We start from the raw sequence: 71233 nt of genomic DNA on the forward strand, positions 1-71233 counted from the left end.
CATCGACAGGAAGATTTCACAATGAGAGCCAGGACTTCCATTTTAACTGGAAAAATCAAAGCTAACAACCCTACATAACACTACAACAATGAAATTTCAAAACGAATCTAGATTGTACTGCTTTCACTATGGATAGCAAAGTTCTACCTCTCACAAATTCCTCTAGCAAACACCAATATAACACCCACCATTTGTAATTACAAGCATAAAACACATAAGGCAGTACCTTATCATCCTCATAAACCACAGTAGAAGGAATCTCCTTATTGATGATCTTGTCAAATCTGTGCATCACAGAATACAACATTAAGAATAGTAATAATATGTACTCATAAAAATCTCACAAAACTGAGATATCTTCTCATGTCCCGCTCCCACATCCAGCGCGAAGCTGCTGAACCTCTGGTTGTTCAAATAATGTGGGTATGTGCATAAAATCCACAATAACCATATCAAAAACACTGATCAAATTCCACCAAATGCAAAAACTAGTAAAATTAAGCAAACAACCAACTTCAATTGGAAATGGATCCCATGAAGCATACACTTTTATAACATAAGCAGCAAAATGGTACCAATAAGCACACACCTTAAACACTTTTTTTTTTTTTTTTTTTTTTTGGTAACAACACACCTTAAACACTTTTTCCAACAAGATAGAATATATTTGTAAAAAAAGCATGAAAATTTCAATACCCACTAAGCCCGACCACCTAAAAATGCAATAATTATAGGGTGTTTGCAATTTAACCGAGACAATCAGAACATGAAATAGGTGAATGACAAATCAAAACGGGTAAAATTAAGCAAAAACCAACTTCAATTGGAAAAGGGTCCCATAAAGCATACATCTTTGTAACAAGCAGCAAAATGATACCAATAAGCACACACCTTAAACACTCTTTACAATAAGATCCTATGCAAAAAAGCATGAAAATTTTTACACCCATTGAGCCTGACCACACAAAAATGCTATCTTTATAGGGTGATTGCAAACTAACAGAGATAATCAGAACATGTAACAGACGAATGAAACAATTTTGTCAGAAAAGGAGATACCCATAAAAAAATAAACATGAAATAGTGGCTAGGATTAAAAAGCAAGTGAAGAAAGAATGATTTAGAATAATGGGATAGTAAAGGATGAAGCTTTAAACATACATGGTGGGAGCATCAGAGGGAGTGGCATCAAGAGCAGCTTGCTTCTCAGAAGCCATAGAACTGGAACAACTGAAGTGTGACGCCAATACAACAATTCTTCCACTTATATTGTTGTTGTTGTTGCTGCCATTCATTCCCAAGACACAACCCCAATTGAACCTCTTTTCTTTCCCTACTCTTCTCTGCAATATTATGCCTTCTTTTCTTTTTTTTGCTACACTTGTTTCAATCACAGGTCACCACGTCATTAATTGAATGAATTATTTAATGTTATCGCCCAACCATAGGCTATTTGACCATTGTATCTTTTTTCATTTTAAAAGTACCATTTTGTATCCGTTCTAAAACTATATATATATTTTTTTTTTGGGTGAATTTCTAAAACTATATATTAATATGGTTCTGTTTAATCATTAACGGACTAATATATTCGAGTATATGACTATATATTCGAGTATATCAAGTGAACATATATCCGAGTATACGACCAAGATAGTGAGTATTTGATGTTCCTGGACATGTACTCGAGTATATATTCAAAAAAAATTCTACACAATTTTTTCAACTCGTAGCTCTCGAAAAGTTATGTGGAATAAAAAAACACCTGATTCAAACACCCGAGTCAAAAGTTATGACTTTCCAAAATTTTATCAAAAAATTTCCAAAATTGTGTAATGTCAATAGATTATGTCATACCAACAAAGCTCCTCCTCAGATTACTTAATCTGAGGAGGATCTTTGTGGGTATCATAAAACCTATTGGCATTATAAAATTTTGGAATTTTTTTTATAAAACTTCGAAAGGTCATATGTTTTGACTCGAGTATCCGAATCAGGTGTTTTTTTTTTCATTTCACATAAATTTTCAAGAGCTGGGCGTTGAAAAAGTTCTGTAATTTTTTTTTTTGAACATATACTCAAGTACATGCCTAGAAACAGCAAATACTCGAGTATATTGGTCAAACAAGAACATATTGATGTATATTTTTAGAACGAAAGCAAAGTGGTACTTTTTAAATGAAAAAAAGGGCACAATGGTCAAATAGCCCCCAACCATAGATATGTATATACGGATTAGGTTATTTTATCCTTTTTATGCTTAATTTGTCTATTACTCTCCAACATTGTTAGATCAGAATCTCAATTAATCTTTATTATTTCTCTCTCCTCTTGAGATTTTGATCTAATAATATTAGAGATTGATGGGAAAGGTAGATATAAAAAAAGATAGATAGAATATTCTATCCCTAAATACTATAAAGTCCACTTGTTTTTTATTGGGACATAAATTCAGACCTTATGTATGGAACTATTTTTCAAAAAAAGAAGAATTGAAATTGTTGAATAACAAAATTGAATATTAAGAAAATAAGATTTAATAAAATTATAAATAAAAATTGGTAAACTTATTTTACCATAAGAGTAAATAAGTTTTATTGTAGATATTTGTTTGTATACAATAATCCCAATGAGTATGAATATGTAATCTCATACAAATTATTTATGGGAAATATTACTCTCCTTTCACATGAGGTAACTTATCTCATTTTCTCTCACTTCGATTTTCGCACCCTACTTTTTTTTCTTTTTCTTTTTTCTTACAATAATGGGACCCACTCATTTTCTCTCTACCACATAAGATAACTATCTTATGTGAAAGGAGATTAATAAAACCCTTTATTTATATCTTTTACTATTAGATCACTTATAGTGGTTAATTATAGATATTTTAATATGAAAGTTCTTGTGGCCCTAGATTCTCCCCTCAGACTGAATTAATCAAGTAATCAATAATTATGTGGAAAAATTAAAAAATAATTATGTAACAACTTATAATTGGACCCACTTTGCTCTTCAAAAGGTTGAACTATATTCCTAAAGTAGAGGCTCACATAAGAATACAGGGCATTGAAAATTGTTGTATGTTATTCCATTGACTGGCTTACTAGGATTCTCATATAGTAAAGTTTCATAGATAATATAGTTTAATCAGTGGTGTCGAGTTGAGTCATGGATATACAGTTGTGTTTAAATCCTAATAAATAAAGTTTTATCACTTCTATAATCATGTCTGGTATGAATCCGAATTAGTCATCATCTATTGACAATCGGATATCGGATGATTTATAATAAAATAAAATAAAAATCTCTAGATCCAAGAGAGAAACATAATGAATCCGACCAATAGGACATCCTTTCTTCCTTATTCGCATCTTTACTTGTGCTTGTTCTAGATGTGTTTGCTTGGAAACTCTGCATAAGTCAAGTTTCTAGCTTCAGGTAAATTTCTTATTTGCCTCCATCCAAGGTATAAGCATTGTGCCTTTGTCTTATTCCTTTTAACTATTTCATTAATCCCTTCGTCATCATTAAGTAGAATTGTTGCTAATTTAGAAGATGAAATGTTAACCTTTTGTGCATGTGTCAATGTTATTAAACTCAAACCGGTCATTGATTCGGTCGTACTATTACCTCAATGGGTTACTATTTAAACCAATTAAATTAAATTTAAGGAATTATGAATATAATGTTACGGATAAAAAAAAGTGTCCAATAGACACAATAAAGAGGACAAAGAAAGTGGTGGGAGAAAAGAGAAAACAAATTTGATGGACCCTACCAATTTATTGTTTCTATTTGACACTTTTTTTGTCCTATAACATTATATTCGTAATTCCATTAAATTTATATGATAATTTATAATAAATATTAAATTATGAACATTATAACCAATAAATGAAATTGGACTAGAGATAAAAAAAAAATTGGTCAAGGTATCCAAAGTTTTTACATATAGCCAAACAATTGTTAAACATATACATCATTCCTCGAGTGAAGGAAGCTAGTAAAATAAAACACATCTTTCCAAAAGAACGATCATTTTCATCTCTATCTATAGCTACTTCTAATCCATAAGAACATCTCATCTAATTAAGTTTTGATTTTATCTTCATTAGATGGTTTAAAACCATATTTAAGATTATGAACAACACAGCCACAATGAAGTTTCCTTCCACTACATGATACCCAATTTACCCATTTACATCTTCTACAAACACACGTGATACAAATCACACCTCTTTGTACTAATACAATCACCATTCTATCATGTCTCATTTTAACCTAACCACTTAATGTCATTCATTAATAAATCAATCATCATAATTTTAATGACAAAGCTCCTAAACAAAACCTCAAAGCATGTTAATCAATTGGCAATGAGTTGTTCCAGCTTAACCAGTGGTCTCGAGTTCGAGTCTTGGGTATGCAGATGTGTTAAAATTTGGTAGGGAGAGAAACTTTCATCCTAATAGCCTCATAGGAGAAGTGAGATTTGGTCATGTCTATAATGGGTGGATTGATGAGCATTCTGCTAGGGCTACAAGGCCTGGATTTGGAATTATTGTAGTCGTGAAGAAGCTTAAACCTGGAGGTTTTCAAGGCCAAAAGGAGTGGCTGGTAGGTTGGATTCAAATTCTGATTTTTTTTTAATTTAAAATAATCAAATCCTATTATAGGTTTCTGTATTTTCAATCTGAAGTCAATTATCTTGGCCAACTTCATCATCCAAATCTTGTCAAGCTTTTTGGATACTGCTCGGATGGGGATAACCAGCTCGGATGGGGATAACCAACTTCTAGTCTGCGAGTACATGCCTTTAGTAGCATAAATTTCAAGAGATTAATACACTCTAAGTGACTATACCTCAATGTATTATGATTTAACAGTTTTTAATTCAAGTTTTCATATATATTTGGATATAACCTATATTTGTTTCAAACCATACTATCAAATTGCGCGTTAATAAACACTGAAACTTTTGCAAGGGGCACACGACCACTTCCTTGGGCAACAAGGATCAAAGTTGTCATTGATGCTGTTCAATGTCACACCTTTTTGCATGACTCTGAGCAACCAATCATCTACCATGATTTTAAGGCTTCTAATATATTATTAGACTCGGTATATTGGCTAACCATTAACATTCCTATGATATTGTGGCTATTTCATGAAAATTGAAAATTGCTTATAAGGTGTAAGTCTTCTTTTAGCAATGATGAAACATTGATAATACTTTTTATTTTCGCTCTCTCTCGTAAAAAATTTTGGGTCCTTCACTGTTCATTTTATAAATACAAAAAGATGAAATATATATTTTTATTTTTTATTTTTAATGTTTTCAGTGGGACTCATATTTTTTTGTGTCTATGAAATGATATAATTTGTATCATTTAAAATGACACACACTTTTCTTATTTTATATTGAAATTAAGCACCTTCATCGTGATTTAAACTATTGGTTGGCAAACAAAATATGGGATTGGTATTGAAAATGAATTCCAACTTTTTTCAAGTCCTCCACGTTAGATAACTCCTCTTCTACGACCTGATATGCATGATGCTGATTTAGTTAGAGCCACGATAGCACTGCAATTTCTGTTTTTGAGCTTATGCCCTCCTTATTTACTACAAAAAATAAAATACAAAATACCATAAGTTAAGGCCAAGTGACAAATTCAAAGAATTTCAAGTTAGTTCCTCTAGCCAAATTTCCAAATATAGTTTCTTGCCAGTGTCTTGGTCATTATATTTTATTTTCTTATATTAATTTAGAATTACAAGATAGTCTAGGTTCAATGAACCCAATCTTACCTTGCAAAGTAAAGACAACTGTTTGTTTACATTTCACATGGGCCGTGGCCTGCAAAATATCTATTCATTCATCATCCAATATAAATAGAGTTAGATATTTTTACTACCCATTTTTTTTACTATCACTTCACTTTTACTCTAATTACTATTGGATTAGAGAAAAAGTTGAATGAAGAGAGAAAAAAAAATAACTTTTGAATCCAATAGTGACTAAAGTGATAGTGGAGTAGTAGTAAAAAAAGTTGATAATAAGAATATCCTCCCTCATATAAATAAACTAAAAATAATTTGTTGTAACAAATAACAATATCTTATACAATAATTGCTTTTAAAAATTAAAAATTAAATTAACATTATATAAATTACTAACGAATAGTCAAATCCGAAACCCTAACCTTGACCTGAGTTGAGAGAGCCTCTGAGAAAATCAACTGTTCAGAACCAAAAAAAAAACATGGGGAGAAAGCGAAAATTGCCAGCTAAATCCGCTCAATCGGCGCAAGTGGAAGAACCCCCACTCAAACAACAACATCAATTCGATTTGGAAGCAGTGTACGAGGAAGTCGAAGAAGAAGTAGAAGAAGAAATCGAAGAGGAGCCACAAGAAGAGGTAGAACAAGAAGAAGAACAAGAGAATGAAGAAGAAGAAGAAGAAGAAGACGAAGAGGAAGAGGAAGAGGACAATCATGCACAAAACGCTAATGATCAGACGGTTAAGGCGCCATCCACGTCAGCACCCACGGTGAACGACGTGGAAGACGACGAGGACGAGCCGATCCAGAAGCTTCTAGAACCTTTCGGAAAGGACGAGATCGCGAGGCTTCTGTGCGATGCCGCGAGCAAGCACCGCGATGTGGCGGAACGGATCCGGAAGGTGGCGGACTCCGATCCCTCACACCGGAAAATCTTCGTTCACGGCCTCGGTTGGGACACCACCGCCGAAACCCTAACCGCCGCTTTCGGACAATACGGCGAGATCGAAGACTGCAAGGCCGTCTGCGACAAGATCTCCGGGAAATCCAAGGGCTACGGCTTCATCCTCTTCAAGTCCCGCCGCGGTGCTCGCCTTGCGCTCAGGGAGCCGCAGAAGAAGATCGGTAACCGAATGACAGCCTGCCAGCTGGCATCAATCGGTCCGGTCCAGCAGCCAAATAACCTCGCCGGTGTCGGAGTTCCGATGGCACAACCGAATTTTGTTACCACCGCGCCCCCTGGGGCAGTGGAATTCACGCAGAGGAAGATCTACGTGAGCAATGTGGGTTCCGAATTGGACCCGCAGAGGCTGCTGGCGTTCTTCTCGCGGTTCGGGGAGATTGAGGATGGGCCGTTAGGGCTTGACAAGTTGACGGGAAAACCCAAGGGGTTCTGCTTGTTCGTTTATAAGAGCGCGGAGAGTGCGAAGAGGGCTTTAGAGGAGCCGCACAAGGAGTTCGAAGGCCACATTTTGCATTGCCAAAAAGCTATTGATGGTCCCAAGCGATTTGGAATGCAGCAGCAATACCCACCACTGCAACAACATCATCAGAATAATGCTCAGAGGGCGACGGTGGCTGCAGCCACAACGACAGCAACTCAGTTTCAGAGAAATGGGAATCCTGGCTTTGTTGGTGGCGTTGCAGCTGCCACGCCAGGGCACTTGATGGCACCGGCGGGGCCGGCAATCGGGTATAACCAGGGGGGAGCTGCGGCGGCTGCTGCACAGGCGCTGAATCCTGCTCTTGGGCAGGCATTGACAGCCTTGCTGGCTTCTCAGGGTGCCGGCTTGGGGCTGACTGGTTTGTTGGGGACACTAGGATCGCAGGCGGCTGTGAACCCGGCTGGACATGGAATGCAGGGTGGTTATGGTAGCCAGGCAAATGTGAATTCCGGGGCTATTGGGGGATATGGGAATCAAGTAGGATTGCAGAGTGCATATCCCAACCAGCAGGTGGGGCAAGGTGGTTCTGGAAGAGGGCAGCAGCAGCAGCAGCAGCATGGTGTTGGGCAATATGGTGGTGTTGCCCCTTACATGGGCCATTAGGCGTGCTCAGGTATGGTGTATTCATATTCTTTAATTTATCATCATCATTATTATTGTTATTATTGATTTTGCTTGGGGTACTGTTTTACTGACTTACAAAAAGAAATAAATAGGGAAGTTTGTGGAGTCAGTGTAAGTAAGCTAATATATTGACTGACATGGGGCACTAGGTGTGTGCTTCAGGTATGGTGTATTTATATTCTTTCATTGACAATTTCTTTTTGGCATTTTAGCTTGTTTTTCTGTCCTTGGGTACTGTTTAGTTGACTTACTAAAAGAAATAGAGAAGGTATGGGAGTCGGTCTAAGGAAGCTAATTTTTTGATCTCATCTTGGTGATTTTAATGCCACACTTTCAGGGGTTTTAAATAGGACATTTGATTGCATAACATTATGTTCATATTATTTAATCTTTGTTTTCTTCTTGTTCAAATCTTTCTTTCTATTGTATTTTGATTGTATGTGGTTTAAGTGTTGGATGAGGTGATGAGAATGGTAATGTGTATATGGTGATAATATGGTAAGGGGCCCTTAGTTGCAAAGGATGCTGGATTCAAATTGGTGATTGGGTTGAAATTAGATTTGTCAATGTTTGCTGAGTACTATTGTATTTACCAGGAGTTGATGCTGATCATAAAACTTGTTAGTATGTTTGGAGTTAAAGATGGAAGAACGACCTAGTTTTCTTTTAATAGGTTTCTCTATTCTATGCAGTGGAAGAGAGTACAAAATCATATTTTTATATAATCCAATCTGCTAACTAATACTGTTTATGCATGTTCATTTTGTGCTTGTTGAGATATATAGTCCCACATTGGTTGTATGAGCAATTAATGTGGAGTTTATAAGGCCTTAGACACTCCCACCCTTTGAGCTAGCTTTTGGGGTGGTGAATTCCAAGGTTCTTTACATGGTATCAGAGCTTGAGTGACTACAAAGTCACAAGTTCGATCCTCACCGCCTCCCACTTTAAAAGTGGAATTAAAAATAAAAAAGCACAAAAGGTAAACCAAAAATTGGGCCTGTGCAATTTCAAGCCCAAAGGGCTCTTGCGTGAGAGGGCGTGTTGAGATATATAGTCCCACATTAGTTGTATGATCAACTAATGTGGAGTTTATAAGGCCTTGGACACTCCCACCCTTTGAGCTAGCTTTTGGGGTGGTGTATCCCAAGGTTCTTTACATTTAGAAATTAGAATACATATTTTTGTATGTCAAGAATGTTTGGTGTCTGTTCATATTTGTTGATGGAAGCATAATTATTTCTATCTATTTCACTGGAGATAGAGAGGATGAATAATAATGTTAGACAAAGAACATGGAAAGTCTTATGAGTTTGGATCATTGGGTGGGTGTGCCGGCTGGGTCAAAAACATCATTAATGGTGTGTAGATAGTTATCAAATGCGAATTGCGGCCTGATGCGGCCAACCCTCAAAATCGCTATAACGCTATTGTGGGTTGCGGTTTGCAGAAATAACGGAAAAAATATATTTATTAAAAAACCAAATTATATGTATATATATATATATGTGTGTGTGTGTAACATAATAAATTATTAAAAAATAATAACACCTAAAAGAAATACGCATAAAAAAAAATATAAAGATAAATAATAATTTAAAAAATAAAATAAAGGTAGAGTTGACATGTTACCTCTTAGTAATAAGTGTCCAGACTTTAGCTATAGTTGTACTATCTATAGTTGTAACTGTACTTTACTGATCTACCAGATTTATCTTAGTTACTTTAGTGTTTTACCTTAGTTACCTTTTAATGATGCATTCTTTTTTTTTTGGGATATAGAAATAGTTTTACCACTGTTACTATAACCAGGTTACTTGGTTATCGTGACTTGTGAATCACTTTTCTGACAAATATACTTTTCTTTTCTTTGAATAAAGATAGATCAGAATCTCTTTCTCTCTCACCTTTTCTCTTTTTCTCTTTCATCCGTTCTCTCTGTCAAAGTTTCTCTTTTTCTCCTTCATCTATTTTCTATCTCTCTCTTACTATTTCTCTTTTTCTCCGTCATCTGCTCTCTCTCTCTCTCACACTCTTTCTCTCACTCAAAGCTTTGCTTCTTCGTTCATGGCTTCCACATTGAACTTCAATACTATAAGAGAGAAGTAGAGAAGGGAAGAAACGAGCGCGATAAAGAAAGCAAGAGAGGCAGAAGAGAGACACACAACAGCGAGGCAGAAAGGCAGAAAGAGAGAGTGGGTTAGGGTTAAAACCATAAAAAGACACTGTTGCGGCGAGATTTGGCCGCAAATGCGTCCGCAACGTCCGCTATTGCGATCTAGTGCAGCGTGGCGCAGATGGTTGCGGCGAAGCTTCACAAAGCGCAACCGGCGTGGCTATTGACTACTATGGGTGTGTAATTATGCAATAATAATAGAAAGATGGAGAAATGATGTATGGAAGGAATGGGAAATGACTGAAAATAAAGGAAGATTGGTAGGCTGGGAAGAAGCCATAGCATTAGAGTTAAAAAGAGAGATGTATACATGCTCTCACACATTAGCAGTTCATGTCTGTTCCTTGCATTTGTTTAGTTTCTTGGTGATATAAGTAATTCCTTGCTTATCTTTTTCATGTCCATAGTTTCTTCTTTGTTAGTTTTTTCTCGCCTCCCTTGTCTAGTTGTTATTGGGTCATTAATATATTTTTGTGCAATTTAATTCCTATTTTTTGTTTGCCTCATATATGATACTTTTCATCCCAGACCTGTTATCTAACTTTGCCTAGGAGTAATTGTTTAGGGTTTTTTTAGTGTCCTGTATTTTTAGTAGACTTCTTGATTGGTATGGAAGACATTAAGTACTCTACAATACTAATTGTATAATATTGTATATCCACTATGTTTTTGCAAGTTCTTTTGTTTTGTTTTTTTTCATTTTTTCTGGGAAAGTTTCAAATTTTGAGAGTTAAATAATATTTTTTATTAACTTTTCCTGTACAGTTTTTAGCTTTTGTTATTACTTAGTTTAGATCAAATATCAAGGCAGCATATGTGAATACATAGTAGAAATGTAATTAAGTCATAATTTCAATTATTTGTATTAGTATAGCATAAAAGTGCATCCAACGTTTTAGGTGCACTAAACATGCTTAGGATTTAGTTGCAATAAGTACAAGCGACCAATGTGTGAAAATTCTCCAATCCACTCCACCTTGTGGTCCGGAACCTTGGCCAATGGGGCAGCTGTTGTATATGGGTCACACCTGTACACTTTTTTGCTTTCTTACACGTTTAAGTGGATATACTTCGTCCACTGTATTGTATGCAAAACAAATAGACAGGAAATGTCAAATTTGACATCTTTTTATTCACTTGTCTTGTATCTAATCTAGGGTGTGTTTGGGTAAGCTTTGAAACAAAATGTGGTAGATCGGTCAAGCCAGAGGTAAAATTTAGAGCTATGGCTCAAGAGGTTTGTGAATTACTATAAATTATACCTACCTTAAAGCGAAATATGAAGGACCTATGGCGTTGTTTTGTGATAATAAATCTGTTATTGTATAGCTTATCATCCAATTCATCATGACTAAACAAAACACTTGAGATCAACCACCAATTTATCAAGGAGAAGTTGGATAGCAGGTTTATTTCTACTATACATATCCGTTTGAGACTTCAATTAACTGATGTATTGACTATGAGACTTCCCACGAGAGATTTCAAGATTTAACTAGCAAGCTGAGAATGCTAGATATCCATTCACCATCTTCAGGAAAGCTGTTGTAAACATAAGATGAATAATTGTGAAAACATTATAGATTCGTTTTTTGACTTTTATTAGTCCAGGAGACTGTTTTTAACGGTTTTATTTCTGCCTATTCCCGCCTGGTTTGCAATAGCATTAATGATCTCATATATGCTCTAATTGAGGTACTCAGTACTGTTTTACTCATTTATTAAATTCAAACTCAAGTTAATGATATGTTTTGTTGTGTTTCTATGGTTTTAAGTCCTTTTGTTTTGAACTAAGGCTTCATGGTGAATGATCCTTTTTGCTTTCTTCTCTGTGAAGCATACTGTATTTATGGCCTTATATTTTACTATTTAGTTGGTTAATCATCTTCTAATGTTGTTGGGCTGATGGCGCTTTTCACTTTTCAATGCATATTTGTATATAAAAAAAAACCTGCAAACTCCCATTTTGGTCCTTGAAAGTTTTTTCAAACATCAATTTGGTCCTCAATTGATGAGTTTAAGACATCAAAGTAGTTCAAAATTTACTGTTTAATTGTACCAAATTGATTTCGTTCAATGACGTAATTATTATTTGATGTATCAATTTTTCTAGGTCCAATTTTATGTTGTGAAAATCTTGAGGACCAAATTGGGGTGCTTACTAAAACAAATCCTTTATGACATAAGTGCATGCTGTTCCAGCATGTTGAAATGTCAAATCATTTTGAGCTTGATATATAACTTTTAATAGCTCTTGATCAATTTGGTCGAAAATTGGTCCTTTTCAATTTTTTTCCCACTTTGAAATTGTTTTTCATGCTTTTTTATTCATTTTGCAGATTCTTCATAAGTACATCAGTCTTTTATTACTGGCCTGGTGATTCTTCTGAAGTTTAAGGAGCTGTGCAATTGGCGTCTTTATAATGAAACGTTACTTCAAAGATCAGATTATTTAAATTACCAAATGAAGTTCTGTTTTGGCCACCTACTCTTTTTCATCTTTATTTTCATTTCAAAATACTGTAGTATTTTACTTTACTTTATCTTCAAAAAATCCTTTGGAACTGGTTTATATCTGTATTATGAGGAGTTTGAGGTGCAGAACAAAATATGTTTTGAGATTTATGCTTGGGTGAACCATTGTGCTTCAACTTGGTATTCCAAGAGTTGCTTTTATATTGTTTTATACGGTTTATTCGATACTGTTTTCCCTTTTCTTTAATATTTTTTTTTTGAATTTCTCAAGTACTTGGCGTTTTGGTTATTTTTGAACGCATGATTATTGAAATGAAATTTGCATAACGTGTTAAGTGCTTTTGGTCATTATTCCTTGAAAAAATTGCTTAGAAACTAACAGATCAAGCGGCTTTTTGACTTCTGCTCAAGAGTATGCTTACCTAATTTGTTTAGTTGTCTTGCAGGTTTGACAGCCACTGTTATTTAAACAGGCACCAATAATGAAATCAATCTAACTTAAATAGGAAAAAATTCATGTTTTTGATGTAAGTTTGATTTTGACCTGCTTGTGAAGTTCTCACATTTAGAGAAACTTTTTAGGTGATGGTAGAATTCCCCAATTATGACCTATTGGAAAAGTAGAAAAAGGTTCCCTTTTGTTGCTCTCCACTTTTTCCTTTTTAACATGTATTTTCCCATTTTCTTTTCCCTTGGTCATGCTTATTTAAAATCACTTTGAGATTGTCAAAGTTAGAAGGTTCTTTCATATATTTGCTTAAAAAACCAGTTTTGTTTACAGTGCTGGTGGATTTTGTTGGTCTTTTTCTTTTTTTGGCTCTTGTCCTCTCCTTTTGTTCCTCAGAGGTCCATTTAGTCACCCTGGTTAGAAACAAATTCTCTATCCAGTATGAGGCCTTTGTTTGTCACTTTCAAATTGGGTCATATGTTTTTCATTGCTGAAGCAGTTTAATGTAAAGTATTTCTGAAGGCAGGTTAAAACCAGATTTTTGTGCGGTGATTTCATTATGTTGATTAAGTTGGGCTTTTTTTCTATGTTCCCTACCCTACTTTCTTTTTTTATCCTCAAAGGACCCTTTAGTTACCTGATTTGAAACAAAAACTATATCTGTAAATGGATGTATATCGCCTTTGGCTGTCACTTCCATATTTGCAGTAGCAGTTTACTGTCAAATAGTTCCAGATGCAATATGGGTTACTTGACTTTCTTTTGGATGAGTTGCATTCTTCTTGTGCTTGCACGTTGTTGCATGTTGTTTGTCATGAAAGTTAAGATGTATTTTATGGTTTTCATATGAATCCTGCTTCTGAGTTACATGATGAAGTTACTCGGTTTCTGGTTGTCCTCGAAATATATAGGTGGCTGACATGAACTGGAAGGTAGATTGCCATTTATAATGTCTAGTTTTTCATTTGTTTCTATTAGTTTGAAAAGTCCGCATGTTTGCATTTTTGTGTTAGGTTTTTCAATTGAGAAATTTGTAGTTTAAATACGGTCGGTCTGCCTGTGAAATTTAGTATTTTGGAATTTGTGGACTCAAAAGAGGCCTATTGTCTGAGAGTGAGGCGTAGAAAATGTACCGTTGTAAGTAGAGATCTCTTACTTTTGATTTGCTTCGTGTCCAGAAATTTAGGGATACAGATAGGTGGAAGTAAAAACCTCTTAGCTGGATTCACGATTGTCGTGTCTTTGTTTATTTTCTTTTGATTCGACAATTTAGTTAGGCTTGTTTCTGATGTCTTAGATTTTGTAATACGGCCTTGTTTTGTCAATGAGGTCCATTCTTGTGCCGCTTTCCATTTGTTGAATTGAACTAATGTTTGAGATTAAACTTAGCTGTCATGGCCTTTACACTTTTTTAATTCGATGTTTATTTTATGTTGTAACGTGCATCTACTTCTACTTAGGTGTTTTCTCATTTAACCTTGTACTCCAATCTTTTCTTCAAAATTCCTTTTGACGTTATAAAAATGCTTATCTTTTTGAAGACCCACGTAAGAATTATAGTTATATGACATGGCTTGAATAAACAATTCAATCTATGATCATCCTATGAGACTGTACCATGTGCTATCGATTTCGTTATCAATTCATGTGATGTTTTTCTACCTATGCTGCACTAGTGCAGTGATATGTGGAGGCTAAGTAGTGTTTGGGGTTAGAACTGGGAAGGAAATTGTTGAAATATCGTGTGTTGAAATGGAACTTTATTTTTAATTTTTTTGTTCCAAACTTGGTCTGTCGGTAGTTTTCTTGCGTTGTAGACATGACGCGATGGGTGTCAAGAGAACAATTAAGTATTTGTTTGTTTGTCCCTTCCATTCCGTGCTTCACAAGATGCACTGATCACTTCCATTATCAAATTGAGTAATACACACTATATCAGAGTTAAATTTAATTAGGGGAAGATTTATTATTTTTGCCGTTAAATATAAATAAAATTAACGGTTAAAATTAAAAATATAACTTATACTTTTGTTGTATTTAATTTTATTAATTCACTTTGTATTTCTTTTGTCACTAGTGTGATCGTGGAGGGAAAACATTATTTTGGAAAAGAAAAAGTTAGAGTATTACTAATTTATTTAACTTAAGTTACAAATATTGAAACTGGTAAAAAAATTAAAAATACAAATGAGTTTGGAAATCGATTACCCACAAGCAATCGAGGGAATTTTTTTTCTTTCTAAATTCAACCTTGATGAGCAGGTCAGTTATGAAAGTATGCCAAAAGCCACAAATGACAACCCTACTTTAAATCACTTTTATTTGATTTTATTTCTATTTCTCCAAATGAAAATTTGACACTTTAAAATAATAAAAATTAGAAGAAAAAATAATGCCATTTAAAAGAGAGAGGTTTTTTTTTTTTTCTAATGTGTTATTTTATAATTATAATTAAAGAAATTAGAAAGTGACCATTAAATATGTGGATCAATTGAGGTGAAGTTATTTCAATTTAATTAAGAATCTTGAATTCAAATCCTAAGTATACAACGTTTGGACCGTGAAAATGATAAGTGAATTGAATTCCATTCACACAACAATCTTTTTTATGACATTTGCTTGATTTTTTTGAAACTACAACAAATCCCCCCCCCCCAAAAAAAAAAAAATTCTTTTTACTAAAATACAAGGAAACCTTCAATTAAAAGAGTTAATTTTGCCAAAAAAAAAGGTTGATTCTTTTTTTTTTTGGTAAGCCAAAAAAAAAAAGGAATTGAAGGTGTCAAATTTGAACCTAAGACATTACATCCAATAGTTTAACTTTTTTTGAGAGAGAGAGGTGGCTATGACATGGTAATAGAGTCTCTGTAATCAAGTGGTTTGGAATTTGATTTTTATTGTCCCCATTCTTCTGATAAAAGAAAAAGTTAAATTTTAGCACAAGATGGGTAGACAAATGCAAGATTCACATAAGCCCAAAGGACTTTTGCGTAAAAGGATAAGTTGGTTGCATGACATGGTATCATAGACTTTATGATCAAATGGGATAAAATTCGATCATTGCCACCCCAATCTCTAATAATATGAAATTTCTTAGCATAGGATATGTAAGAAATGGCGGAGCCACTTGTTGCCCAGGTGGTGTCTTGGCATCAACTAATTTTTAGAAATGGTACAATTTTTTTTAAAAAAAAATTAAGGTACGACTTTAGCACTTAAAAATAATACAATCTTAGCACCGACTGAATTTTACCTTATTGGGTCTTTTGGCACAAGTTGAGTTTTACTTCTGGCTCCGCCATTGTATATAAGCATGTGTATTATCCATCTTTCAAGTCCAAAGAATTCTTGGATAATTATAAGGAAAAATATACTCTTACATTGTAGGAGAGTATTTTTCTTTCCTACACATTCATCAATTTCCGTGTTGCTTTTTTTTCTTTTTCTGTAAGTGGGTGACTCCCACATATGATTATCTCTATAGCATAAGAGAGCTTCTCTCTCCTGTTGCATGAGATTAATAAAGCCTTAATTATAAATATAAAATCATTCATGTTCAATCCTTGTCATACTTATTTTCTAATAAAAAAAGGTTGAATTTCAGCAAAATAAAGTTTGTACAATATTCATGTTTCAAAGCCCAAAGGGTTCTCCTAATAGGAAGTTTAATTTCGTAACATAATATCAAATATAGGAGGTGGGCTAATTATCACACATGGTTGAAGAAAATCCGCTAGCGTGTATGAGCTGGTATATTGGTAGTTGAAAAGGCTCCTTTGAAAGTTTATTGAAGGTGATCTTCCATGATACTCGGTATTGGCACAAGGAGATTCAAGTGTTACACAATGAATTGCGTATCTTTCATGAGAGCATTGATATTTATAGCATGTATTTATGAGTGGATATGAGAACCTTTGCTGCTTTAGACTCTTATTAATTCCTTCAATGATGGTTGGCATGCTAGGATCATAACCAAGATGCGTGTTGTAGGCTACGAGACCTTGCCATTAGCTGGTTATTGAGGTGTTGATCTTATCCTCTGTATAAAGGTTGCACTTCTTAACATTGAAGCAGATATAGTTCCTTCCACTTTACTACTGAAAGTTATTTTCATTCGGGATAGCTCATCTTTCATTTAAATATAGTCTTCTAACAAGTAAAATGAGATCATCAATAAGGGAAATTGTTCGGTCCTGGATTAACCGTATTGCTATACCGTGAGGTATGCGCTCAGAGATAATGTATATCAGGTGTATACTAGGCTTATAGCCGAAGTCCCAATCACTGCGCACAAGCAATAGGCTTATAGCCAAGGGGTGGGTGTGTGCACAGTGTGGGCAATATTAGTAAATAAGTTCAAAATCCGTACATGGGGTCCTCAAGCTCTTATTTATAAGGATTACCTTTCTAGGCTTGGGCCTTTTGAGCTCCCCAGATTGCATTAGGGTTTGTTCCCTTTCTGTTGGGATGTGATCTTTATCTTGTGCATTTTGACTGTTTAGTGTTGTTGAGATATTCATGAATCTACCTCTTAGTAGATTCTTAGGTGAGTAGTTGGGATATGATATTCATATCCATAACAGTTGCCCCCAGCTCGGTATTCCGAGGCTTGGAATGCCGAGGTGTTTGCTATGTCATCTCGGATTTGATTCACCCGAGTTCATTCGTTTTGGTATTGCACCTTCGAAACTTCGAGGTCCACCACATTACTCGGAATCACTTTTGCCGAGGTCGTTCGGTGATGCTTTTTGATCTTCCTTGGTATTGTAGGTTGAGATCGGTTTCTAACATGTCAGAGTTGCCACGAGTCCTTCTTATGCCTTCAGGCATTGTTTGTTCTGAGTTTCGCCTCAGTAATGTCGGGCCGAATTGAAGTTCTTGGTCATGTTATGACTTTCGGCTGCGACCTCGTGGCCAAGCTCATTTTTTTGACCTGCGACATTAAGGCGAGTTTGGAGCTTGGAGCGTGAAGTTTGATCTTATCGTATCAGCTTGATCTTTCGTTTCAGGCCCTGCTAAGACGGTTACCACGATCCACGTGTTCTACATCTGTTGGCAGTTTGTGCATCGTGCAGGGCGCGCCATCCTGACTATGTGTAGGTCATGATTGTGCTTATTAAATGTGTGCAGGGGTGATTTTACCATTTGGCCCCTAACTGCTCAACCGTTTGGGGTCCTTTCATCTTCGCGCCTATGGCTCGTTTCCCTTTAAATACCATTTTTCAAAATGGTATAGGAGTTTTCTCCTGGCCTTGTCTTCATCAAGTGTTTTCCTCTCTTTGCTGTTCTTGGAGGTTCTCATTGAGTTCGTTCGCGTCTTCTCTAGCTATTTCCTTGTTGCTTCATTCACCTTTTATTCAGGTACTCCTTTCTTCCCTCCTTATTTTTGCTCAACTTTGGCTCAGTTATCGCTTGTATTTTATTTTGGTTTGAGCTGGGATTTGGTGGGTGGAGGGAGGAGTCAGTTGTTTCCTTTGAGTCTTCGTTCGAGAGTTCTGAGGAGGTTTGCCTGTAATTTGGGGATTTGACTATGAGTACTCACAGCCCTTCTTCGGGTTCGGCATCTGGCCGAGGTGGTGAGGATGACGAAGAAATGTTGAAACGACTGCCTCGATCTGTGCAGTATTGGTTTTATGGGAGAAAGTACGCCGAGGAGGAGAAGCTTCAACAGCTTCTCCGCGGTCCTCGAGGAGGTCGCCGGAGTTCCCGAGGTGGACGCGGTAGAAGAGGTCGGATAAGAGGGGGTTATCAGCCTCAGCTTGACTTCGGCATTAGTGGTCCTTCTTTAGCCTCGAATCCTTCGACGAGTGGGTTGAATGTTTCTCCTGACCCGATTCCTTTATCCTACATTCTACCGTCATCTCAGGTCGCCCATGGTCCGAGGTCCGTTTTAGGTCGGATTCCTCCCCTTCAGCTGGATGATAGTTCTTCCAGCCTTTCTTCATCTGAGTTGGGTTTTCCAAAGTCGCATTCCCCTTCTGTTTTTGGCTATTTAGCTTTAAGTCGGATGCCATTTGTCGATCTAGTCAGTAGTTCTGATAGCTCCATACCGTTTTCATGGAGTCCGCGCTCGTTGCCATCCGATCTCGAAAATCCGAGATCAGATTTGGCTGATTTTTATACTGATCCTCATCCTTTGTTTTCCAGGACCATAGCTATGGAAGATTCTGACGTCCAAAATTGGGTTCTTCTTGAGATTCTTCACATTCGATCTACGATGTCTCCTGCCGACGTAGCCCAACTTTCAGTTGGGGACCCTAGTGGGGTGGATATGCTCCCAGCAGGTGATCATTCGGTGTGTGCGGGCCCTATCTTGGACGAGCCCCATTTCTTTTACTTTTACCGGGATCTGATTACCAAGTTAGGGATTCGGTTTCCCTTCACCGAGTTCTAGATAACCGTGATTCGTAGACTCCGGATTGCACCTTCGCAACTGCATCCCAACTCCTGGGCTTTCATCCGGGGTTTCGAGCAAGTGTGTGCATACCTCTGTCTTCCTTGCACAGTTTGCCTTTTCTTCTATTTCTTTGATGTATATACAGCTCGGACCAGGGCCGAGGCGAAGGAAAGGAAAGGTTGGGTTACCCTTCGAGGTGCTCCGAACCGGGGTATTTTTATCCCCTATTCCCAATCTTTCAAAGGTTTTAAGGATGCCTACTTCAGGGTAGTGGCTCGGTCTGACTGCCTCCCCTGGTTTGCCTCGTCTTGGTTAGACGGAGGGGATTTGGCAGGTCGATTTGAGATTTATTGGATGCAAAATCATTATCAGTGGCGTCCTAAAGACTATGCTACTCCAGGAGTAGCTCTTTCCGATTCGGAGAGGCTAGCAGCGTCTGTCTTGATTGGTTACGCCCGCGAGTACGTCATTATCGATTTGATTCGGATTGTAAATAAATTTGGAGAGGATCTCCTTTGTGAACTTGGTATGTGATTCTTCTTTATGACCTATTTCTGACATATCTCATGATTTGGATTTTAATCTTAGACTCTTTTTTGCAGTTAGCATGACGAGTGCTGAATACAAAAAGTTTTTGCCCAAGAAGTCAGGAAGGGGGAAGGCCAAAGAAGTCTCCTCTGCTGATACCGAGGTCCAGAAGAAACGACGGGTTGATGCCATTCTTGGCAGTAGCTCGGCGAGCGGTGAGGTGATTATGACCGACAGTTCTTCTCCTTCCTCCTCGCCGCTTCCTCCTCCCTCCACCGCTCCTCAAGGGACCCTGATTACTCTAGAGCCTGGGGAGTTGTGGAGGGTCGGGGTCTCTGACCGGCTTAGGGCCGCCCTGAAGCCTCCTCCGGAGCTCATTGGTGGCTCGAGCTTGACTTCTACTGTGAGGGCCTGCTGGTGCGTTTGAAGGAGGACTCATTGAAGGCCACCTCTTTGCTTCAAACCTTCCAGGATCTTAATCAGAGGCTCGACTTGTCTGTGGCCTCCAACTCGTCCCTCACTATTGAGGTAGGGGAGCTGAGCAAATATAAGTCCGATTTGGAGATCAAGGTTCGCGAGTTGTGCTCTGACCTAGACAAGGCTAAGAAGGATTTGGAGTCGGCTACTGCCAAAGCGAATGGCTTGAGTGCTGAGAAGGAGGTTCTCTCAAAATCCATGGCCGACAAGGATGCCCAGATTCAAAGGCTTGAAGACGACTTTGAGGAGGCTAAAGCCGTGGTCGTAAATGCTACCACCCAAGCCTTTGACAATGCCGTTGCTCAAGCCTGGGTTCTGAACCCTGGCCTTATTACTGATGGCATGGATGTGACATATGATGTAAAGGATGACGCTATTGTTCCTGGGACTCCAGATTCTGAATATGCTGATGAAGAGGAGACCGGAGCCGAGGTTCATGTCGCTAACACTCCTCGTGTTATGGAATGAAGGGGTTGGAATGCCGACTTTTATTTTGTACTTTTGTTATGGGGCCTTTGAGCCCCTTTTTTATTTTATCTGGACATATTTGCTGCTTTAGGTCGGCTTTAACACTTTGTGTATTGGTATTATTTTTCCGAGATCGTTGTTTTGCTTCACCTTTACTTATAAGTTCGAGGTTCGCTTTCGATCGCATCATTCGACTTGCGATTGGCCGAGGTTTCATTTAATCGATCTAGGATTATGTTTTGTTCGTCAACAAAATTTTCATTCCTTTGTTTGATCGTGAAGCTCTTATGGCTTCAATTACTTGAATAGAAATTGATACGCATTGATAACACAATTGAGGTCATTGCTCATTTTATTTGCATTTCAAAAGAAGTCTATTTACAAGGCCGAGCTTAAGAGCTCGTTTTATTTGCTTCGAAATAAATCTACCTACTGACTGAGCTTAAGAGCTCGTCTTATTTTCGTAGAAATAAAGCTATCTATTGACCGAGCTTAAGAGCTCGCCTTCATCTCGAAAGTCGGACTTCAAGTCTAACTATAGTAGACCTTTAGCTTGTCTGCGTTCCAAGTTCTCTTTACTGGCTTCTTGGAGAAAGTTTCCAAGGTATAGGCTCCCTTTCCCAAATTTTCCTTGACTTTGTAAGGACCTTCCCAGTTTGCGGCGAGCTTTCCATCTCTGGCATTCTTGTTGCTGATGTCCGCTCTCCTTAGCACCAAGTCGCCGCTTTGAAATGACTGTGGTCTGACCTTCTTATTGAACCTAGCATTTACTAGGCGTTTCGCCATCATATTCTTGTATCTGGCGTTCTCTCTGCATTCGTCCAGGAGGTCGAGTTCCATAAGAAGTGCCTCCTTGTTTTGACCTTCGGTACCTTGTAATCTTTGTACCCTCCTCCAGGATGGTTCACCGATCTCAACCAGAATCATGGCCTCGCACCCATATATCAGCTTGAAGGGAGTTTCTTCAGTTGCAGAGTGGGTGCTTGTCCTGTAACCCCACAAGACGAGGTGCAGTTGTTGCACCCAATTTCCTTTGGCCTCGAACAGCCTTTTCTTGAGTCCGTTGATAATCACTTTGTTGGCAGACTCGACTTGTCCGTTAGTCTGAGGGTGTTCCACTGATGCAAACCGATGTGTGATCTTGAAGTCGGTCATTAATTTTTGGAACTTTTTATTAGTGAACTGGGTCCCGTTATCTGTGATGATCTCGGTGGGAAGTTCAAATCGGCTAATCAGGTTTCTCTCAAAGAATCTCTGTATCCTTGCCGAGGTAATGGTGGTGAGGGGTTAAGCCTCGATCCACTTGGTGAAGTAGTCAACAGCCACTATCAACCACTTGAGTTGTCCTTCAGCCGCGGTAAAAGGTCCCAACAGGTCCATCCCTCATTTGAAGAATGGCCATGGTGTCGTGATTGTTTGCAGCTCTTCGGGGGGTGCACGAAGGATTAGCGTGTGTTTCTGACACTGTTCGCATCTTTTGACGTGCCCCTTCGCATCTGCTTCCATGGTGGGCCAGTAGTATCCTGCCCTTAGTGCCTTCCTTGCGAGAGCTTTTCCTCCCATGTGGTGTCCGTTTATTCCCTCATGGATCTCGGCCAGCACATATTCGACTTCATTCTTATTTAGGCATTTCAGCATGGGTGTGTAGAAACCCTTTTTGTAGAGTTGCCCTTCTACTATGGTGAAGCAGGCCGAGTTCCTCACGAGTTTTTTGGCCTCTTGTGTTTCATCTGGCAGGAGTCCTTTTTCCAGGTAGGCCACTATTGGCCTTCTCCAATCCTCAGTCTCGGTTACCATCATGACGCAGGTCGGCTCCCGGATGCTCTGTTGTATTACAGTGTGATGGTTTCCTGAGCCTTTCGAGCTGGCGAGTTTAGATAGGATGTCGGCCCTATTATTCTCGTTCCGAGGTATGTACTGGACTACCACCTCGTCAAATTCGGCTAATAGCTCCTTAACCTGTTAGAGGTACTTCATCATGAGGGAACCCTTGGCTTGATATTTTCCCTCAACTTGTGAAGTAACCAGCTGTGAATCACTCATGATTTTTATCCTGCTTGCTCCGTTCTCTTTTGCTTGCACGATCCCGGCAATGAACGCCTCGTATTTAGCTTGGTTGTTTGAGGTCGGGAAGGCTAGGTGAAGTGAGTGTTCAATGGACACTTCTTCAGGGATTCCAACGATCACCCCGACCTCGCTCCCCTTAGAGTTCGAGGATCCGTCGACATATATTGTCCAGAGATCTTCATTCCCTTCTCCCTTTTCATTAGATGGGGTTAGCGAGGATGAAATCGGCCAACGCTTACGACTTAATTGCATGCCGAGGTTCATATGATATATCGAACTCGGAGAGCTCGACGACCCAGTTGATCATCCTTCCTGCTAGGTCCGGCTTGTGGAGTACTTGCCTGATGGGCTGGTTTGTTCGCACAATGACTCGGTGACCCTGGAAATAAGGTCGGAGCCTCCTTGCCGTGGTGAGCAGGGCGAATGCAACCTTTTCGAGCTTTTGGTAACGAGGTTCCGGTCCTTGCAATGTCCGACCTACAAAGTAGATCGGCTGTTGTGACTTGTCGGTCTCTCGTACCAAAGCGACTCTGATGGCCTCTTCCCCCACTGATAGGTACAAGATCAACGTTTCTCCGGGCTATGGCTTTGACAGTACGGGAGGGGTGGCCAGTTCTTAATATTTTCGAATGCCTTTTTGCATTCTTCCCCCCATCCGAACTCCACCTCTTTTTTGAGGAGCTTGAAGAAAGGCAAGTCCTTCTCTACCGATTTAGGCAAAAATCTGGTCAAGGCCGCAAGGCGACCTGTGAGTTGTTGGATTTCTTTCTTGCTTTCAGGTTGCTTCATCTCGAGGATGGCCTTGCATTTGTCGGGGTTCACTTCTATTCTTCGGTTGGTAAGCATGAAGCCCAGGAATTTTCCAGCTGGTACCCCAAAAGCGCATTTGGCCGGGTTCAGCCTGATCTTACGAGCTCTTAGCTGCTCAAAAGTCTCCCTGAGGTCGGCGATATGTGCCGATATACACATTGACTTGACGATCATGTCGTCGATGTAGACCTCTAGGTTTCTTTCGATTTGCGCTTGAAAAACGCGGTTCATCATCCTTTGATAGGTCGCCCCTGCATTTTTGAGGTCGAAAGGCATGACGTTGTAGCAGAAATTTCCCTTTTCTGAAATGAAGGCGGTTTTTTCGTGGTCGTCTGGGTGTAGTGGGATTTGATTGTACCCAGAGTACGCATTCATAAATGATAGTAGCTGGAATCCTGATGAATTATCAATTAGCTGGTCAATGCTCGGCATTGGGTACAAGTCCTTTGGGCAGACCTTATTGAGGTCAGTGTAATCCACGCAGATCCTCCACTTTCCACTTGGCTTCTTTACCATCACCATGTTGGACAGCCACATGGTGTATTGTATCTCCTTGATGAATCCGGCTTCTAACAGCTCGTCGACGTGTTCATTTAAAGCTTGACGTCGGTCAGATCCTATCTTCCTCTTATTTTGGGGCACTGGCTGCGATCCGGGGTACATGGAGAGCTTGTGGCAGTAGAAAGTTGGGCTTATTCCGGGGATCTCCGAGGCCTTCCATGCGAATATGTCGGAGTTTTCTTTTAAGAAGGAAATCAGCTCCTTTTTGAAGTCGGCTTCCAGGTTTTTTCCCACATTGGTGTGCCCTTTACCGTTCTCCCCAATCTTGACATCTTCCAACTCCCCCTGGGGTTCAGGACGAGGTGCTTGGAGCTCCTCCCTTATGTCGAGTTCAATCACGTTTACCTCGCTTTCACATGCCTTTAGCGATTGGTCCTTAGCTCCTCCACTTTTAAGCCGAGGAGGAGATGATGGACTTCCTTGATGGACCCTCAAGGTCTCGTAGTAGCACTCCCTAGATTCTTTCTGATCCCCCCTTATGGTGATGACCTCGTTATTCGCCCCTGACATCTTCAGTGCTTGATGCTTGGTGGAGATCAGCATATTCCAGTCATGGATTGTAGGCCTGCCTATGATCACATTGTAGGAGGACAAGGTGTCTACCACGATGAAACAAACCCTTCCAGCTCGGAATGAGTCCTTCGTGCCTAAAGTCAGTTTCAAATCAATGTAGCCTTTTGGAGGGGACGACGCTCCGTTGAATCCTACCAGCTCGGTGACGCATGGCTTCAATTCCTTTTCGTCCAGGTTCATTCTCTGGAAAACGTCCCAGAGAATTATGTCTACCGAGCTTCCGTGGTCGATGAAGATTCTCTTAACCCGGCAGTTGACTAGCACTCCGATGATTACCAACCCGTCCGTATGTCCGGGTACGACCATCGCCAATTCCTCCTGAGTGAAGAACAATCTCGGGGGAGCAGGATTACTGGCTTTCCCTTTGAAGGTCGGCATGTCTCTTATTGACATGACCTTCTTCAGGTACTTTCTTCTTGCATTGTCCGTGTCTCCTCCTCCGCCCAGAGCTCCGCTTATCACGTTGCATTCAAATTCAGCCTCCTGAAAAGACTCATCTTTATCTTCGACCTCTTTGCCCTTTGCAAGGCGGTCTTGTTATTGATCTTTTCTGTCCTCTCTCTTTGGACTTTGACTTCAACTCCGGCTTCTCTGCCTTCGCTTATTATTCTTCTTGCCCTGAGTTCAGATGATGTACTGCTTTAATTTTCCCTCTCTGATGTGCTTTTCAATGGCATCTCGGAGGTCCCAGCAGTCATCCGTGATATGACCGTTTTGGTCATGGAAGGCGCAGTACTTGTTTCTATCCAATCCACTCTTGGCTTTGAGGGGTCGAGGTCTCTCGACATTGCACATTTCAGTCTGGGCCACCTCTTTCCATATCCGAGATCTAGACATGTTCAAGGGCGTGTAATCATCATATTTCCTCCTTGGAGATCGATCTTCCGACCTCTTATCACGGGTGTCCTTCGATTTCTTCGATCCCCGTTGGTCCCGGTCTTTGTTGTTTTTCTTACTCGGGCTTCGTCGTGTCGGACTGCGTCCTCGGGACTCCACGTAGATTTTTTGCATGTCTTCCACATCAATGTATTTGTCCGACCTTTGTCGGAACTCTGCCAGATCATTGACCGGGTTCTTATAGATGGACTTTGCAAGTGGAGAGTTGCCATCTAGTCCCGAGATGATTAGGTGGAGGTGCACTGCTTCAGTTAGGCTCCGAACCTTGAGGGCGACATCCTTGAACCGGTCGAGGTATTTCCTCAACGATTCATTCTCCTTTTGCCGGATTCTTCCCAGGGCGTAGGCCGACATTGGATGTGCTTTGCTTGTTGCGAAGTTTAGTCGGAAAGTCCGGGCTAGGTCCTCGAACGAGTCGATCGAGTTCCTAGGGAGCCTGGTTATCCAAGCCATTGCCTGACCTGTCAAGGTCGTTGCGAAGATTCTGGCCTTAATAGGTCCAGTGATCCCGTTGAACAACATCTCGGTCTTGAAAGCCTCTAAATGGGCCTCCGGGTCTTGACTTCCGTCGTACGGTGGTATCCTGGCACTTTTGAATCTCGGCGGTATTGCCAAATTCATAAGCCTTTCAGTGAATGAGCTATCGTTAGCCTCCTCATCAAGGAGATAATTATCTCCTTGGTTGTTGACTGGTCCTCCGCCCTCCTGGTTGTTGTCATGGCGGGGATTCTGCATATTTCCTTCTGTTGTGGCCGCATTTTGATGTTGTGGCTCATTAGTCTGGCCTGCACATCCACCTCGGCCTGCTCCTCCAGCTCATCCCACAAGGTTTTGATTTCGCAGCTCAGCCTCCAGCGCCTCCATCCTCGGGCATTCAGCCCTTGTTGAGCCAAGAATCTGTGCTCCATCTCTTGCATCCTTTGGAGGATCGCATTCATGGCCACAGTGGTTATGTCCCTGGATTGTTCACTATGTGGAGGTGGGCGCACTGGGCCCGCTGTCGCATTGGGCTGGGTTCTGGAGGGCAGTCCTTGAGTGCCGACCTCGCCGACCTGGACCTCTACTAGCACAGGGATCGCGGCTGATTGGAGCTGTTCCAACGTAGGTTGGTGTGACGGCATACCATAAGGCTGAGGCTGGGATTGGTGTGGCGGCATTTGGGCGGTGCTGGACGTCGAACGAGTGTTCGTCATCGTGGAATGGGAATCGAAATTTATCGTTCCCACAGACGGCGCCAATGTTCGGTCCTAGATTGATCGTATTGCTATACCGTGAGGTATGCGCTCAGAGATAATGTATATCAAGTATATACTAAGCTTATAGCCGAGGTCCCAATCACTGCGCACAAGCAATAGGCTTATAGCCAAGGGGTGGGTGTGTGCATAGTGTGGGCAATATTAGTAAATAAGTTCAAAATCTGTACCTGGGGTCCTTAAGCTCTTATTTATAAGGATTACCTTTCTAGGCTTGGGCCTTTTGAGCTCCCCAGATTGCATTAGGGTTTGTTCCCTTTCTGTTGGGATGTGATCCTTATCTTGTGCCCTTTGACTGTTTAGTGTTGTTGAGATATTCATGAATCTACCTCTTAGTAGATTCTTAGCTGAGTAGTTGTGATATGATATTCATATCCATAACAGAAATTAAGTTGGAAATGGCTAAGGCTAACAAAATATTGTCCCAATTTTTGCGTGTCTATTTTCTAAATAAATAAAGGAGAATGATATACTTACCATCACAAATGTTTACCACTCTTACAACTAACTTAATTACCGTTGATTTCTGTCAATCTAATGATTATAATTTGGGTTATGTTTATCTCATTTTACATGAGATAAACAACTTTCCTACATACACAAAAAAAGATTGGTCCCACTACTCTTTTTTTTCTCTTCTCTTACCTGTGGGTCCCACTTATAATTTTATTTCTATAACATGAGATAACTTTTTTCCTATAACATAAGAAAAATATTTTCCTTATAATTTTTTTTTTTGGTAATATATTTCCCTTATAATTTATTGAGAATTATTGGGTCATTTTTATTAATTAATTATTAATTTCTAATAAATCTAATAAATTATAACCGTTAGATTTTCAAAAATCACCAGTGATCAGATTGGTTATAAGGGTGATAAACTTTTGTGGTGATAAATATATCTTGCCTCATAAATAAATACTAAGTTGCAAAACACAAGTATATATATAGGAAGGAAAAAAAAAACACTAGTAGTAAACTCTTTTAACACATTTTTTTTGTGTGTGGATGAATTTTACATGTATCTTACTAAATAACTTGAACCTGATATCTATTTAGTAGGACCCATATAAAACTCAACATAATACTAGACGGTGTGTTAGAAAGAGAGTGCCAAAGAGGCAAAGAATATTTTGATAGCATTTTTTTTTTTCTAGTAACGAACACATTAAAACCTAGGATAGAAGAATGTATGATACGCAAATAATAATCATTCACAATTATAAAGGGCATATTCAATGATGATAACACAATCTTCCTTTTCATTTTTTTACAGGGGAGCTTATATTCAACGCAATCATATACTCATAGTAGGCACCAGGCACTATTATAAAGTGCTAACTGATAAAAATCTACTCTATAATAAATATGATTTCTGCAGAAAGTTTTCACAGTCTTAGGAATCTCTAGTATCTGTCACCAGCCCCTCATACTCGTGGTCTTGGTCACCTGCTTATGACAGTGAAGTGGCCTCCAACTTCCTCGAAAAAGTGACTTTTAACTTGTTAAAAGGAACGTAGACACAAGCAGTCAAGCACAATTTGAAGTAATACTTTTAATCTATGTCGAGAGCGCATTATTGATAATTTTATATCAATATAAATTATATTCTCAATCTTAGTCATTAATTTTATTTAAATTTAATAATTTTAATTTAGTAGATATATGAGTAAATAGATTTAACCAGACAAAAATTGAATATAATTTTTTTTTCTTATATCGGTGTAAATTTACCATGACTGCTTATATATGTGTGTACATGTAGCGGGGTGGGGGGAGGTATTCATGATCATTTTATATTGGTATAAGTCACATTCTCAAATTTAGCCTTTAATCCTATTTATATTTAATAATTTTGATTTATTAAATATGTGAATTGATAAATGCAAGACTTTTAAATTTTTACAATGATGTAAGTCAAGTTGCTTTTATATATATATATGAGGTAGGATCCTTTGACACTGGTGTCAAATTTCAAGTGACACCTCATCTGAGAGCCGTTAGATCCAAAAAGATCAATGGTGTCACATGCTTACAAATCAGAGTCGTTGATTTTTTTGGATTTAACGGCTCTCAGATGAGGTGTCAAATTTCAAATTTGACACTGGTGTCAAAGGATCCTACCTCTCTCTCTCTCTATATATATATATATATATATATGAGGTTTACATTTCTGCATCTGTTGTACATGCAACAATCAAATACTTGCCATATATATTTGAAAGCATTGAATGCGAGAAATCATAACCATACAAAAGATGAAAGCATTAAATGTGGAAAATCATAACCATACACTTATCGTTGCAGTACGTAAAGCGGCTGCAGAAATGATTTTACCTCTATATATATATTGTTTCGGATGGCCCAACGCCACAATGACCCAATGGTCCAAGCCCAAACCTTCCACCCTTATTCACGTCAGCCCTACCAGCCTTCCAACTCTCCTGCCCCCGAAGCGGTTGTACTCCCTAGGTGAGACACATTTGTGTCTCACCCAGGGACTCCAACTATCTAGGAGACCACCCCATATACCATAAGTGGAAACTACCCTAGTGTCGTATGCTGACATCGCCAGGCATATCGCAGGGCAGGGACTGTGTCACTGCTATCATAGCAGTGATGCAGCCACCCCTTGGCAGATCCCAAAAAGAGTTGACCCCCTCATCACCAACCCTCAGAGGAAGAGCATCTCCTTTCCCCTATATATATGCCCCTCCCTCGCATAAGGAAGGTATCTTATGTATCGTTATTCTGTCCGTTTATATTAAGTCACATATATACACACCGAACCCCCATTGTTTACTGCTTGCATAATACTTGGGACGATATCTCCTAGCTTGGTCACTACCTTTGCTAGAGGTGTCACCCATACAGTGACTCATCCCTAAAGGGAATATAGTGGGCTTATAGATCCTAACGGTATATATATATATATATATATATATATATATATATATATATATATATATATTCTTCACAAGGCAACTAACAAATATTAAACAATAAGTTGTATCGTTTATATACCAACGTAATATGAAGTTAAAAAAAGTGCCCCTAATATTAATTTGTCAAAATGCTTTAAAGATAAGGCAGCATGGATCATGCCCCATGATTTCACAAGTAAACGGGAAGGAGGTTGAGTAAGAAACCTAGGATAATGGCATGACATGGTTATTCATTCAATATGCACATAGTACTTAAAAAATATTATGCAATCCTAGTACTGTATAGTAGGATGGTATTAAATATATAATTATAGTTTGTGCTAGGGAAGTCACTCTTTTACAAAGGAGTGTGAGTCTCTTTTCGATATATGGAAAAACACCTGCACGTGCATTTGCTCCTCTGGAGAATACACGCGTATTCTTATGCATGCTATACATGTGCTTTTGAATGAGTTTGTCCATTTGCTGAACCTTTTAAGTTCACATCTTACACACGGTGGAGTTTGGAAATTTTATGAGAGGGAAAGTAAAAGAAGAAATTCGAACTAGATAATATCAGTGTGTTAATACGTAGTCAGATTTGAAAAATTCTTCAAATTCTTTGCGATGAGAAATAATATAGACGAAAGCTCGAAAACAAAACTTGAGAGAGAGACAAACTTATATTATTTTTCTCTCAAGTCTAAATATGATTTAAAATAAGGAAAATATGTCCCTTATATGCACATACAAAAAATGGGTGGGACCCTTTTTTTTTTCTTCTTCTCTCTTCTTTTTAGTGAATCTAACTCAATTTTTTTTGTATATTGCATGAAATAATTTTATATATTTCCCTTAAAATAAAGACTTATATAAATTTGGGAGGGGATAAACGGCCCTGCTAGCTCTTGACTCTACCATTGGAGAAAAGTTAACATAGACCCGGTGCACCATAATTCAATGTTCCATTTTTCAAAATAAGAAATTTTTTATGACACTTTTATCTCTATCATTTTAGGTATTTCCTTCCATGTCCTAGTTTTTTTCTATTTTTAGAAAAAAGGTGCCTTGCACCGGGTGCATAGTAACTTTTCTCCTACCATTGATATTACTTGTTGAGTGGTTGGTGAGGTTTCCATTTTCAACAAGAACTGTCACTAACACAAATGAATAAGACAAAAGTGAAGGCCATGCAATGTGATTATGTAAGTAGATCTATCCCAAGTAGCAATTGGAAGTTTCTAAAATCATTACTGAATGTAATTTCATTTGGTTGTTTAGTTATGCAAAATATCATGGAAGTATATGTTGTAAAGTGTACTTGAGGTTTTGCTAAAAGCACTTTTTTGCTTTATATATGCTTAATTAGCAAGGAAGGACCAAATGCACACACTGTTGTCATTTGGTAGGGAAAAGTAAAATATTAAAGAAAGCTCTTTCCTATGAAAGTGCTATATCTGTCGTAGTTTTTTTATTTTTTATTTGAGAAAGGTTATCGTTACTACTTATTTTGATTTATAATATTTTATAACTATATTTTAATTATTGATTTTTTAATTAACAATTATTATTTTTGTAAATTAAATTTATTAATTTATAATAAATAATAATCATTGATTGACCAAAATTAATGATTAAAATATAATTGTAAAAGGTTATAAATAAAAATAGTTTGTAATATATCTTTTCAGTTTTTATTTAATAGAAAAGTAGAAATTCATAAAGTATAGTCTAGTCGTGACCTCCCTGTTGAATCATTCATTTTTTGGCCGGCTTTTGAAGCTAACATCTCTATATTAACTACACCATTTTTTCTAAAATTTGAACTATGCCTAAATAGCTTAGCATATTCCTTTGTGAATGGAGATATTCTTACTACTAGAAAAATTTACTACCAATTCATTACCTTCATGATCATCATTGGATCAATATTTTCTCTCTCTTCAAAAACTAATGGTAATTGTGGAAGTAGTGAGTTGGTAGTGAATATTTTTGGTAGTTAGAATATTTCCCTTCTTCCTTTGTACTTATATAATGTTAGAAGTTAAATGAAATCATTTTTGTCACTAATAGGACAAACCCTTCGCATCTTTAATTCTTTTTTGGTATTTAGATCATTTAATATCACATTGCTTAAACAGTACAAGAGTTCCTAAACAATGGCCAAGACCGTATTGTTTTGCCAGTCACGGTGTTAAAGGAGATAGTTATTTCATGTCATAGAGATAAATTTGTGGGCTCCACCACCTGAAAAAATAAAAGAAAAGAAAAGAAAAAGGTGGCACAGTTATCGAAGGGTGTGTAAGAGAGAAAATATATCTTATGTAACATAAGAATAGTCCACCCCAAAAGCTAGCTCAAAGGGTGGGAGTGCCTAAGGCCTTATAAAGGCCATATTAGTTGCCCATCCAATCAATGTGAGATTATATATCTCAACACGTCCCCTCACGCATGAGCCCTTTAGGCTAGAAGCGTGGAATTGCACAGACCCAATTTTTGGTTTACCTTTTTGTGCTTTTTATTTTAATTCCACTTTAAATTGGGGGACGATGAGACTCTGATACCATATAAAGAACCTTGGGATACACCACCTCAAAAGCTAGCTCAAAAATTGGAATTAAAATAAAAAGCACAAAAAGGTAAACCAAAAATTGGGCCTGTGCAATTTCACGCTTCTAGCCTAAAGGGCTCTTGCGTGAGGGAGCGTGTTGAGATATATAGTCCCACATTGATTGGATGGACAACTAATATGGCCTTGGGCACTCCCACCCTTTGAGCTAGCTTTTGGGGTGGTGACCTCAAGGTTCTTAATAGTCACACACTTGCACAAAATGTGTAATAATAATAATAATAATAAATATGGTTCACTCATGAGTAGAAACTTAAAGTTCTCTTTTAATATTCCGTGCTCTCTCATCTCTTACTTAGATATTCTTTAATGTGTGATTTGACATAATCAGGTTATGTGAAATAATTTTAATTGTTTATAGACAAATTAACAATGATAAAAATGAGATAAAAAAATAAAAAATAGAAAGTGACAAAAAAATATTAATTTATTTATAAACGGTTAAAATTCTTTCACAGAATCAGATCATATTAAATCACACGATGATATACTTTCCGCAAAAAAAAAAAATATATATATGTGTATGTACATATATCTTTGAAGGAAAAAGTGTATGTCATTTTAAAAAATGTAAAATTATGTCATTTTAAATAAGAGAAAGAGGTAGATAATGGGAAGAGAGAATACAAAAAAAATAAAGGTATGGGTCATCGTCATACCTCTTTATAAGAGTAAAATGATATAAATTATGTTATTTAAAAGGATAAATACTTTTTCCATCATTGCAACATATTATTCTTATATCTTTCTATAGAGGAAGTTATACTTACAATTTTTTTTACAACCTCTTATAACCATATCTTAACACCGTTGATTTTCATCAATCAACAGTTATCATTTATTGTGAATTAATAATTAATTAATGAGTTTAATTTGCGAAAATCATAACAGTTGATTGGCGAAAATGTAAGATATGGTTGTAAGAGGTTGTAAAAAAAAAAATTATAAGTATAACCCACCTCATCTTTCAATTCCTTCCGAACAAAAACAAACCTATAACTATTTCACTGTCTCAAAAAATAAAATAATAAAAATTAATGTAACAAATGCAACATTTGTTAAGAACATCCATCCTATAGTTCTGCTTAATTATAATTATTAAAAAAGTTTTTATCCAGTGAAATTAAAATAAGCATAAGATAAAATAAAAAATATTGGATCTGTTTAATATTCACACTTCAAGTCTAAAGGACTTTTTTATAAGAAAGTGTGTTAGAGAATAATATAAATCATTAAAAAAATCTTTATCTAACACCTTAATATTTTGAGTTGAATTAATTCTTTAAAAGATGGTACTTTCGTATAAAGTATGCACTGAATACAAATATTGAAGAATTACCATGAAGCATTAAAAGTTAGAACTTGCATGCTCTCAGCTGAGTCCTTTGAGGCGTACTTTCTAATCTTATTCATTAAATTATTAAATTTTCTAACAGTTAAAATGAAATAGAAAGAATCAATAAAGAGAAAAAAACTATCTAGATAGAGAGAGAAAGTAGTTTCTCTTCCATTTACTATATAATATATTCATTTTTTTATTCATTCTTTTAATATATCTACCTTGCTAAGTGGGGTTTAGTGTTCCACTCACAAAAAGTAAAATTTAAAGGCCCAGTTTTTGTTTTGAGATTCAGATTGGGTCAATGCAGCAAGTAAAACTGTTGAAGTAGGTGAAGTGGGAAACCCTTTCCTTAGATTTTGTTTTGGTTAAAGATTCAGAAGTCAAAACTGTCTATTCCTTCAACCGTTTTTTCAAAGTTGTTTTTTGATTTATGATTTTTATTTTTTTTTGCTTTGAAAGGAAAACTTAATCATCCCTTTTTTTGGTTAGTAGTGTAAGCAATGTTGTCCCAGAGAATGTTCAACTCTCAAGTTTTCATGAGCAAAAAAAGTGGTTTTGTTTGTGCTGAGGTTTGTGCAGGAACAATCTTGGGTTTTTATTCTTTAATGCATAGTGGTGATGATAGAAATGACATGCATCATTAGTTGATGGCTTTTTCTCTCAACTACTATCCCATGTTGGTTTTTGGAGCATCTGTTCTGAAACGTTGATTCCCTTTGAAATCTGATCTGACCCATCTTTTTTTTTTCTTCTTTTTTTGTTCTGGGACCAATTTTCTCCCACCCTATACTCTTTTGTGTTTGTGAGTGCCTGTTATCAAACCTCTAAGAGTTCAAAGAATCTGGTTATGTTAGGATTGATTTCCGGGTATGTTCTATCCTTTCCTTTTATTATTATTATGTTTTGGTTTCAGGTTTGGTGCAAAGTTTATGCCTTTGGATATATAAATCACTGTATAGATTGAGGTGAATTTGGGTTTTCAGGTAAATTTGTTGCTGGCTACCAAATTGAGATTGAGGTGCTTTCTGGGTATTGGGGTTTGGTAATGAAAAATATGGAGTTTTAGGTTTGTGCAGTTTGGCTCAGAAAAAAATGGGATCTCAAGGGGGGACAATACAAGAGCCAAAAAATGCACCTTTGGCTAGGGAAGGGTCCTTGTATAATCTGACCCTTGATGAGGTGCAGAACCAGCTTGGAAATTTGGGGAAACCACTTGGAAGCATGAATCTGGATGAGCTTCTCAAGAGTGTGTGGAGTGTTGATGCTAGTGATGCCTCAGGATTGGATTTTGGTGGTGATGCTAACATGCAACATGGTCAAGTTGCTTCTGGGTCCTCTTTGAATCCACAAGGGAGCTTAACTTTGTGTGGGGATCTTAGCAAGAAAACTGTTGATGAGGTTTGGAGAGATATGCAACTGAAGAAGAGTACTAATATGGATAGGAAAGTCCATGAGAGACAACCTACACTGGGTGAGATGACCTTGGAGGATTTCTTGGTGAAGGCTGGAGTGGCTGCTGAATCTTTTCCTACCAAGGATGGTGCTATGGAAGTGGTTGATTCAAATGGGGCTTCCCAACAAAATGTTTCACAACATGGTCATTGGATGCAATACCAGCTCCCTTCAGTGCAGCAGCCTCTACAACAGCATCAGCATCAAAATCAGCAAAAAAATTTGATGGGGGGTTTTGTGGCTGGTCATGCCATTCAACAGCCTTTCCAGGTTGCGGTGAGTCCAATTTTGGATGCAACATACTCTGAAGCAATGGTGACAATGTCACCATCTTCTTTAATAGGTACATTATCAGATACACAAACTCCAGGTCGGAAAAGGGTTGCCTCTGGTAATGTGGTTGAGAAAACTGTGGAGAGGAGGCAGAAGCGGATGATTAAGAATAGGGAATCTGCTGCTCGGTCACGAGCAAGAAAACAGGTTATATATATTTTTGTGTGGTGTTATTTCTTTGACATCTATTTGTTTTTTAATTTGATACAATGCAATGTTTTTGCCAATGGACAGGCTTATACACAAGAACTGGAAATTAAAGTTTCGCATTTAGAAGAGGAGAACGAAAGGCTGAGAAAACAGAATGTATGTCTCTATACCTTATGCAGTTTTAGTATATTCTTGTTTGCTGATATTTGTTAGTCATTTCCCTTCCTGGCATGCCATCTTGACAGAGTAGTCATTGGTTGAAATGCTTGTTTGTATTATGTCTTAGCTTATCTGTTGTGCAATATGATTAAGCATGTGATTTATGATACTGAAAAGGTGAGTGTGCAGCGTATATAGTGTATACGCTGCAGTTGATGGAATAAGCTGTAGTAACTAATGAATAATCAGACATGTTTGTGGTGAACTGACCAGTGAGGTTTCTAGTTAATCATTATGATTGGTGTTAAGAAAAGAATGTAAAGCATGTTATTCTTTTAGTTAAAAAACGGGGAAAAAAATAATGAGATAAGATCAAAACCAAGAATAAGAAAGAATGTTCATACTAGTTGGAATTCTAAGATATGTTGGTCTTGATTGCTATCATGGTTTATATTTTTAGTTCTTTAGTTTTTTAATTTCATTTGATTCTACTGCTTTGGAATATATCTGTAGTTTGCAGCAAACTGTGGAATATTTACCAAAAATAAAAGAAAATTTTCTCAGGATGAAGCAAAATTTCGTCATCCCTTACAACCATAATGCATCCTATGATTGGTCACGTGGATATTTCCTTTATTACTTTGCTGTTTGACTTTTGTAGTCATACCTAACTAGGGAAGTCATTCTGGAAAGATTGAAATCAAAATACTTGGGGTTATTTGTGTCTTTTATTAAAGGGATTAATATTTCTCTTGTTGTAGGAGATAATTTTATCTCCTACACATACATAAAAGTGTGTGGGTCCCTTATGGGCCCATGTGAGAAGAAGAGAGAGAAAAAGAAAATATGGACACCACACACTTTTATGTGTGTGTAGGAGATAAAATCGTCTCTTACAACATGAGAAACATTAATCCCTTTATTAAATCATATAACAGGTTTGATTGTTGAACAAAATTCTGTGTACTGCTTGTTTCTAGGGCGTGTTATCTGCAAATAGTGTAGTTTGAACCATTTTTTAGACCACCCTTGCAGATACTTAGTTACAATCAACCATTGCACTGATATTAGAAATTTTTCATGTTTCAAATGTATAACTTTCATTTTGATATTTCATTGTTGTGACTCGTGAGTCACACTTTGAAGTGTTGAAACTAACTTTATATTGTTGTGCTGAGTTTTGGTTCCGCACGCTCTTTGTATTCCCTTGGCAGTCACTTCTATCTAACTTCATGTATTGTTCTATCTTCTAAGTCTACTGTCTTTGATACTTATCTCCATTCCTAATTTCTTGGCAAATCATAGCACTAGAAAACTATGAAGATTTTAGAACATTTCCTCCATTTGACTGGTTTGCTAATTTCATTGACAGCAATTGGCTCTAGTTTAGTGATGATTTCTGACTCAGTTTTCCCAAACTACATTTTTGAAGCAATGTTTTTGGGAGTATATCAACCATCTGCCTTGCATGGCTCCAAGGATTGTTTTTAGTGTCTCAAATAAAGACTTGTGGGTAACAATATTAGAAGATAACGTTTGGGGTCTTTATGTTGCTAACTTGATTGGGGAGTTCGAGATATTCGGACAGAGTGATTGGAATTTTATACATGAGTGTTGGAATTTTTACTGGTAGCATAGACTTTCAAAGTTTTTAATGCGGAGTGCTCTAGGATTTTGGGATTATACCAGGTAAAGAAAAGAGTACTATGAAGAATCATAAAAAGGTAGTTCAGCATACTTCTCTACTGCTGTGTTGTTCAGTAAAAAATACTTGTAACTGAGAGTAATAAATAAATCCAAAAAATTTCTAATCCTATACATTACTAATAATCAAAGAAGCACCGACACTTGTAAAAACAGGGAGAGTCGTATCCGACACGCTCCGACATGGCGACACGCTCCGACACGGTGTCGGACACGCGGTCAACTTTTTCCGACACGCGAATTTGACCGTGTCCGACACGGTCAAATGGCATTTTAGTAATTTTTTTTAAAAAAAAAAATTATTTTTTTAAAAATTAAAATATATTAATAAAGCTTCCATCTGATCATATCAATTTTATTTTTTTGTCTTTTTTCCCCTTAAATAGATAAGAGATCATCTCAGCATTATTGTTGTCAATTCCTATTACGCTTTTGTTGTATCTCCTTGTCTCTGATCTCTCTATTTGATATTATATCTCTCTCTCATCCCAGTTCTTATTTTTTTTATTAAAGCTTCCATCTTTATAACGTGTTGATAGGTATTATTAATTTAGTTTCTTTTTTTTGTTAAATTATTAAATATTAAATGTAATATACACTATATAAATTAAAAACATTATTTAATATTAAAACGTGTCCCAACGTGTTGAAATCCATAATTTTTTAGGATTGACGTGTCGGAGTGTCGTGTCGTGTCATGGGTCGCGTGTCGTATCGGTGCTACATAGCTAATAATTGTTTAAAACCTCCTAAGATTTTTCTGAATTTGGTGATAAATACTAGCTCCAAATATTTAAATTGTTTGCAAATGTACATAAGGGGTTGTAAAGCAACCAAGTCAACCCAAAAAATTAAGTTGTTAGGTGAAGGCCAATTAATGGTTTTATATTATATTTTTCTAACATGACCCTTCACACGAGATTCCATTTGGCTTGGAGAATTGACAATACATAGGTCTAGACCCACCTACCTGTGTTAAGAAATTTCTACCATATTTAGTGCCTGTTTGGATCCTCTTAGTTTTAGCTTCTCTTCTCTTTATAAGCAGAAGCTAGGCCAAACAGGCTTTGAGAAAAGCTCCTATAATAAAAAGCTCTTTTTTTATAATGAAGAAAAAAGCTAAAAGCCAAAAGCTCCTAGGAGGAGCTTTTTTTAAGCTCTTATTAGCTTTTCTTGAATTGTGTGTTTTTTTTGAAATGAAGAGCCAAAGAGATAGAGAGAGAGAAAGAGAGAGAGAGAGGGTTTTCTTCAAATGTGTGCTTTTAAGCTAAATTTTTTATGTAATCACCAAACAACTTTTAGCTTTTTTTATTAAGCTCTTTTTTTTAGCTTTAGCTTAAAAGTAGCTTCTAGCTTAAAAAAGAGAGAATCCAAACATGCTCTAACTATTAATAAAATGGAAAGCGGTGAAGATTGAATTCATGACCGCTTGATTACATAAGCTCTAATACCATGTAAAGCGCCAATTTAATCCAAAAGTTTAAGATGTTAGGTGAAGGCCAAATTAATGGTTTTATATTATATTTCAATAAAAGGAGATATGGTATGTTAAAGTTGATAATGCACAATTGCTAAGACAACTAGAAAATCTAATGTGGACTTTGATATGTTGTGTCTTGATGATTTGTCCAGCGGTCCAACCTTTTTATTTGCCATTGGGCTTCTTGTTACATTTCAAATGATTTCTATAAGAATCAATGTACTACCAAAAATAAAAAGGAAGAAGATATGCCAATGTGATAGGAACCCAACAATAAAGATATTCTGTTTTTCTTTACATAAGCTTCAAAGCATAAAGGGGATACAGAATAAGATAAAGAACAGAAAAGTATAAGATAGATGTTACTAATACTTTCCCAGGGCAAAGCTTCGACAGAAAAAATGCCTCTGCCCTCAGCTTACTACTTATAAAGAACTATTTCAACCCAAAAGCTTAAGTTATTGGGTGAGGTTATATTTAATGGTTTTATATTTCTCTAATACGCTCCCTCACACGAGAGCCTATTGGACTTGAAGGGTGGATAATGTTGTATCCACCTACCTGTGCTAAGAAACTTCACAATACTGAATTAATTATTAATTAAATGAAGGGCGGTGAAGATCGAACCCGTGACATGAGGCTCTGATGCCATGTAAAGAACCAATTCAACTTAAAAGCTTAAGTTATTGGGGATATTGGATGAGGTTACATTTAATGGCTTTATATTTCTCTAACACTGCTGAACAAGAGAGTAATCATTCATCCTCTCTTTCCTCTAACTAATCTCCCCTAAATAATCACTTTCTTTTTGCTAACCCATACTAGTTTGGGATAAAGATGATGTTGATGTTTGTTGATTCCACTTCACCTTCTGGATGCTACTCAGTAACTAACTCCCACTAGGCCCTGCCACCTCAGTCACTTTCTAGGACCTCCTTCCTAAGCTTTTGGTCTACCATCTTTCCTCTAGGATCATCTCTCCTATTCGGGTTAGTAACATGATGTAACAAAGCTTAAACATGGTGTTATTCAATAGTACTGTTCTATAATGGTTTGCAGCATTTAATTATGTGTCAGAACTATGTCTGAAACCACATATCTCATCATTCCATTTGGAGTCATCTAAATATTGTGCTCATCACAATAAATTAACTTAGTGTTAGAGAACCCTCATGTGATTGTCCATGTTTGTACTGTCTATTTTTTGCCTAAACCTTTTTGTTAAATTTTTTATTTTATTATTATTATTAATGTATTTTTTTTTTTTAGTTTTGAAATTAGCATATGGTTGGTTCTGTTTCTTCTTTATCAACATCAACATCAACAACACCTTTATCCCAAATTAATTAGCATATGCTATTTCTTCTTTATAACTTTCAAAATTTTAAGGAACCTGAACAGTTAAGCATAGGATGAGTGGGCCTATGCATGGTCTACACATCAAGTCCAAAGGACTTTAGCATGAGGGAGCATATTAGAAACATAATAAAACCATTCATGCGCTTTCACCCAACAACTTAAACTTTTGAGATAGTTGGTTCGTAACAACTTCTATTTGCGGACTTTTTACCTTGTTGTAAAAAAAAACTCTGCTTGTAATGAGTAAGTTATTGGATAACACCATAAATGATTTTTCTAAATATTCATATCTACTCATAGTAACTTTTTCCTTGTCACAGGAGATAGAGAGGGTGTTGCCAAGTGTGCCACCACCTGAGCCTAAGAATCAGCTTCGAAGAACTAGCTCAGCGTCCTTTTGATGTCTTCATTGCAATGAGTTCCTAATTCTCTTTCATGCTATCACATCACATAGTTCTCATGTGCACATTTGATTCTCAAGTTTTCCAAGGCTATTTTTCTCAGGGTAGTTGTTTGTGATGCTATCAGTTTTCCTCAGCTTGCTCTATTCGAATATTTTCCTCTATGTACATTTTTATAAACCTAACTTGCAATTTAAGCAGCATCATAAATACACTTGAGTCTAATTCTTGACCTGTAAGTGGCTTTACTACCATTGTTTTTCATGGCTTCTCTGTGAGCAAGAGTGTGTAACTTATAGCCATTACTCATTTGCATTTGCTTAAACCTGTTAAACTTTAGTTTTAAACTAATTTCATTTCATGCAGAATGTACTTTTGCCTAGTATGGCGATTTTGTAATGACTTGTATAGTGTGGACTCACATATCACATGATAAATTTCATGATCTTGGTCCATATAACAGGTTTCTGGTTTGAGGCTACTGGCTATTTGGTGGTCTAAATTTTAGAATTTTGATTTTAAATCACAACTGCTTGAAGTTTTATAGGATGTGCCTGTTTTAGGTGTAAAAATAGGTAGTGGAGTGAAATAGAGTGGAATAATTTTTTCACAATTTATTTTCAGTCAATTTTGCTTGGTAAAAGGTGAAAAATCATTTTCTAGTTGCTTTGTAATATTGAAGTGGCCAAAGTTTGTAGAGTGGAGTATAAATGTCTTGTATGCAGTCTTATTTTTGTAAAGAGATTGTTTTTCGGTTATGAAACCGTAACCTTTCGGTCACAAAAGCTTCAGTTGTCCAGTGATTCTCTACAACTAATTTTTGTTGTATAAAGCAATGATAAAGTCATTTTTATTCTTAATGAAGATCTTTCATTTCTTAATGTGAACATGATATCAGTTTTAAGGAAAACAACAATTAATTGGTAAGCATATAGGAGTGATAAGTAGCTTGAAAGTTGAAAATAATCACTTGAAGAGTGCTTTTTGTTGGTGGAGGTGACCAAACATCCAGTAACAGGGTATTGAGAACCGAACCTGAAAAAATAAATATTTTTCTTTACGATAATCTTTTGTTAAAGACATTATATATTAATTAAAATTCATATTTATTATGTAATTTCATATTTATAAATGTTGACGAGCCCAAATTAGGGAAGATTACCACCATAACAAATGAGGCCAAATGACAAACTCACAACAAAGGAGTACGGCACTGCATCTCAATCCAAAATTTTAATGTGTTAGGTTTATAAGTTATTTTATTTAAATGTATCTGGTGGTACCAGAAATTAACAAACAGAACCTTACTAACAATTGAATTAACTGAATCAAATCACTGGTATTAATATAATGGAAATTCAGATCTTACAAAGACAATTACCTCCTTACAATACTACGAAATGACAGTAATCGGTGTATCCGATTTATAACCCAAAACAATTGTGAGTTGTAAACAATTGTCAACTCTCCCTCCGGAAGTCTTACAAACTTGAACAACAACCACTATCTTCAAATACTTGGTACACATAGGCCAATCAACTCAAATTAGAATAAACTACTATCCATACATCAAATCAGCCTCAGCAACATTTAAAATGTTTACTTTTGTTCAAGGAAGGAACCACCATATAAGGCAGCCTTCGAAAAGCCCATTAAGTAGCTCAAGGGCAGGGGGAAATGTACTAAAAATGGGATAAAGTAATATAGTTCGAAAGAGTAAGTATTTTTCAATGCTCTACTAAAAGCTATTTGCCGTGATATCAACAAAAAAAAGAAGCTATTTGCCGAAAATTTATTCAAATATTATTATTTTTAGGAATTACGAGATGAAGATAGAAGAAAAAAAGTATATAAATATTGGGTCTAAGATTACTTTAGATAACTTTATCTAATATTTATCAAAGTACAAACATAAAAGTATGTGGGGTTCATTTTTTTTTTTCTCTCTTCTCTTCACATGAGTCCACATGGATCCCACGCACTTTTTTATGTATATTTTGGTGAGCATTAGATAAAGTTATCTAAAGTAACTAAATTCTAAACCCATAAATATTTTATAAAAATTGAATACACTTTGATTGCAATCTAAAAATAAAAAATTGAAAAGATATAAAAGCTGAAATTTAAAAATTTATAAATGAAAGAAGTGAAAAGTCAAAAATTAAAAAAATTCATATAATAAAAAAAAATAAAAAAATAATATGTGACAAAATTAGTGGAAGAAATTTTATTTATATAAAAATTTGATTCATTCTAAAAAAATAATATTAAAAGAATTTATTATAAAATAATTAATATTAAAAATTTATTATAAAAATTAATATTAAAAATTTATTATTTTTAATAATATTAAAAATATAAATTTAGAAGAATTGTTTTCTTTTGATATAATTAGTAGAATTGCTTATACATTTCAAATTACAGAAAAGAAAATATACAAGACAAAATTATTTTTACACATTAAGTGAGGGTAAAATCTATGTTTGAAATCATAATTTGTTGTATCCTATTAGCCAGAACCAATTCTTTAGCCTAGAAAAGCTACAAATTCAAACTCCAAATAAGTTACAGTACAGGCATAAAGAGCATATGCTAATGAAGTTTCAAAACATATGATATGTTCTTCTCAAAGTTCAGAGGTTTGTTTGTGAATATTTCAAACTTTCATGCCCAAAATTTCAAAGCCAACTGCCACTTTACTCTACTGAAAATCAGCCATCAAACATGCATGATTTATTTGCAGAATGATGTGTTGGAGGTTAAGAGTTTGAGAGAGAAGGGTTCAGAGGTGCTTAAAGTATTACACCTTGAGACATCAAAGTTTGGAATGCTCAACAGTGTTACCTCCAGCTTAGGAAACCCTAGATATAATACAAGCTATTGGGCTCCAGTCCATACGGACCCAAATAACCATGCTTTCACCTATTGGGCTTATATGTGAACATATTATTGGATTATATTATTAATATACCCAACAATCTCCTCTTATGTTCACCATATAGCACAATCCAATAGAGTGATCAATGTAATGTTCAAACAAATATGCATCATTCATATCCAGTCCAAGACAATTAACTCGGATCAATCAAAGAGTTTTAACGGTAAAATATTAAACTCAATCGTCATTTTCAATCTAAATAAATAAATAATCATTATCATAAATCTGTTCTGAGACCAACATACTCAAATAAATATTTAGAGTTTTAGATTCAATCTAAACTCATCCAAATCCCAACATCCAAAATAAGTCTCGAAATCAGTTCACAATCAATAATGTTCATAAAATAAAGATAGTAAAATGTAAGTCTCAAATAAATGGACTTCATCAAAATGGGCAATAGCGGGTGAAATGTCAAGTCCCCACATACTCTATATGATATATTCATTCATCAAGAAGGTGATCTTAGTCAAGATCCCTCTCATTAAGCTCTCCTCTATCTCTGTCATCCTCTGTAGAATATCAAGTATGAATTTCATATTATTATGAATTCAATCAGTTGAATAATCTATCAAAGATGTCTAGTTCTACTAAAAGGACTTAGCATCATATCATCAGGCAAAGAAGAACATATATTAATGTCATAAAGCATCGCAATATTATGTTCATAAGCATCAAGCCAGTTTCATAAATTATGAACAAGACCTAAATAGTTTATTTTGCAAAGAGCCATAAACTTAAGTTTATTTGTAAGAGAATAACTATTGTCTAGTTTCAATGAACATGACCCATAGTTAAAACACTTACAATAACCTAGTCATGTGATTTCAAGTTTCAAGTAAGAATAAGACCAACCGGCTTCTTATGCAAACAACTATTTCAATGTCTCAATTTGGAATGTCACAATTACTAATTCCTCAAAATCAAATAATCTAGCATCAAGTTTGGAATGAGATCATTTAACCAGAAGGATGGTCCAACTTGGTTGGATTGTATCATCAAGTTTGGAATGACACAAGTTTCCCAAGTAGAACCTTTGATTTAGGTTCAAGTTATCTTCATCAAGTTTGGAATGAGTTAACTTACCATTTTCAAATTAATTAGCAACCACGAACATCGATGAGACATATAAACTATGCTTATCGTTTTGGCCAACAAAAGGAAGATTCGAAAATTCAAAACACGTAATTGGAAGAGTAAATGGTAATTAAAACTTGTCTACATAGTCTTTAACCCCATTTCCCCCACTGTTTTGAATAATCGATCTCTAGGCATACCTTTTGTGAGAGCATTAGCCAAGTTATCCTTCGATCTCACATCGATCAAGGTGATAACTCCTTATTTTCTCAGATAATTCAACAACGCATGTCTCAATCTTATATGTCTTCTCTTTGAATTAAAGAGAGCATTTTTTAACAACTTGGACAGCTGCTTGATTATCACAAAACAGGCTTAAAGAATTAATCTTTAGCCGAGTCAAAGGAATATCCATAATCAGATTCTTCATCCACTTTTTTAACAACTTGGACAGCTGCTTGATTATCACAAAACAGGCTTAAAGAATTAATCTTTAGCCGAGTCAAAGGAAAATCCATAATCAGATTCTTCATCCACTTTGCCTCTTCTCCGGCTAAGGCTAAAGCAAAAAGTTCTGATTCCATAGACGACAATGCAATAAAAGTCTATCTTTTGGATTTCCAAGCAATAGTAGCTCCACCAAAAGTGAATATATATCCACTGGTGAACTTACTATTTCTGATTTCTGAACACCATGACGTATCAGAATATCTATCCACAATTGAAGGATAACCAAAGTAGTGTAGAGCATAATCTTTAGTACCTTTAAGATATTACATCAGCCTATCGAGGGCATCCCAATGCTCTTTACTAGGATTACTAGTGAAATGACTCAGCATGCCAACTGTAAAGGCTATGTCAGGTCTAGTGCAACTTGCAACATATATGAGACTACCAATCAGTCTTGAATATTTTAACTGATCCACGCTGGTCCCTTCATGAGGACTCAGTCTTTTATTATAATCACATGGTGTCTCACTCAGTTTGCACTCACTATATCCCCAGGTAGAAAGGAGCTGCTCAATATAATGAGTCTGGCTAAGGGAGATAACTTGCCTATCAAAGCTTACTTTCATACCAAGAATGGTATTTGCAATACCAAGATCTCTCATGTCAAATTCTTTAGCTAAATTAGCTTTTATGTCATTCACTACAAAATGATCAAAACCAAGAATTAACATGTCATCCACTAGTTGTCTTTACATCCATTTCATGCACTACATAGTGTTCAATAGATGTCAAAGCAAGAAGAATTCTTATAGTTGATAGATAACACACAGGTGAGTCGACACCAAAATAGTCTACTTCACTTTGTTGTCTATAGCCTTTAGCTACTAAATGTGCTTTGTATCTGGCTATCGATCCATCACTATTCAGTTTCTTCTTCACTACCAACTTACAACCTATAGCCTTAGCCCCTTTCGGCAAATTGACTAGCTATCAAGTATGATTATGCAGCAGAGAGCTCCTTTCATCATCTACGGCTTCAGCCCACAGTAGAGATTCCCTAGATCTCATTGCTTCCTGATAGAAGAATGGATCATCCTCTAGATGGTAAGTGACAAAGTCCTCGCCAAAGTCTTTGGGAACTCTCTCTCTCTCGTAGATACTCTAACTGGAACTGATTCAACAGCCAGTTGTGTGGGGTAAGTGTCAGAAGGGCTTGCTTCAGATTCTATAGGAGATTCATAAATCATATCTGTAGATCTGGAAACACTCAAGCCATGATCTTTGATAAACTTATTCTCAAAGAATTCTGCATCTCTGGATTCTATCACCGCATTTGTAGATAGATCCAAAAATCTATTTGCAACACTGTCTTCTGCATTTCCTAGATATACACAAGTAATGGTTCTAGGTCCCACCTTAGGTCTCTTAGGATCTTGTATTCTTACATAAGAAATACATCCCCAAGTCTTAATAGTATCATATCTACAAGAGCGCTTATGCCATATCTCATAAGGAGTCATAGACAACTTAGAGTGTGGCAACCTGTTCAGGATGTGATTGGTAGTTAGAACTCCTTCTCCCCAATAGGAGGAAGGCATGTCAGCTGTAAGTAACATAGAGTTTAACATTTCAGTTAATGTCCTATTCTTGCGCTCAGCAACACCATTTGATTGGGGTGAGTAAGGAGCAATGGTTTCAAGTATTATACTCTCTGAAGCGCAAAATTCCTTGAACCCTGTCATTGTGTACTCTCCTCCTCTATCACTCCTAAACCTCTTAATTTTTTAAGTTGAGTTGATTTTCTACTCTTGACTTAAAAATCTTAAACTTTTCAAAAGCTTCATCTTTCAATTTCAACAAATAGACATGACAATATCTAGAAAAATCGTCTAGGAATGTTATCAAGTACTTCTTACCACCTCTAGTAACAAAATTTCTAAAGTCACAAAGGTCAGAATGTATTAAATCAAGAATTTGTGTGCTTTTAGAAACCGACTTAAAAGGTTTTCTAGTTATCTTAGTTCGTGCACATACTTCACATTTGTCAAATCGAATAGAAGCATCTAATGGAATGTCATGAGTTTTAGCTAGATGTTGCATTTTTCTAAAGTTCACATGTCCAAGTCTATTATGTAACAACTTTGGATCAATTAAAGTTGAACTCACATGGTTTATGCTTACAGTATCTAAACTCAATCTATACATACCATTAATCATGAATGCGCAACCAAAATAACAAGAGTTAACAAATAAAGTTACTCTACCATTCATAGTTGAGAAAAGCATACAAGCTTTATCAAGCAAAGATATAAATCTTCTTTTAAGTAAAAGTACTACTGTAACTTGTTTTAGAGTTAGTAATTTACTTGAAGAAAGCACCAAATTTGGAGTTCCAACATGAGTCACATTTGTCTCATTACCACTGCAATTTTCCACTGTGTCCTTCACTTCTATGATCTTAGTGAGTAAATTTCTATCATTTGTAGTATGACAGGTAGCACCGTTCTCTAAACACCACTCAAAAGAGACACTGACCTTTCCATTCTTCATAATTCCAATGAAAGCTTGAGGCTCAGGTTCATTAGTTAACATATTAGCCTCATTTTGTGGTGTGTTTTTTTTTTTTAACTTATTTGGTAGCTTACACTCTGTTGCCCAGTGATCTCACTTTCCACAGTTATGGCACTTGTCCTTCTTCTTCTTTTGAAGATAATCTTTTTGGCCTCTAACTATGAAGAAGATTCACCTTTTGGTGACTTGGACTTCTTCTGAGGTTTATTGGAATGTGAAACTAAGTAGGCAATTAACTTTTATTGTCCTATTTGTTCCAAACTCTTCCTAGAATAGTTTTGATCCTAAATATAAATAAACCCCTTTAATTTATCCAGTTCACTTTGTTCTTTCAGTCTTGAAAGAACTCTATTCAGCAGATAGTTTACTCAATGCAAGATCGACAAAAAGATTATTAGACATATCAGATTTATCATCTTTTAACTTGTTCCTTATGTTCTCAAGTTTAATTAAATAAATTCGTATTAAATTTCAATTCAAAGAATTTCTCTGCTATGAGAGCTTTGGAGAGCTCCTCTAGTTTTGGAACTAAGCATTCAAGTGATTTCATATCTTTTTTCATCGTCTTATATTCACTACAAGTCACAGCGAGATGAATATTTAGAGAATTTAGCAAGCAATCCCTATAAAATTATTCATCTTTGTTCCATTGATATTAATCCATAATTTTCAATGGTAAATGCAAAATCATTTAATACATTATGGAATATTTCATGTTCTTCCATGTCAAATTGAACATGTAATTTCCAACCATAAAATTCAATAACATCAAATGATTTCATTTCATAATATCATAAGAATTATTTTTAGGCATTTTAATCAGAGCTAAGAGTTAGAAAGAGTGCACCTTGTAGCTCTCTCAGACTTCGCAAATTAAAGCAAAAGCTCCAACTTTCATAAACTGCTCTATAGACTTGGAATTTACCAAAACAGACCCCAAAAATAGATCCGGAGCGCCCAAAAACCTTAAGATGGACTACCCCTATGGCCAGAAACTCACCGAAACATTTTCTGATTTTTAAAATGTCCCGTACAGAATATTCCTCAACAAACAGAATATTCCCTCGGAATATTCCTTTTCGCAGGAATATTCTTTTTAGCATAAAAGTGTACCTATAACTTCAAACAGTCATATCTCCTTCGTCCGATCTCCGTTTGAGGCGAATGACCACTCAAAACGATCGTCTCGACGAGTAGAACAAAGCCCAATAGGTTTCACTTTCTGAAATTGGCTAAAATTTTCCGGATCTGGACCAAAAAGTTGCGGCTGCAGTATCTTCAAACTCAGATACTGGAAAATCCTTCCGTCGAATCACGAAAGTAATTTAAAATATGAGTTCCTCTCGTTGAGATCTTCGAATAGACACCTTACTCGCTCAAATCCGACACCCGAAGCTAATACTTTAAGATTGTTGGAGGTTAAGAGTTTGAGAGAGAAGGGTTCAGAGGTGCTTAAAGTATTAACCTTGAGACATCAAAGTTTGGAATGCTCAACAGTGTTACCTCCAGCGTAGGAAACCCTAGATATAATACAAGTTATTGGGCTCCAGTCCATATGGACCCAAATAACCATGCTTTCACCTATTGGGCTTATATGTGAACATATTATTGAATTATATTATTAATATACCCAACATGATGTTGGTGATAACCATAGCGTTTGAACTAATAAGGACAAGTAAAAAGAGTTGCACGCTAACTAATAAACTATAATTTTTAGCCAAATGACAAGTGATCGATCCAATGCTTAATATAAAAACTGAAAGGTCTCTTCTTAAGTGCAACATTGTTATTCTCCCATCATATAAGTCTATTTTGTTCTGTGGCGCTTCCTAGGTACTTAATCCTCACTTTCTTTAATTTAGATGTGATATAGTAGAGTATTTTTTGATGCTCCGAGAGCATGATACTCCTTTTCAAAAATAGAAAATAAGGGGATTAAAAGGAAATTATGAAAAAAGGAAGAAATTTAGATGAAATCATTTTTTTCCATTTTAGGTAAAGGACCACTAAATTAGTAGTGGGCCGGGAATACAAATTTTTTTCAGTGATTATACCACCATTTATCCATAGATCATCAAATTAACTTTTTGGGCAAACTTATATTGAGTTTATATTTATATTGTTGTATAACTTTTTATCTGTATTAAGGTATTCATAAGGTAAACATATGGCCTAATATTGTTTTGAGAAATGACAATTACACAATATATACCAACACAACCCCTTCACAACTGCTGCTGTACAATCATTGATCCCAAAAAGCTGAAATAGGACACTCATCAAGTAGGTAGCTATAGAAAAGGCCACAAGAACAATTGTGTACAATTTTTGCTGCATTGTTCCATAACTAACTAGATTTTTTATGTAGATTTTATCACATTGTACATGATTTTTTAATGTTTAACAACAATTTGGTTTTCAGTGGCGTCAAGCATCTGCAAGTTACTGCATCATGACCAAAATCTAGTAGAAATAAAATCAGCAATTGCCATGCTTGATGTTAAACCAGGTGACTCAATTCCAAAAAGATTAATAAGACCAGGTACCCCATGAATGTCCTCTCCCTGCATGATATGAAACAGCAGTTGGCCAAAGCATATATATTTGATCATACAATTGCATAGATCAATTAGCAACTTGCAGTTTTGAAAATAATGGAGTCAATAAGAGGGAACATAACCATGAAACCTAATGATGGCAATCACAGATTTAGCAAAAAGTTAAAGGTGATACTGGTAGCCCTTGAAATAAAAAGAAAAACCAAATTGTATAATATATGTAAAAGATAGGTTTAGGACATCAATGCCAATCTATTTCAATTGTTATAAAATTGTAGCAAATGAACTTTAGCTGATAAATAATGAAATATTGAACATAAAGTGGCATAGACCAATTGGCTAATTTTGGAGTTTACAAAAATAACAGTCAGTCATAATGCAAGAACTGGTGCATAAATTGTATGGAAGAAATGTAACATTGACATCTAACTTAAAAGGAGAAAAATTAAATATTATTTCTCTCTTTAAGAGTACATATACAAAGGTGTACAATATATAGAGAGACAAATGGATCTAAAGGAATAAACCTAAATCCGAAAAATAAGAAAATACTAATCTAGCTAATAAAGAAAACAAATAATTATGGATACTTTCCATATTTATAACAGACAATCATGAGACTCACAATTCAAAATGTCAACAGAAGGGTAGGCCAAGAATAAGGGAGAGTGAGAGACCTGTATTACAAAATCAACAGGCAATTGATGGGGTCCTGAAAGTTTAGGTCGGATCCCTGAGTATCCTGGTTCTAGAGACCCGTCCTTCAGATTTGGATAGTACTTCCTTATCTCTGGATAAAACCTCTCAGCACGATTAGCACATACCGAATAATCAAACCTAGGATCAATGGTTACTTAAAGTCAAGTTTGTATCCAAACCAACATATTTTCTATTCGATTATATAAAAAACACACCATGAAAGAAAAGGGAAAATATGAACAAAGTTTTACAGCAGCAAATTTTTAATTAACTAATAACTCAGTTGTCCAAATCCTATGCTTAAGATCATACACAGATGTGAAATATCTCCTGTAAGTCTAAAATTTATGTTAATCAACTTAAAATTTTATGATGACTTCACAGTATAAGTGTATAACAAGCCTAAACTTTATATAAATAAATGAGTGGATACAATAAGTATGAAAACATACTTCAAGGAGCCAAGAGAAGCATTAGAGTACATTAGAGCTGTATTGTTTTGAGACATAAAAAAGTAGGCTAGTTTTACCGATAGGATACGAATTAACAGATACTGCTTATTCTTATAAATTGTTATAATTAAGTGCACAATCTATCCTTCCCCAAGCTATCCCGTATGAAACTATAAAATGATTTAGATGCAACCAGCTAAAACTAGAACATAGATAAGATACTTTGAACCATGACATGTTGGTGAAACCATGTACCATAATCATTTAAGTATTTTTGTAAAATGTTATGTGATAGTGGTATGGAGAAAAAAGCTCATAAACTGAGGGCATGTTTGAACAGAAACTACAATTAATGAATTATAAACCATGGAATTGAACCATTTCGGACACAAGAGCACAAGATGCCATGGATCATGTGAAGCAGATAGGACACGCCAAAGAACAAGACACTAAGAAGTCAAAAGCAACCAATAACTAATAGTTCAAGTGGCAAAGAGTTTGTTCCATTAAACTAAATGTCTCGCATTTGAATCCTGGGAATGACGAAAATAATATTGCGAGAGTCGGCCCAATATGGGTCCGACAAAACTCAAACCAGATTAAACCGGCTTGAAATAAAAAAAATAAGAGTCAAAAGCATGCAAAAACAGTGTTTAGGAAGTACTTATTCTGAAAGCTTGAGATATCATCAACACCGTCGATCCATTCAACATCTGGGCCAAACTTGACCTGACCATTCAAGTCTACAGTAACATGCACTCCAAGGCCACCATCTTCTGGTATAGGGTATATCAAATGTCTGAAAGGAGTGGCTTTTGTATTAGATAACGCGAAGTAGCAACCACGTGCATAGTAGGAAGGAGGAATAACTCCACTTTGTAGGCCAGTAAATCTTTTTGCAAGAGCAGGGGCACTTAGCCCTGCAGAGTTCACTAAGAGTTTAGGAATTAGTACTAGTTGTGGGTACAAAATTGATGTCCCATCCCATTCTTTAAGATACTTGGTTTCTGATATATGGAGACAAATCTCATTTCCTTCAAGATGGCCACCAATGACAGTTGAATTGTATGTGAAGGTAGTTCCATGATTTTCAGCTTCCCCCTAGACCAATAATGGGGTTTATTTTCCTGTCAATATACCATTTAACTCCAAATAAAGAAAATGATTTATTCCAAAAAGTTGATTGCAAATTAGATATAATTAATCCAAATTTGGATGTTTTAATCCATATTCACAACATGGTAAAAGAAGCTAGAAAATGCATACCACCAAAGAAAGCATTAAAGAGTGGGAATCAACAATCCCAGAGAGAGGGGATAGTATTGCTTTCACGCATTGCAATTCAGGTTCCATTTTCATGGCCTCAACACCATCCATCATCTTCAAACCATGAACCCCATTTTGAATCCCTCGGTTTAAGATATCATTTAGCTTAGGAATCTCGGAAGATCGGGTTGCCACTATAAGCTTACCAATTTGTTTATGAGGAATATCATGCTTGGAGCAATACTCATATAACATATCTCTTCCTCTTACACAAAAAATGGCCTGCAAAACCAGACTGAATTACATTCTACACAAAAAAGATGGGGAAAAAAACATTCATGTTTTGGTTAGCAAACAAAAAGACACAAGTATATAATAAGATATAAACAATGTTTTAGTCAATATTAATAGAGAAAGCTATCCCTTACTTTCACTTTATATGGCATAAAGAATAGCCCTAAACCAAGGTAACTTGCTGCAACAGTTCACTTTTGATATTTAAAGCGAGCTTGGAATATAATCAATCATGCTTGCTAGTAGCAACCATATAACTTCACCTTTACTAAAACTAGAGCATAATGATTCAACCAAATGTTTATACCCAACTACCCAAGTGTAAAATGTTTACTTATGCATTCACCTGAACTCCCAATGCAAAATGAGATTTCTTAATACATTGCCTCCCATGTACAAGGGCGAGTCTTGGAGCCACGATAAGGTATTCCTTGTGACCAGAGAAGGTCATGGGTTCGAGTTTAAGAAACAACCTCTTTTCAAAAATATAAGTATAAGGTTGCGTACAATCGATCCTCACCATCATAAATCGGGGAGACTTGTGCACTTGGATTTGCCCTTTTTTTCCCTCCCAAGTATTAACTTAAATGATCTTGCCTTATGGGTCAATGAATGATATAACCCTATGGGGTTACATGAATCCAATACTTTACCAGAATCACAACATAAAGATGACAATTTTTTTTATGGGGTTGCATAAAAATGATAACTTTAATTGCAAGGGACACACCAACCTTGAAAGAATTGCGAGGGTAATAGATTCCAGCATGAATAACTTCACTGTTTCGAGAACTTGTGCCTGTGCCAAAAGTAGGAGCTGATTCTATGACCAAGACTTCCCTACCCTTGTGTGCTAGGGCTCTTGCCACTGCTATGCCAACAACACCAGCACCAATCACTATGCAATCCACTTTCTCCTTTGGGACAGAGTACGAGGTTGTTGTTCTTTCAGTTTCGATGCTGCTCATGTTTCTGACACAATTGCCAACTAAGTGTTTCCATTTCATGTGAATATCATCACTTCTTCTTGTTGATGATATGAATCCTTTCAAGCTTTGAATTGCTCTCTTCAGCATCATTTTGCCTCACCCACAACAACAACTCTGGTTGTTTCAACTTTCAACATTTTTGCTTGTTTAAAGAGAGAGGATCAAATTACAAAATCGACCATGGCCTCTTGACTTCAGTCATCACTCTATAAAATCATAAGTTTTTTGGAAGGACTAAAAATATATTTTTTAACCATAATTTTTTTTATTAAACTTAATGAAGCATATATTTTTTTTATAATTTTATTTTGAATTTTTTAAATTTACATTTTTTTAAAGTTAAAAAAAAATAAAAACATTTATCTTTTTAAAAGATATAAAATTATGTAATTTTAATAAAAAATTACTATATTTTATGATGAAAGAAACATTATCCAATATAAATCATGGTCAAAGAGAGTGTGAGTTTTTTTAATTTAAATACTAAACAAAATATAATAATTTTAATCAAAATAACATAATTCTATGTCTTTCAAGAGCACAAACATTTTTCTCTTCTTATAATGCATGAAATATTTTTTGGGATTAGTATTTATTTTTTTAAAATACATAAAATTGTGTCATTTTAAGTAAGAAAAAGAGGTCACAATGAAAATTATAAAAGAAAAATTGAGATATTTTTTTAATAAATTTTAAATAAAAAATATTAATTTTAACTGAAATGACAATCCTTTAAAAAAAAATAAACATTTTTCCATATTCTTCCGTGTAAATTGGTTATAAATCGTAAGTTTAAAGTTATTAATTACTTTACATAGATAATCATAAATCTTATTATAATTACTTTTGTTTCGCTTTCTCTCTCCTAATCCATAATATCAAGCGAGTTTTTTTTATTTAATTTTGATCTAACAATATTAAAATTGACAATAAAAAGTAATAAGAAAAAATGATAATAATCATAACTATAATATAGTTTAATAAAAATTGAAGGGTTATTCCCAAAATTTTAAAATCTTAAAAAGTTAACAGTAAAGTTTTTTTTGGATTTCGGACAAAAAACATAGTCTTAAGTCATCTTTTGATCTTTTACAATTTCAGTTCTTTAAAGATATGGCCCCTCATAAATTCAACGAAGAACCAATTTATTTCTTAAAAAATAATTAATATAAATATTTTTTTTTGTAAAGAACAAAGGTGAAATCATATTTTTTTTTATCAGCAACTTTACTCAAAAAAAAAAATTATTATTTAGAGAATGTGCTAATCAAAACATTAACAATTTAACATAGAAGTTAGTATGACGCAATAAACGGGGTGAGAATCATGATGAATTAAGATGGACATCCATTTCGATAGCAAAAGAGAAAACAAAAGCAGAGAGAGAGAGAGAGAGAGAGAGAGAGAGGGATAGGATGGCAACACCAAGAAGAATGGTGTACATGAAAACAGCGTCTTCCTACGTTGTGCAGTTTCTGCAGAGGCCTCACTCTCTGCCTTTGGTTCTGAGCATGTTTGTGTTGGTCACGTGGATCTCACTCCGAATGCACGTGACTCGTCCTTCATTTCCAACCAATTCGACAACCAAGGACGACATCAAGGCCAATGTGGTCAGGTTCCATTCTCGTACTCCGGTCATTGCAAAAGACAACCGTGGCTGGTTGCTTCATCCTCTCTCCCTTGCCTCCGCTTCTCACATTTCAGGTTTTGTTACTACATCTCCAAACTTTATCCCTAACAATAATTATATATACAATATAATTGAGGAAGGATCTCTTATTTCACGTTATAAGATTCACTAGTCTCAATCTTTATCTCCTATCTCTGAGTTATATTAATTATTAATTTTAAATAAATTATAATGACGCAGTTTATATTTATAAACTTTTTTATTTATAAACTCTTACAAACTACGTTATTTTCTCTCGGAAAAACACTAGTCACACTATCTTTTTCCGGGAGAACATAGTGCAATTTGCAAAAGTTTGTAAAAAAATTTTGTAAACGGATCCTTCTCCAATTATAATTGTTAGATGAACGAAAATCAACTGTGTCAAAAAGTAAGATTTCTTAATATTAAACTAGAGTTAAAAGATCCTCCCTTGTTTACCAAAAAAAAAGAAAAAAGATCCTCCCTCAATATAATTTATACCGATATAAAAATAAGATGTCTTATGTCTTACGTGTTTATGACAATTGTATTCTTAGAACTACTATTTAATTAATGAATACAATTCTAGATTCTAGCCAATGGCTGAAATTGGAGGTAAGATTTGTTATTCTTATTGTAGCTCTCTCTCTTTTACAAAATGAGAAGTTGGGGACTCATATATATATATGGAAAATTATTTGTGTTTTAAAATGATATAGGTCGTATGCTTTTAGTTTTCTTTACTCTATGTCCTTCTAGTTTTAAACTTTTAGCTTTAAAAAGAGGCAAATCGAAGCAGTGATAAAAATGTTTTTTTTTGACTGAAAGATCATGAGTTTGAATTCAAGAAACAACTTTTTTGCAATTATGTAAGGATAAGGCTGCGTACGAGAATTTTCTCCACCTCACACTCGCTAGTCGAGTTTAACAAGAATTTTTTTTTTTACTCCCGGTAGTACATAGTTATAACATGAATTTTTTTTTTTTTTCTCTCTTCTCAGTCACATCAGCTTATGTGGAAAGTAAATTTTTTTTTTTTTTTTTTTCATATTATAACTATGTACTACTGGAAATACATAGAATAAAAAATTAAAAGGATATAACTTACATCCTTTAAAAGGACATACACTAAACCTATATAGGATCAGGATCATTTTACACCAGTGTAAGTTACACTCTTAATCTTGTCCGTTGATCTCACTTATATCTAAAGGCTCCAATATTTTAGTAATGTGAGTCATTGGATACAAGTTGATCACTGATCAAGATTGAGTGTATGACTTCTAACTCTTACACCGGTGTAAGAATAACTCTTACAACTCCTGTTTTATTGATTCCCCTTTTGGTGCTGAATTTACGTGCTTTGAAGTGGATTCTGAAATTATCTATGCTGTATTCTGAATTGGCTGGAGAATGACAAGGTGCTTTGTGTGGAAATTTCGATGACAGAAGGGAAAAATAAAAAGGGTGTTTAGTGTTTTTTAATTGTGTTACAGTTCTAGGAATTAAAACAGGATCTTTGCTTCTATGCAGGGGGAGCTGTCACTTGTGCTTCAATTCATGTTGGAGAAATTCGACCAGGCATGTTAAGAGGAAATCACAGACACCTTGATTGTAATGAGACACTTGTCATTTGGGGTGCTGCAACAAAATTTAGGGTAAGATCCTTTGTTGGACTTGGCACCATATCATTGGTTTTCTTATGTGATGCAAGGCTAGTATACTGTTAACTGCAGAAATGGCAAACACATGCTGATCTTTTCCTGAGTTAGAAAGCAAGATTTTCACAAGATAATCAAATGGATGCGAATATTGGATTGATCAATAGCTTACTGAACAAATGACTTGTTAGAAATAGAAGGCTTATATGATGCAATATTAGAGATAATTAATAAGCTTCTTATTCTGTTTTTAAAATACTTGTTAATTCATGTCCAAGCATGTGATATCAACTGAAATATTTTCTGCTGTGGCCAGAACACAAAGTAATATTCTTTTCAGTGAAAATTCATTTAGATATTAGCTCTATTTTTTAGTTTCTTTGCCTAAACAACAAATCTTGAATGCTTATTCTTGGATATGAGCTACATAATTTGTTTATTCCTGCCAGTGTTGAAACTCAACTGTTTATGGATTTATGCTCATATAATATTGCAAATATGAAAGATTGAAACCTGTTTTTTGGTTACTCCTCATTATGTTTACTACTTTTTTTTTTTTACTTCTACTAGCTATGGTTAACGATATAGCAAGGTTTGCATAGCCTATCAATTTGATGCAAAACTAGTTGCAATCACAATTCTCAATAGTCCAAGTCTCTAATAAATGTGGGATGCCATAGTTTCTTGTGCATCACACTGAAATAAAGATTTCCTTCAATTCAACTTTGCACAGTTGAATGAGCAAAGGTTATATGATCCTTTTTGTAATGCAATGGAGGACTAACTATTTTCCAAATTAAAATCAGTGTTGAACATGAAACACCATTTTTGCATCAGATTCTTATTTATGGCTTGCAATGTTTTTGCAGTTAGAGAACAACGAGGTACCTGATAATGGTTATGCTGAAGTGATCATTGGATCGGATGATGTTGCTGTTGCTACCAGCCCTAGTGGGATAGCACATGCATTAGTGAACATAGATCAGATCCGGAGTACATTCTTTATAGGATGCCAAGACAGTATTATAAATTATAATGCCTCAAGTACTGACTTTAATGTTTGGAAAGATCTTTAAGGTGCTGCTCTAAATTTTTTTCTTGTTTCTTTCCTCTTGATAAAATCTAAAATTTGTCTATGCCATTGATATTACTAGGTCATTATGCTTTTAACCTTTTAGGTCTCTTGTGCACAATGTTTTCTTAGTCTCAAACTCACTTGGTGAATGTAAGGTTTTAGGGTACAAAAAAGAAAGAAAGAAAGAAAGTACGGTTTCTGGCCTTAGACACTGAATTTTCTGTAATGTCAAGCACATGACCATTAGAAAGAGAACATCTCAAGGATTCCAAGTGAAGAAGTTGATGAAGAAAAAAACAGGGCCTAACCTTCCATGCCCATCCTCATCTAGAGGAATTGAAGGGTTAAATGCCTCAAATTGGATACTTGAGAAGTTTTAAAGAAAGCAGCATTTCTATATCATGTCATATCATTAAGGATCCAAACAGTTTTTGTTTGTGACATTATATAAATCAAAGTATGAATTTTCCACCTCTCTTACACCAACAAGAGTCTTCTAAACTGCTTGTTCAACACTAGTGAACAACTAAACATGATATAACTCTACCTTCTTTTCTCGAAATAATTTGGGTATCCATATCAATTTATGTGTGATGCTAATTTCATAGTAACTTCCATATGATTATTAACACAACAAATATGGTTCGAATTATGCAGATTACAAAGAATAACCTAAATATCCTACCATTAGAAGGGTTGGATAGCAATCTTTTACATCACTACACCAAAAGTCAATGACTAAAAAACAGACTAAAAAATGATCCATCTATCTTTTTCGCTTCCTCTGCCTCAAATCAGGAAATTTAAGAGGAACAGGAAGAGTGGCATAAAACATGTTTTTTTAGAATGAAATTTTGCAACCCAAATGCTCATAGAGTTGTCTCACGGCCATTACACTCATCCTCTGATCCTTTGCTATGTCCGTGTAGTCAGGTCGAAATTGTTGCAGATATTGTTATTGTCTATAATTATTAGTTTCCTCATCTTATTAGTCTCTCTATATATTGTAACCTTTTTTACATGTTCTATACACAATTTCCTCAACGTTAAATGTGTAGGTGCAATTGGACCTACAAAGCATTAAGACTGTTGGATTTAATTTTTAAATTAATTATTTTTATGAATAAGAAGTTTGATTTTAAAATGTGTGTCATTTCGTAGTCGAATAAGTGTCTTTTGAATCGTGACCTTATGTTTTCTATAAATAAATAGAGTGAAGATTTTTACGATGAGTTTTCTCTATTAGTTTTTGTAAATTCTTTGCATTTGTGTTCTTTTACTCTACTGCGATTGGTCAAACATAGGTTGACGGCTATTCAATATGGAAGTGCCGCCACAATAATAGAGATAATTCGTTCTATACTGAGAGATAATTGTCCACGAACTTTGGGCACCATAAAGAGGGCAAAATTATCTTATGGACAAGCTTGGGTTTTCCCTTGTTATATTCATATATTTTCGTACGGTATGCTTTAACTTTGTGTTCTTGCATGTTTCAATTTTTAGTGAGTATTACATGGAACTGTGAATATTGTCGAAGTAATTTCATACGGTAGGTTTTATTGGCTCTTCTCGTACCCTAGGCCCCATTTGGCCTTGTGAAAGAGCGTAAACCAAACAAAATGAAATTCGTAAGAGAAAAGAGTCAAAGATCAATCTTTTCCACTGGCAGCCTTTTTGATTCAGAAACAGCAAACATTGTTGAAAATTTATGATGCAGAATGTTGGGGACTTTGTGGCCCTTTACAGAGGAAACACCGTCCATGGAATGCTGATCTTTGAACTTTATAAGATGATTGATGTATGAGAATATGAAAGAAAGCTTCTTCCTTTCTGACTCATCCTATAAACATAGATAATGGATATATTATTTTAATTGTGAAAAACATAAAGTCAGAAAACTTCTAGAGTACTAGAAAAAATGGATTTAGTACTGAAATTAGTCTAAGTTTAGGTCTAGCATCTACCACTAACATTGGGGTGATAAAATTAACTAACTGGGCTCCTTCAACAAAGGTTCATCGAAAAATGATTACAGCATCACCTAATTTGTGAAAATATGCTCTTTAATTATTGATAAAACAGAAGTCTAAACATTTCTTATCCTGCTATAATATAAGCAATAATAAAGTATCAAAAGCATATGAAAACTATTTTTTCCATCTCAGATAGCTCCAAATGACAAAAAATTAAGAACTCTGAACTTATGTTTTTAAGCAAAAGGCTATGTTTGTATTAATAACTTAATCTTCTTTAATTAATCTCTCTATCATGTTGCAAAGAAAAGTTGGGTAAGCCCTGAACTGTTGCAAAATAATACATATGTCTTCAATGTTGAGTATGAGTCATATTTTGCATTAATCTGACGCAAAAAAAGTCATTGAAGCATCTCAGGATCAGGACCACGAAGGCCTAATACTATTATGATGAGTTGAAGGATTTTAATTCATAGCTCATCCAATTATAATTGAAAGGTTAAACAGGCTCACCTGACGGGTTGGATCTATTTTGCCACCTCTAGTCATTAAGCTGGAGAAACCTAAAGATACTTGCTCGAATCATCCTTTATGAATTGGAACAACAATTTTATTGTTACTTTTAAGCTTATAACATAGGGTTTTATAAGGGTTATGTTGTAAGAAAAGTGATTGTGTAATGTTATAGAGATTCGTTTTGCGTGTCGTAGTTTTTTTTTTTCTTCAAAAAAAATATGGGCCCCATAAAATGTTGTATGTGTAGGAAACTTTGTTGTGTCATGTTAAATGACAAATGCAAACCTCTATAACATATAACATGTAAACAAAAATGTCACTTTAATAACTTTTGATCTATCAATACTCAAATGGAATGTTTAACAATTTACTTATCTTTTTAAAACATTTTAGGGGTATTTATTCTACCTACCTTTGCCTACCACTCTGAAACACCATTAGATCAGAAACTCAACTAACTTTTATCTTTTTCTTTCCTCTTGAGATTCTGATCGAAGAGTGTTTGGATATTGGTAGATAAAGATAGATAGATAGAGTAATCTATCGCAACATTTTAAAACACTCAGATTATCCAATTCATGTCTACAGGTTTCGATTATATATCTAACATTTAAATTTATATATATGAGTAACATGGTCACACTTAATTGTAATAAATAGTTTCCACGCCCATCACTGCTAAAAAGGAAAAGAGGAATAACTCCCTTTTATTTTCCAACTTATTTTCTTGAGTGGTCATCTTTGATTACATTAACATATCAAATAATGCCACTGAATAAGGGAGAATTTTGACATTCATTTTCTCGCCAGCATTCTGAAGTGTACTTTCATGTGGCACCACCTGCACATGCATATGAACAAAGAACATAATGAACATCATGTTCATACACAAAAAGTCCACATGCTACAACAAATAAAGAAAAATTGCTTTATGTACCTTTTTGGGTTCCGAGAAGGAATTCTCATCCATTGCATGTGATGATGTTAGCACTGTTTTTGTTGACTGAGATAAATTCACACTTGACTCCAACCCTTTAATAGAAATCTTAAGATTCACTTCATTGCTTGCTAAGTTTGCAACCTTCACAAGTCATGAATTAGTTCCATTGTGATAAAAAAAATTTAATAACTGAATTAAGGCCCAAAAATAAAATAAGCTATGCTATTCTGCTCAAACATTATTTAGGTGTCACTCTTTTTATCACTAGGAATTTCAATTTTTATCACTTTTTTTTTTGTCACATTATAAGAACCCCTTTACCTTTATTCTCAAATAAAACTTATTATCTTGAGAAGATTTCCAGGAAATTGCAGATGCAGCAAGTCTAGTAGATGTTGATTTAAGGGTTGAATTTAGAAATGTGGCTCCACTTGATTCCCTGAAAAGCTTAAGCACCCAATAGCTCGGAGTCCCATAACTCTGGTGAGAATCAAATACAATTGCATCCGGGTTCCAACTAATCACAGAAATCAAATAATGCTTATTCTATATATATGTTAAAAAAAATGAATGGAAGATTATTGAAATTTCATGGCAAACACCAATTAATACCTCCTATCATTGGTATTAACAAAAAGTGGTGCATAGCTAACCATTTTGACAAGATCACTGCATCAAAGAAGGCAAAAAAAAAACAAGAAAAGATTAAGGTAACTTACAAAGCAGTGAACTCAATTGGAAGTTACTAAGAAGTTCAAGTAAACCTGTTCTTTTCTAATCCAATAAGGAACCCAGCTTCACCTACTGCTGCCCAAAGGTTTCCTTTTCCAGCTTTTTTTCCAGACACAGCATACTCACTTACAAAAGCCTGAAAATATCTAAAATGCTTGAACATTCATCTATATATATATATATATATATATATATATATATATATATATATATATATATATAAGAGTCAGAAGTCTTACACTCAATCTTGAATTTTGATCCACTTGTATCCAATGGCTCACATTACTAAAAAATTAGAGCCCTTAGATATAAGTGGGATCAACGGACAAGATTGAGAGTGTAACTTATACTGGTGTAAAATGATCCTGACCCTATATATATATATATTATATAGAGTAGGGTTATATTGACAAACTTTTTTTTAAAAACTTACAAACTACACTATGTCTGATCGGTAATACTCTACTCAAGAGTGTATTACCAGTCAGACATAGTGTAGTTTGTAAATATATATATATATACACACACTCTGCAATTGATACTCTTATGTTTAAATTTCAGGTCATGTGAAATTTTTGTGTTTATTTCTCTTTTCATTGACAAATTATAATTGTACCACGTCTATTTAATGCATGCGAAGAACGAGATAGACATACAAAATTTACATGCCCAGGTCAAATAAAAGTTTAACATGACAGGGTCTATTTCCATGTGTACAAACACAGCACACATATTAAAATATAAAATGGAAAAATGTTTAATGAGGATCTTCAAACCTTTGGACCAATACGTGGTGCATGATCAAACTCTCGAGCATTATTAGACATTACATTGGCAGTATATGAGTAGTTCTGATTAAAACATTATATAGTGTTAGAAGGATAATGGAAAGTGGACCAATAAAAGAAATTGTGGTTGGACATTACATGATAATCATACAAATCAGCTGGGTGATTTAAGGGTTTCTTAGTAGCATTGCAGTTTGAGATAATTTTTATATCTGGATAGGCCCTTCTGATAGCATCATAGAACTTAAGGTAATTTCCTGGTCAATCCAAAATACAAAGAGAAAAAAGAAAAAAAATGAATAATTGAATCAATCAAGGACCTACAAATAGTGCACAACCAATGGTTTTGAGTAATGTAAAGCAAATTTTCACTGATTAAAATAGACATGAAGAAATTAATCAACAACTTTTTGCATATATGCTTAAATTTTTTAAAAACACATGCCTTGATAGTTAAACTTGGCACAATCTTCATTTCCAACAGCAACATATCTTAAGTCAAAAGGCTCAGGATGTCCCATAGCAGCTCTAATGGAACCCCATGTTGAAGTGGAAGCACCTCTTGCAAATTCAATACCATCAAGGGCTTCCTACAAATGCAATCAAGATTCAGAAAGAATGGTCATTAATTATGAAATTTTGTAAGCCAATTAGAAAAAACAAAATAAATAGAAAGGGTGGAAAAATGGCTAAGTTGGAAAAAAAGAAAACTATACTTGCACAAAGGGTGAAATGGCAGAGGTATTAACTTCCTCAGCAACGCTGTTACCTATAAAAAAGATATTCAAGTAGAAAATAAAGACAAAGTCACTAATAAAAAAAGGGTAAACCCGAGTGCACAAGGCCTTGTGACAGTTGAGGGTAGCTGTTTTCCAAACTCGAATCCATGACATTTTGATCACAGAGCAACCATACCGTTGTTCCAAGGTTCGTCCTCAAAGACAAATTCACCAATATAACAAATAAATAAATAAATTCATCAATACTTGGTAAAAAAACAAAGTTAGGACAAGGAAAAATACCACTATTAAATACCCATACTGGCAATGCATTAAGGTCCTCTGCTAGCTGCTTAAGAAAAATAAGTAACATAATTTACAAAACAAACCACATATTTCAAGTTAATAGAACTAAATAACTAAAAAGAGGTACCTACTTGTAGACCTTCAAAATAGCCTAATCCATCATCAGTCCAGTAACCCCAATTATCACCAAAGTGTCCAGGTCTGTGCTCCCAGGGTCCAATGGTATCTTTCCATCTAAATGCATTTCTTGAATATAATCCTTGAACAAAACAACCACCTATTGCAGTGTAATGAAAAAAAAAAAAGCATTATGCTCAAAACATGTCCTTGTAACTTTAGAAATTTAATTTTAATTATACCCGGAAATCTTAAAAATCTTGGTTTCAGTTCTGCCACCATTTGAAAAAGGTCCTTTCTGAAACCATGTCCCTGTGCCAAGAAAAGAATGAAACTATTGGACATTGAAGTAAGTACCAATAACAGTAGCCATTGACCCTTTTACTCAAATGAGTCAAATCACTTGAACAAAACCTTATATGTGTCCAAGGGCATAGCTGACACTTGGTCCAACCATAACACCCCTTTGTTGGTTGTTGTTATTTGAAGACTTGAATCATGATTTGTTCCCTTGGCCTCCAACACAGTCTCCACCTTTTCCCACATGGAACCATTTACACCAACACTCCTACAACATAGATGAATCACTTGTTTATTACTTATTACTCAATAAATGCAAAAGAAAATCTATTTAAGTGTAGAGAGTCTCAACAACTTGATGTCAGTTGAAGCCAGTTTTACACCATCATCTGATCCCACTAGTGAAACTTTTAGGCCAATTAGTCCTATTGAGCGAACATAGAACACCACTTTGTACTTCTTCCCTTGCTCAATATTCTGAACATAGAAACAAAGTGTTATCAAGTTACAAAGTATCTTGATTGAAAATAAAAAGTAGAAGCATTAGTACAAGTAGCTAGTAATTTTATATATACATATATATATATATATATGTGTGTGTGTGTGTGTGTGTGTATGTATGTATGTATATTAAAATGTGACATTATATGAGATATTTAGTCTCACCATGCCCCAGTAACCAGGGTTAGATATACCAACACCATAGGGGCTGTTAGATAGTACTTCCATTCTCAGGGCAATCTTATTACGCTCAAAGCAAGAGGTGTGATCAGTTGATACAAGTATGGATGATTCATCTCCAATAACGGACCAAGGATAAATATTTGAGGGTACAGTTTGTCCCCCAGATTCAAAACCTGAAACACAAATTCTGTCTTAATAAAAATCAACACCTTCAACAATACAAGTTTAGTGGATATGAAAATGACCTCTATTGCTCACAAGCTCTGCCCACAATCCTCCAGCACCAGCATGATTTATCTCCTTCAAAACAAATTCAAGAGTTTAGTCACAGATAAGATTATAATCCACCAAACATGAAAATATGTTGAAGTAGCATTCAAGGAGAAAAGTAAAAGTAACAAAATTAGTCTCTTGATGTAAGTTTATAGCTAACCTCAAAGAAAACTCCCATAAAGGTTTCAGGGATTTTCCTCCCTGATGCATGAGAAGCATTTACTATCAGCTTTGCTGTATGCACTGGTTTAGCTTCAATAGCATAGCAACAAAGTATAATGCCAAGCAATATTGTGCAACATGAAGGCATGGTTTGGAAGGTTTAACTTAGCACCGAACTGATCCAACACAAAACAAAGAAAGCATCACTTGAATTTACACAAACATTATCTTTAATATCATCTTCCAGCTCCAATACACACACACACACACACATATATATAGATAGACAATGTGATTAAGATAAATCACATTAACATTCCCATTTTCTTGTTCAGCAAAATTATTGAATGGACCACTCTCTTTATTTAATTAGCTTACGAATTCACCTTCCTTTCTTAGCTGCATGACAAACTAGATTCCTTCTTACTTGTTCCGTTGATTTGTGAAAGTAAGGCAATGTGTTCCCGAGAAATTCTTACTAGGGATAGATTCAACACAAGCTGACAACTCATTCAAAATCAATGCCAACTCAGCACATTAAATATAAGATCAAATAATAGTGATTTTACATAAAACTATTTGAGCTTTGTATGTGACTTATGCTAAGATATATAGATGTTACCTTTATATGTGAGTATGTGACATATGCTATTTGAGTCCTTTACTTACTAAGTTCATGTTATCAATGGCTAAACACAGAAAACAAGCCAAAAGGACAACCCCATTACATTATCCACAAGTAGACATTAATTAATGGAAGGAACAAATGCTTACAAACTTGGTCCATTTTCATCATGGCCCAGCAATGAGAAGAGACACTCCAAATGGTGGAGACTGCCAAAGAGAAAAAATGGCATATGTTAAAATGCACCCAATAATCTCTTGCTACAGGACAGTCACCGTTTAGCATTTTGTACAAAAGAAAAAAGGCTACTGGCTCATGCAACTGAAACAGTCTGTTACATAATGAACCTTACACAAGGAATTAGTATTAAGCCTTTGATTATAAATGTTGTGTATTCAACAATTTCTTGTAATATGTGGATATGCGTGCATCCAAAATTTTAAAGTAATAATAACTGTTTATATCTCCAATCAACATTCATTAAATGCAATATATAAGGGATCAATAATTCTAGATATGTAAATAAGAAGCAACTTAGCAAGCAATGTTCATGAATTGGTGGGGCCAAAACAAAGCATCATAAGCAAGCAAACAAAAATAGACATGAATATCAAAGCTAAGAAGTTCTTTACCATGGATCCTTCATCACCTTCACCAAAGCGTAAGGTTAGATCACAATGAGCTTGGGTTGTTGAATCTAGAGTCATGGTTTCACTATTGGAGAATGTTGGGGTGTGTTCTCCATTTAATGCTTGGAGGCTTGGCATGCACCGCATTTATGAGTGCATGGCTGAATGTCTAACAACCACTGTTGGGTTTTCTTTCACTAAAGTCCAATTGGGTCTAGAGTGTAAGAAGAGCTCAAGAAACCTAAAGCCCATTCTGCTTAGGGTTAGAGTTTCTTGGAACCCATATATATTTTACGCTTATAGTCATCAGCCTCTCTGGTCTTCACTTGGTGGTTGTAGAGGCTGAGGTAAGGTCATCTTCCTGAAAGTAAGAGAGTGCCCACACACTTCCTATTTCCCCTTGAGACATAGTCTGGAAGATCTGCCACAGTTCAGCTTCAAGGAGGTTGTTCGTGCTGCGGCGCTGAGGTGAGCTGTTCGTGAAGATGAATCATACAAGGAAGATTCTACACGAGACCTGCGCACCAAGAGGTAATTGTGAAACAAGGATGATTCGGTAAGCATACCAATGTACTAGGTACTAAACCGCTTCCGCATAAATCCAATAGTTCCTACAATTGGTATCAGAGCCTTGGCTGTACATTGGTATGTGAATCTAGTTTCACTATTCGTGTAATTAGTTTTGCTTCGTAAAATATGGCACCTAGGATTCTATATTTGTTATTCAAATATTTGCATGAGTATTCTTTTCATTAAAAATCTATTCTTTATATGGTTTTGGCTTTAATCCATGGTAGAAATTTCCTTGTATTTTCTTGGGTTGTAACAAGGATGTTAATTCCATATGATTAGGTTTCCTCCTTGATGTTTTTATTTATTTTTCGGAATTTCTGTGTATTTTTTCAAATTTTGTAAAAGTTCAAGATCGAGAAACCGCGAGGAAGATACGCAGTCAGCACTGTTAGAGACTTTTCGAGGACTTTCCGATCTTAGAATGGGGCGATCTATATATGGTTGGAAAGAGGACGGAAATACGAAGGCAACGATGGGTGAATCTCCGCCACCGGAGACTCAACGCGCCTCCACAAGCGGATGCGAGTGGTCGTCACTCTCCGGCAAAGAATGAGAGCGTGAGGGAGCGTCCGACCACATTTTTGGGTGGTTCCGGCGGCGGTGCACTCGTATCTTCAAGGCGGTCCTTCCCCTGGAGTTTCGTGCTGAGATGAGTTCAGGTGACGGTGTAATGGACGTGACGGCTAGGGTTCCTGTATGTTGACTTAGGGTTTCTAGCCAAAAGTTGGTATTTTGGGCCCAAACCATAAAGAGACTTGAAACAGAACCTATAGACTATAGGAAAGGAGCAATCAGCCGCAAAGTTTCCTATTTGATTACTCTGTAATTTTAATATTTTTAGGAAACCATGGATTAAAGATATTATTATAATTAATTGCCTTAATTGTATGATTGGATGATTTATATGATTGATAACATGCTTTATTGCGATAACATGCCATATAGAATAGGTGGTGCCATATTATTGCATAACTTGTATGATTACATGAACATAATAACTATTATGTCTTCAACGACTAGTATGGTAGTTATTATGGGATTATTTTGATTTTAAATTATCCTAAAAATTTAATTAATAATTATTATGATTTTTGTTAAAAATCTAGATTAATAATTGAATTAATTAATTTTGGATAATTAACATCAAGACAAATAATCGTTACGGAAATTATTTTGATTTCAAATTATTCTCATAAATGATAATTATTATGATTGTTGCAATCTAGATTAATAATTAAATCAGCTATTTGGATGATTTAAAATCTAGAAAAATAATTAAGAAAATTTCCTAAGAGAATTCTTTTATTTTGCGAGTAATTTGTGGGTCTACTAAAATAGTCATGTGTTAAACACACGCTGCATACCACAATCATGTATCATGATTGTGTGAAGCACACGCTGCCTATCATGACCGGATTTTAGGACCTTAATGATTTCAAAATTCAGATAAGCTAAGTGATGCATGTTCATCGACGCTCTTGCTTACATAGTTTTTGAAATCAAACAAAGGATACTCTCAATTAAATAATTCTTGAAAATTGGAAAAATTGCTTATGTTGAATGGAAGGAGATTTAAATTAAGAAATTAATTTAACCTTCAAGCGCATTATAGAATCATTAATAAAATAATCATATGAAGTCTCATCGAATAAGCATGATTGGATTTTATTAGATTGGACCTAAATAATTATGGGAGGAGATTTAAATTAAGAAATTAATTTAACCTCCAAACGTATTGTGAGCCGATCAATAAAATAATCATGTGAAGCTCCAACGGATAAGCATGATTGGATTTTCTTGAGCCTTACTAATTTCAAAATTTTAATAAAGTATTGTACGGCCCAACGTCTACAATATTAAGTTATTAAAGATATTTTTGAAATTAAACAATAAATTCAACTAAGCTTCTAAAATTCTCAAATAAAAATATTGAATGGGTGAAAGGTTTTAAAATTAATTAATTAATTTTAAAACCTGCGGGCTCCATTTGTGGGTCCATTAATAAATGGTCATGTGAAGCCCCAACGGATAAGCATGACTGGATTTTATTTGATTGGACCTTAATAATTTCAAAATTTTAGTATAGTATAGTACAGCCCAATGTCGGCAATGCTTAGATACTAAAGATAATTTTGAAATTAAACAATGGTTAACTACATTCAACTTTGGTAAAGTTATTAACCCTCCCAACGAGGCTCTAGTAATGGCACCGAAGGCCCAAACAACAATTTTAGTTTTTACAAGTGACTTGCCCAATGTAAGTCTTGTAAAGATAAACTAAAGGATTGTTAACAATAAACAATAGTAGTTATGAGAATCTACTTGTACTTCATTTGTTTATTGCATTATTTGTTTGTAATTGTGTACTTTATATGCTTTTCAGAAAATATCTTAGAAATGATTTTGAGTCAAAAACCTCTAGATGGTACCAACTAAGTGGAAAATAATTTTTTGATACTACTCTAAAACATGAAAGCTAAAATTTGTCCTGACAGTACAAGGGTCATAGCAACCTGCAGAGGATGCGTCTAAGGACGCAATACTCAGATTGGAAAAGGACAAATATGGTAGTTCGCTATTATGTCTTCGCCAGTCTTTCCAAACACTTGCATAAGCAAATGCACATGGTTAAGAGTGGAGTAGAGATGCTTCGGACTCTTAATGACATGTTTGTTGTGTCTAGCAGAGCTGCTAAAAGTCAACGCAGGTTTTGCTAAAAGTCTTGTTAAATCCAAGGGTGGTAACAAGAACAAAATAACTTAGTGATCAATTGTCAAACCAGTTGCTATGAAGAAGCCGCAAGGCAGGTGCTTCAAGAGCAGACTGAAGGGACACTGAAAGAAAAATTGCCCAGAGGTGATGAAAAGAACTAGACATGGGTATATCAAGGCCTGATCAGTGAATGAATTATTGATTCAGGAATCACTGATTATGTTTGTTACTCTTTGCAGTAGTTCAAACATGGCATACCTGTCAGCAATGACCATAGATATTTTAAGCTTGAAAATGGAAACTTGTGTCTGCATTTGCAGTAGGACAAGTTATTTATAAGACTATGGTTTTGGGTGACTGTTTATTTGTTCCAAATTTCAAGAGGAATTCAATTATTGTTAGTTGTTTTGGTTAAAACATGGTTTGACAATGCAATTGATTCCTCAGTTACATTTCGGAGTTCATATTCGTCTTGTTTGTTCTAGTACATTGTTCAAATAGTCTTTATTACCTTTGTCCTATACCCCTAAATTTATTGTGTTGAATGGAAAGGATGATGAACAAGAACTTTCACCAAAG

At 35.5% G+C, this 71233-nt stretch overlaps 6 protein-coding genes across 9 annotated transcripts; 3 read left to right on the plus strand and 3 right to left on the minus strand.

Moving 5' to 3' along the window:
• Positions 1-6215: 6215 nt before the first annotated feature.
• Positions 6216-12513, plus strand: LOC133304509 (UBP1-associated protein 2A-like). The gene is made up of 2 exons (XM_061504555.1): positions 6216-7844; positions 12371-12513. The coding sequence occupies exon 1, from the start codon at positions 6269-6271 to the stop codon at positions 7832-7834; it is 1566 nt and encodes a 521-aa protein (XP_061360539.1). The 5' UTR covers positions 6216-6268; the 3' UTR covers positions 7835-7844; positions 12371-12513.
• A 12946-nt stretch (positions 12514-25459) lies between these two features.
• LOC133304511 (uncharacterized) lies at positions 25460-26353 on the minus strand. The gene has a single exon (XM_061504556.1). It carries the CDS (start codon positions 26351-26353, stop codon positions 25460-25462), a length of 894 nt encoding a protein of 297 aa, XP_061360540.1.
• A 7797-nt stretch (positions 26354-34150) lies between these two features.
• On the plus strand, positions 34151-41268 carry LOC133304517 (ABSCISIC ACID-INSENSITIVE 5-like protein 2). 3 transcript variants are annotated; one of them, XM_061504564.1, is made up of 6 exons: positions 34151-34204; positions 34373-34449; positions 34735-34747; positions 34864-35812; positions 35900-35971; positions 40838-41268. In XM_061504564.1, the coding sequence occupies exons 4-6, from the start codon at positions 34973-34975 to the stop codon at positions 40916-40918; spliced, it is 993 nt and encodes a 330-aa protein (XP_061360548.1). In that variant the 5' UTR covers positions 34151-34204; positions 34373-34449; positions 34735-34747; positions 34864-34972; the 3' UTR covers positions 40919-41268. The 3 variants fall into 3 exon arrangements, with proteins under 3 accessions (XP_061360548.1, XP_061360547.1, XP_061360549.1); XM_061504563.1 differs by having other exon boundaries at positions 34197-34747; XM_061504565.1 differs by lacking the exon at positions 40838-41268 and adding an exon at positions 37347-37481 and having other exon boundaries at positions 34197-34747.
• Positions 41269-50183: 8915 nt separating this feature from the next.
• On the minus strand, positions 50184-54351 carry LOC133304520 (L-2-hydroxyglutarate dehydrogenase, mitochondrial). Its single transcript, XM_061504571.1, has 5 exons — positions 53961-54351; positions 52933-53214; positions 52331-52767; positions 51193-51352; positions 50184-50521 (listed from the first exon to the last, which is right to left on the minus strand). The coding sequence occupies exons 1-5, from the start codon at positions 54303-54305 to the stop codon at positions 50408-50410; spliced, it is 1338 nt and encodes a 445-aa protein (XP_061360555.1). The 5' UTR covers positions 54306-54351; the 3' UTR covers positions 50184-50407.
• Positions 54352-55630: 1279 nt separating this feature from the next.
• Positions 55631-58603, plus strand: LOC133304506 (uncharacterized). Of its 2 annotated transcripts, none has more exons than XM_061504550.1 (3): positions 55631-55919; positions 57400-57524; positions 58397-58603. In XM_061504550.1, the coding sequence occupies exons 1-3, from the start codon at positions 55631-55633 to the stop codon at positions 58601-58603; spliced, it is 621 nt and encodes a 206-aa protein (XP_061360534.1). The 2 variants fall into 2 exon arrangements, with proteins under 2 accessions (XP_061360534.1, XP_061360535.1); XM_061504551.1 differs by having other exon boundaries at positions 55631-55871.
• A 3236-nt stretch (positions 58604-61839) lies between these two features.
• Positions 61840-66263, minus strand: LOC133304512 (alpha-L-arabinofuranosidase 1-like). Its single transcript, XM_061504557.1, has 17 exons — positions 66114-66263; positions 65926-65980; positions 65663-65853; positions 65349-65473; positions 65111-65264; positions 64939-65008; positions 64711-64856; positions 64577-64622; positions 64271-64323; positions 64000-64144; positions 63693-63811; positions 63543-63617; positions 62799-62902; positions 62647-62703; positions 62356-62551; positions 62032-62175; positions 61840-61935 (listed from the first exon to the last, which is right to left on the minus strand). Exons 1-17 carry the CDS (start codon positions 66261-66263, stop codon positions 61840-61842), a joined length of 1926 nt encoding a protein of 641 aa, XP_061360541.1.
• Positions 66264-71233: the final 4970 nt, after the last annotated feature.

This window comes from Gastrolobium bilobum, unplaced genomic scaffold (assembly GCF_033153095.1).
Source record: "Gastrolobium bilobum isolate Gb01-03AN ecotype WA unplaced genomic scaffold, APGP_CSIRO_Gbil_v1 utg54589, whole genome shotgun sequence".
Lineage (NCBI taxonomy): Eukaryota > Viridiplantae > Streptophyta > Magnoliopsida > Fabales > Fabaceae > Gastrolobium > Gastrolobium bilobum.

Bases quoted from the DNA above. Each gene is read 5' to 3' on its own strand.
- LOC133304520 (XM_061504571.1), bottom strand. From the start codon at position 54,305: ATGATGCTGAAGAGAGCAATTCAAAGCTTGAAAGGATTCATATCATCA. The intron at 53,215-53,960 runs GTTGGTGTGTCC...CTGGTTTTGCAG, and splicing joins ACCCTCGCAATTCTTTCAAG to GCCATTTTTTGTGTAAGAGG. The intron at 52,768-52,932 runs GTATGCATTTTC...TTATTGGTCTAG, and splicing joins CTTTAATGCTTTCTTTGGTG to GGGGAAGCTGAAAATCATGG.
- LOC133304517 (XM_061504564.1), top strand. From the start codon at position 34,973: ATGGGATCTCAAGGGGGGACAATACAAGAGCCAAAAAATGCACCTTTG. The intron at 35,813-35,899 runs GTTATATATATT...GCCAATGGACAG, and splicing joins GGTCACGAGCAAGAAAACAG to GCTTATACACAAGAACTGGA. The intron at 35,972-40,837 runs GTATGTCTCTAT...TCCTTGTCACAG, and splicing joins AAAGGCTGAGAAAACAGAAT to GAGATAGAGAGGGTGTTGCC.
- LOC133304511 (XM_061504556.1), bottom strand. From the start codon at position 26,353: ATGAATTTGGCAATACCGCCGAGATTCAAAAGTGCCAGGATACCACCG.
- LOC133304506 (XM_061504550.1), top strand. From the start codon at position 55,631: ATGGCAACACCAAGAAGAATGGTGTACATGAAAACAGCGTCTTCCTAC. The intron at 55,920-57,399 runs GTTTTGTTACTA...GCTTCTATGCAG, and splicing joins CTCCGCTTCTCACATTTCAG to GGGGAGCTGTCACTTGTGCT. The intron at 57,525-58,396 runs GTAAGATCCTTT...ATGTTTTTGCAG, and splicing joins GTGCTGCAACAAAATTTAGG to TTAGAGAACAACGAGGTACC.
- LOC133304509 (XM_061504555.1), top strand. From the start codon at position 6,269: ATGGGGAGAAAGCGAAAATTGCCAGCTAAATCCGCTCAATCGGCGCAA.
- LOC133304512 (XM_061504557.1), bottom strand. From the start codon at position 66,263: ATGCCTTCATGTTGCACAATATTGCTTGGCATTATACTTTGTTGCTAT. The intron at 65,009-65,110 runs GTTTTGTTCAAG...TTCTTGGCACAG, and splicing joins TGCCCTTGGACACATATAAG to GGACATGGTTTCAGAAAGGA. The intron at 63,618-63,692 runs GTAATGTCCAAC...TGTTTTAATCAG, and splicing joins CTGATTTGTATGATTATCAT to AACTACTCATATACTGCCAA.